General features: G+C 49.1%; 2 protein-coding genes across 2 annotated transcripts; one reads left to right on the top strand and one right to left on the bottom strand.

The window, feature by feature from the left end:
* Positions 1 to 15260: 15260 nt before the first annotated feature.
* Positions 15261 to 37451, top strand: Rfc2 (replication factor C subunit 2). Its single transcript, XM_045143642.1, has 11 exons — positions 15261 to 15391; positions 19613 to 19682; positions 21451 to 21492; positions 21720 to 21826; positions 27266 to 27367; positions 28584 to 28684; positions 30630 to 30787; positions 31721 to 31786; positions 32431 to 32511; positions 34829 to 34942; positions 36772 to 37451. Exons 1-11 carry the CDS (start codon positions 15285 to 15287, stop codon positions 36880 to 36882), a joined length of 1059 nt encoding a protein of 352 aa, XP_044999577.1. The 5' UTR covers positions 15261 to 15284; the 3' UTR covers positions 36883 to 37451.
* Positions 37452 to 38380: 929 nt separating this feature from the next.
* On the bottom strand, positions 38381 to 61640 carry Lat2 (linker for activation of T cells family member 2). Its single transcript, XM_045143824.1, has 13 exons — positions 61506 to 61640; positions 53725 to 53853; positions 52239 to 52278; positions 49841 to 49884; positions 49437 to 49497; positions 49257 to 49288; positions 48998 to 49033; positions 48885 to 48915; positions 47056 to 47111; positions 44177 to 44245; positions 43856 to 43918; positions 43454 to 43577; positions 38381 to 38786 (listed from the first exon to the last, which is right to left on the bottom strand). The coding sequence occupies exons 2-12, from the start codon at positions 53822 to 53824 to the stop codon at positions 43471 to 43473; spliced, it is 639 nt and encodes a 212-aa protein (XP_044999759.1). The 5' UTR covers positions 53825 to 53853; positions 61506 to 61640; the 3' UTR covers positions 38381 to 38786; positions 43454 to 43470.
* Between the last annotated feature and the right edge of the window lie 456 nt (positions 61641 to 62096).

Below are 62096 nucleotides of genomic sequence, written 5' to 3'. Positions count from 1 at the left end.
CAGATTGAATTCCAGGTCAGCCTGGAACATCAAATGACTTAGGAAAGGTGTTACTGTTTTTTCCTTTTTTTATTTTTTATTTTTTTATTTTTGAGATTCTACCTCAAACAACACACACACACACAAGAGGGGGAGAGAGAGAATGGGTGTACCAGGTCCTCTTGCTGCTGCAAATTCCAGATGCATGTGCCTCTTACTGCACTTGGCTTTCCATGGGTACTGAGGAATTGAACCTGGGCTGGCAGGCTTTGCAAGCAAGCAAGTACCTTTAACCACTGAGCCACTTCCTCAACCCCTTTCTAATTCATTTTTTGGTTTAGGTTTTTTTTTTTTTTAATTTATTTATTTCAAGGAAGGATCTCATTCTATCTCAGGCTGACCTGGAACTCACTCTGTGGCCCCAGGCTGTCCCTGAACTCATGGTGATCCTCCCACCTCTGCCTCCCTAGTGCTGGGATTAAACCACCATGCCCGGCACTTTTTTTTTTTTTTTTTTGATATACGGTCTTGCTGTAGCCCAGACTAACCTGGGATTCACTATGTACCCTTAGGCTGATCTTGAACTCACAGCAATCCTCCTACCTCAGCCTCCTGAGTGCGGAGATTAAAGGAATGTGCCACCACATCTGGCTTTCCAGTCCTCTTTATACTGTGTTTTTAAATTGGAGAGAGGGAGAATGGGCATGCCAGGACCTTCAGCCTGATGGGAGCAAACTCCAGGTGCGTGCGCCCCTTGTGTGCATGTGTGACATTGTTACTTGCATCCCTATGCGTCTGGCTATGGGGGACCTGGAGATTTGAACATGAATTCTTTGGTTTTGCAGGCAAGCTCATTAACCACTAAGCCATCTCTCCAGCCCTATGTTGTTGGGGTTTTTGTTTGTTTGTTTGTTTGCTTGTTTGTTTTTTGCTTGTTTGTTTGCTTTCTCGGGCTGGCTCTTTAAATTTTTTTTTTTTTTTTGGTGTTTTCTTTTTTTGGTTTTTCAAGGTAGAGTCTCACTCTGGCCCAGACTGATCTGGAATTCACTATGGAGTCTCAGGGTGGCCTTGAACTCATGGCAATCCTCCTACCTCTGCCTCCCGAGTGCTGGGATTAAAGGTGTGCGCCACCACGCCCGGCTATTGGCTCTTTAAATTTTGAAACTGAATTTCTGTAAATTGTCCGGGCTGGACTTGAACTTTCAACTCTTCTGCCTCAGCCTCCTAAGTAGCTAGGTTTACAATAATGCACCACCATGCCCTGTTACCAGCCCTTGAGCCCACTACTGTCTTGTTTTCCCCCCTACAAGATCAGCCTTCAATCTGTTTGCTGCATCTTCTCACCAAAGAGTAAATGTGGAGCAGTCTCCCATGCCTGCATCCCAGTGGCCAGGAGAATCACAGGTTCAAAGTCAGCCTTTAACAAGACCCAGTCTTAAAAAAAAAAAAAAAAAAAAAGCCACATACATTGCAGTCTGGTTGGAATCTGGAAGAGTAGGTAGGATTTTCAAAAAAAATTACACCCTGTACCTAATGAGCTAAGTATGAGGAAAACATTCCTCACTGTGAGACACAGCAGTTTTTGAAATTGACACCCTTGGGGCTTCCCAAAGAATGTGATGAGCATGTGTATGCACACATGCATGGACATGCCGGGACTGAGCTAAAATGCTAGCGGTGAATCTTTCAGACAATGAGGATTGCTGGGATTGGAACATGAAAGAGGCCTCCAAACTAGATCACCAGCGGCCCAGACAGGACACAGTGAATATCCCACTGCAGTGAAATGTGGGCTTGAAATGCTGGGTGTGACCTCGTAAGGAAGAACGAGATGCTGTTAAAAGGGAACATCAAATCAAATGACTTGGGAAAAGTGTTAACTTTTTTTTTTTTTTTTTTTTGAGAAAAGGCCTTACTATAACCATGAGTTGACTCTGAACCAGATATGTAGCCTAGGATGGCCTTGAACTCACAATCCCCTTGCATCTGCCAACGGAGTACTAGGATTACATATATGGAATACCACACTGGGACCAAAGAATATTTTCAACTCTCTGTCTCTTTCTGCAGCCACTCCAAACAAACTGCAGTACCATGGGCCTCTTTGTGCATCTGGCTTTATGCAGGTACTGGGAAATTGAACTTGGGTCCTTACACTTTGCCAGTAAGCTCCAAAATAGATTAGCCATCTCTCTGGCCCTTGGCAAGACCTTGCACAAGATAAAAAAGCTCTCTGCCACTGAGCCACGCCCCCAGCCCCTCACTGGGGGTTCTAGGCAGGAGCTCTACCACTGAGCCACACCCCCAGCCCCTCACTGGGGGATTCTAGGCAGGAGCTCTGCCACTGAGCCACGCCCCCGGCCCCTCACTGGGGGTTCTAGGCAGGAGCTCTACCACTGAGCCACGCCCCCAGCCCCTCACTGGGGGGTTCTAGGCAGGAGTTCCACCACTGAGCCATGACCCCAGCCCCTCACTGGGGGATTCTAGGCAGGAGCTCTACCACTGAGCCACACCCCCAGCCCCTCACTGGGGGGTTCTAGGCAGGAGCTCTACTACTGAGCTACATGGCCCAGCCCGTGTAAATGATTTTTCCTAGAGCATCTAGAATTCTGGTAATGTAAATTTCGAAAGAATTGCGAGAAACTGCCAAATTGCTCTCTGCTCTCCAAAAGAGCTTTATGGACAGAGCATGGTGGGCACAGGCCTTTAATCCTAGCACTCAGGAGGTTGAGGTATGAGGATGGCTGTGTCTTTGAGGCCAGACTGGGCCAACATAATGAGTTCTAGGTCAGACTAGGCTAAAATGAGACCCTACCTCGAAAAAAAATTTTTTTAAAAAAGAGCCGTATGTTTTGCACAGCAGAGAAAATGGGCAGATAGGTAAGTTGCCCATCAGGAAGTAGAAAACTGAACATGCACACGTTGTTAAATCCCCTGTTACTGCGCTTGGTGGCACACACCTGTAGTCCTAACACTTGGGAGGTGAAGGCCGGAGGGTCAGGAGTTTAACACTGGCCTTGGCTATATAGTTGGAGGCCAACCTGGGCTACATGAGACTCTCAAAAAAAAAAAAAAAAAACAGGAGCTGGAGAGATGGCTTAGCACTTAAGGCACTTGCCTCCAAAGCCTAAGGACCAAGGTTTCCATTCCCCAGAACCCATGTAAGCCAGATGAACATATTGGTGCGTGTGTCTGGAGTTCATTTGCAGCAGTTAAAGGCCCTGGCATATCCACTTTTCCCACCACCACCACCGCCCCCCCCCCGCCGCTTGCAAATAAATAAATAAATAAATAAATAAGCAAACACCTTGTGGCTGCAGAGCCCATAAAGCCTAATGACTGGAGTTCGATTCTCCAGTACCTAGGTAAAGCCACATGCATAAAGTGGCACATGCTACTGGAGTTCTTTGGAGTGGCTGGAGATAGAGAGAGAGAGAGAGAGTTTATTTACAGAGGCTAGAGGCTTTGATGTGCCCCCTACAGTGAGTGCTTTGAGTCCCAGCACTCCTGGGGAGGTAGGATTGCTGTGAGTTCAAGGTCAGCCTAAGACTACAGAGTAAATACCAGGTCAGTTTGAGCTAGAGTGAGACCCTGCCTGAAAACAAAAAAAGGAGGGGGGGCTGGAGAGATTGCTCAGCAGTTAGGGTGCTTGCCTGCAAAACCTAATGACCCAGGTTCGATTCCCCAGTACCCACATAAAGCCAGATGCACAAAGTGGTGCATGCATCTGGAGTTCATTTGCAGCAGCTGGAGGGCGTGATGTGCCCATTCTCTTTATCTGTATCTCTTCTCTTCTCTCTCTCTCTCTCTCTCTCTCTCTCTCTCCTTGCAAGTAAATAAAAATATTAAACAAAACAAAACCTCTCCTTTCCACCATTCCTGGGGGTACAAGTGGGCCGTAGCTTGTCTGAACTTGGTGCTCTGGTCCCCCATTCCTCAGCAGAGGAAGAAGTGCCCACAGGTCAGGGGGAGGACCTGTGCAGACACACTGAGGACAGGAAGAAGGGATGAGTCAACGATGAGACCAAAAATAGAAGTAAAGATTGCAAACAGCATGATGACCAGGCTTGTGTCGTGCAGGGCCAGACAGCCCACCCACACTCAGCATCGGTCCCATAGCCCGACACTTCAACCACGAGTCTCCTGTGTCCGTTTTTGTATTACTAAAGAAGGGAAGGGAGGAAAGATGGATGGGAAGGAGAAAAGGAAGAAGGAGGGAAGTAGGAAAGGAAAAAAGGAAGATAGTACTCAAGGCCTTAAGACGATAGACATTTCACAGCAGATCTCAAATGAAGACCTTTGTGCTGACCAGAGGAGCTGTGGGAACGTGTGTTTAGACAGACTGGCTCCTTCTGGGTGGTTCGGGAAGTGTTACTCTGAAAAGGGCTAATAGCAGGGCCCGTGCCTTTGCAATCACCAAACGCAACACTCGAAATGACAGCTTGGGAGAAAAATGTCTTTTTCTTTACTCTTCTCCTTCTTCTGTTTTATTTTAATTTATTTATTTATTTATTTAATTTTTTTGAGGCAAGGTCTTACTCTAGCCCAGGCTACCTGGACCTCATGATGATCCTCCTACCTCAGCCTCCCCAGTTCTGGGACTAAAAGTGTATGCATCGCACCAGACTTTCTACTTTACTTTTTTTTTTTTCTTCTTTTTTTGGTTTTTCAAGGTAGGGTCTTACTGTAGCCCAGGCTGACCTGGAATTCACTATGGAGTCTCAGGGTGGCCTCGAACTCACAGCAATCCTCTTACCTCTGCTTCCTGAGTGCTGGGATTAAAGGCGTGTGCCACCACGCCTTTAATAAATATAATAACTTTTTAAGAAGTTATTATATTATATTTATTTATTTGAGAGAAAGAAAGAAGCAGAAAGAGAGAGGGAAAGAGAGAATGGGTGCTCCAGGGCCTCCAGCTGCTGCAAAGGAAATCCAGACGCTTGTGCCACCTTGTGCATCTGGCTTACGTGAGTCCTGAGGGAAAAATGTTTTTAAAGTAGAAAAAAAGAGTTCTCTCTGATGACAGTTACACAGGGACATTTTAAAAAATGTTTCCTTTCTATTTATTCACTTGAAAGAAAGGGAGAGAGGGGGCAGTTAAAGAATGGGCATGCCAGGGCCTCCAGTCACTGCAAATGAACTCCAGATGCATGTGCCACGTTCTGTATCTGGCATAAGTGGGTCCTTTGGCTTTACCTTAACCATTAAGCCATCTCTCCAGCCCCCCCCCCCGACTTTTTTTTTAAATTTATTTATTTATTTATTTATTTTTTATTTGAGAGCGATAGACACAGAGAGAAAGACAGATAGAGGAAGATAGAGAGAATGGGCACGCCAGGGCTTCCAGCCTCTGCAAACAAACTCCAGACTCGTGCGCCCCCTTGTGCATCTGGCTAACGTGGGACCTGGGGAACCGAGCCTCCAACCCGGGTCCTTAGGCTTCACAGGCAAGCGCTTAACCGCTAAGCCATCTCTCCAGCCCCCGACTTTTTTTTTTTGAGGTAGGGTCTCACTCTAGCCCACGCTGACCTGGAATTCACTATGGAGTCTCAGGGTGGCCTCGAACTCACAGCGATCCTCCTGCCTCTGCCTCCCGAGTGCTGGGATTACAGGCGTGTGTCACGATGCTCAGCTTCAGGGACATTTTATACGTGCATCATGCCTCCTTAGAATACTCAGTCCACAGGTCACATTGCCGTGGAGCCACCACGGCATCCGGTGACGCTGTCACCCGTGTGCTTTCTAGTTGCCACGCAGCACTGCGATGTGGACCGTCGCATACCAGGATACTGTGACCTTGAACTTCCCTCCTCATTCGTTCTTCATCTCCCAGTGCACTTGGCCAGGCTGAGCTCCCACGGCCGCCTCCTGGCAGAGTGACTGGGGAAGGTGACAGAAGTGACGTCTGTGTTCGTGTCCCTGCGTGATGAGTCTGTGGAGAAGACCCAAAGCTCCTCCCCCTCCCCCTTGACCCACTTAATGGTAGTGACGGAGGAAAGTCACGTGGTCAAGCTCAGCAAGATGCTAGGGGAGAGGCAAGACAGGTGTGGAGAGCAAGCCTTGTACACAGCAGGTGGGTCTCCTCTGTTTGCCTCCAGGACACCAACGTCACTCACCCCCCGGGAAGCCCCTGGCGAGGCCGAGGTGACCTCAGGGAGGAGGGTGATGGGCTGGAGAGATGGCTTAGCGGTTAAGCGCTTGCCTGTGAAGCCTAAGGACCCCGGTTCGAGGCTCGGTTCCCCAGGTCCCACCTTAGCCAGATGCACAAGGGGGCGCACGCGTCTGGAGTTCGTTTGCAGAGGCTGGAAGCCCTGGCGCGCCCATTCTCTCTCTCTCCCTCTATCTGTCTTTCTCTCTGTGTCTGTTGCTCTCAAATAAATAAATAAATAATTAAAAAAAAAAAAAAGAGGGAGGAGAGTGATGGGAGGCTGGCTGCAGAGCCCAGATCGGGGTCAGACCGTCCAAGAGACATTGCTTCCTACTCACAGAGAGCCCTGGGGTCCTGTGTGCCAAGGTTTCTACAGCAGCCATGGGATAAGAGCCACTCTGGGGCAAGCTGCAAGAAGTCAGTGAAGGGCTGGACAGATGGCTTAGCAGATAAGGTACTTTGCCTGTGAAGCCTAAGGACCCAGGTTCAATTCCCCAGTACCCACATAAGCCAGATGCCACAGTGGCACATGTGTCTGGAGTTCGTTTGCAGTGGCTAAAGGCTCTGGAATGTCCATTCTTTCTCTCTCTCTCTCTCTTTTTCTCTCTCTCAAATAAATAAAAGTTTCAAAAAATAAAAATAAAATGAGTCAGCGAAAAGTCATTCTAGGTCGGGCATGGTGACGCACACCTTTAATCCCAGCCCTCATCGGAGTCAGAGGTAGGAGGATCATTGTGAGTTCAAGGCCACACTGAGACTACATGAATTCCAGGTCAGCCTGGACTAGAGTGAAACCCTACCTCGAAAAACAAAAACAACAACAAATGAGCCATTCTACCTGTGTTGACTGTCTGTACGTAAGGTGCAGCCAGAACCAGGTATGGTGGTGGTCATGTACAAATGTAACCCCAACACTCAGAAGGCTGAGGCAGGAGGATCAGGAGTTCAAGGCCATCCTTGGCTACATGAGACCCTGGAAAGGAAGGAAGAATTGAAGGAAAAAAGAAAGGAAATAGGGAAGGAAGGAAGGAGGGAGGGAGGAAGGGACAGATGCAGAAGAAGGGAGGACTAAGTAGATCACTCAGTGGATGAAGTACGTGACACCCAATTCTGAGTACCTGAGACCACGGCTCCCCACCAGCATCCACATAAAAAAAAGTCAGCTGTGGGGCTGGAGAGATAGCTTAGTGGCTAAGTGCTTGCCTGTGAAGCCTAAGGACCCGGTTCAAGGTTCGAATCCCCAGGACCCTCGTCAGCCAGATGCACAATAGGCGCACACGTGTGGAGTTTGTTTGCAGTGGCTGGAGGCCCTGGCGTGCCCATTTTCTCTCTCTCTCTCTCTGTCTGTCGCTCTCAAATAAATAAATAAAAATGATTTTAAAAAGTCAGCTGTGGGCTGGAAAGATAGCTCAATGGTTAAGGCACTTGCCTGCAAAGTCTGAGACCCAGGTTCAGTTCTCCAGTACCCACATAAAGCCAGATGCACAAAATGGCACATGCATCTGGAGTTTGTTTGTACTGGTTAGAGGCCCTGGCATGCCCGTTCCCTCTTTCTCTCTGTACTTGTGAATGAATACAAAAACAATTTAGGGCTAGAAATATGGGTTAGCAGTTAAGGTGCTTGCTTGCAAAAGGACCCAGATTCAACTCCCCAGGACCCACGAAAGCCAAATGCACGAGGTGGTGCATGCGTCTGGAGTTCATTTGCAGCTGCTAGAGGCCCTAACGCATCCATTCTCTTTTTCTTTCTCTTTCTCTTTCTTTTTCTCCTCTCAAACAAATAAATAAATTCTTTTGGGGGGGGGGCAGCTGATGGAGGTAGGGTCTCACTCTGGCCCAGCTAAAAATTATTTTAAAATATTTTTATTTATTTATTTGATCCGGGCGTGGTGGCACACGCCTTTACTCCCAGCACTTGGGAGGCAGAGGTAGGAGGATCGCCGTGAGTTCGAGGCCACCCTGAGACTACATAGTGAATTCCAGGTCAGCCTGGGCCAGAGTGAGACCCTACCTCGAAAAACAAAAAATAAATTAATTAATTAATTAAAAAAATAAATTTTAAAAGTCAGCTGCTGTAACAGTAGCATCTTTAATCCCAGCACATCTATGGCAAGAAGGTAGGTGGAGACAGGAGAATACCCCCAGAAGTTTGTGGGGCCAGTGGCCTTGACAAACGCAGCAGTGAACAAGGAGAGACCCTACCTCAAACAAGGTGAAAAGTAAGGACCAATACCTGAGGCTGTCCTCTGACCTCCACGTGTGCCATGATGTGTGAATGCCTACACACTCACACGTACACACCACCACCACCACCACCGAAAGAAAAGAGGGCTGGAGAGATTGTTTAGCGCTTAAGGTGTTTGCCTGCGAAGCCTAAGGACCCATGTTTGACTCTCCAGATCACACATAAGCAATGTCGCACATGCCCACTAGGTGGCGCAAGCGTCTGGAAGGGAGGGAGGGAGGGAGGGAGGAAGGAAAGAAGGCAGGCAGGCAGATAAAGCTAGGTATTGTGGTATGAGTTTATAGTTTCAGTGACTCAGGAAGGCTGAGGCAGAAGGATTGCTGGAGTTGAGTTGTTAGAAACAGCCAAGACAATCAAGTCAGGAAAGATGAGCAAAGCCAGGTTCAAGGCATTGCACAGTGCTACAGTACTCGCCTCGGATGCACACGGCCCTGGGCTCCATCCCAGGTACTGAAAACGAAAACACCCTCACGGCGCCACGGGCTGCTTGCTTCCTCCCAGTGAGTGGACGCTGTCTCATGGGAGGCAGACCGATCTCAGTGCCACTGGGTGCGTCACCTCTGCCAGGCCCGATCCAGAGGCTTGTCCTCGCTCTTAACAGGGCTCCCTGGTCCGATGAGATCTGGCCCCATATATATTAATACCAGCACTTGGGAGGCAGAGGTAGGAGGATTGCTGTGAGTTCGAGGTCACCCTGAGACTACTTAGTGAATCCCAGGTCAGCCTGGGCCAGAGCAGAACCCTACCTGGAAAAACCAAAAAATGTTTACCTCTACCTCCCAAGTGCTGGAATTAAATCCATGTCCCACCACACCCAGCTAATTGAAAATTTTATTGGAAGCCTATGCATAGAGAAACATCCCTATCCCTCTTTTGTTTTTGCTTTGTTTTTCAAGGTAGGGTCTCACTCAAGCCCAGCTGACCTGGAATTCACTATGTAACCTCAGGGTGGCCTCGAACTCACAGCAATCCTCCTACCTCTGTCTCCCAGGTGCTGGGATTAAAGGTGTGTGCCACCATGCCCGGCTTTCATCCCTCTTTCAAATTTAAATTTAAATTTTTTGGAGACAAGCCCAACAGACTAGTCTTTTATTATTATTTATTTATTTGTAATGATAGAGAGTGTGAGAGAGAGATAGAGAATTGGCACACCAGGGCCTCTAGCCGCTATAATTGAACTGCAGACAAGTGTGCCACCTTGTGAGCATGTGTGACCTTGCACGCTTGTGTGTCTGGTTTAAGTGGAATCTGAGGAGTGGAACATGGGTCCTCAGGCTTCACAGGCAAGTGTCTTAACCACTAAACCATCCCTCCAGCCCCTACTTTTTTCTTAAGATTTATTTTAAAAAATATTTTATTTTTATTTATTTATTTGACAGAGAAAGAGGGAGAAAGAGAGAGAGAGAATAGATGCACTGGGGCCTCCAGCCACTGCAGACAAACTCCAGATGTGTGCACCCCCTTGTGCAGCTAGCTGACATGGGTCCTAGGGAATTGAACCTGGGTCCTTCGGCTTTGCAGGCAAGTGCCTTAACCACTAAGCCATCCCTCCAGCCCCCCTACTTTTTATTTTTTGAGACGGGGCCCACTCAGTGGCGCAGGCTGACCTTGAGCTTTGGATCTAAACTACTTCAGCCTCCTGAGTCCCTGGGATTACAAACCTTCACCACTAGGCCCATCTGGCCTGGCTTAGACCTTTTCTTTTCCTTTCTTTTCTTTTCTTTTCTTTTCTTTTCTTTTCTTTTCTTTTCTTTTCTTTTCTTTTCTGGTGTCTAACTGCCTTGCCCTGTTGGGATAGAATCTGGGAGCCTTAGCCCACTTTCTTGGGATCTCCTGGGTGTGTGAGCAGGAAGTCCTTGTGACCATTCCTCCTGCCTTTTTTTTTTTTTCTTCTCTTTTCTTTTCTCTCCTCTTTTTTCTTCTCCTAGCTTTCCTTTTCTTTTTTCCTTTTTGGTTTTTCAAGGCAGAGTTTCATTCTAGCCCAGGGGCTGACCTGGAATTCACTATGTGGTCTCAGGGTGGCCTCACAGCTCTCACAGTGATCCTCCTACCTCTGCCTCGCGAGTGCTGGAATTAAAGGCATGCACCACCAAGCCAGGCCACTACTGCCCTTTCACAAGAAACTGTGGTTTCCCAGTCTCTGGCCCCCAACATTGCTGCTGTTTGACGCTAGCAGAATTTTTGCAGGCTGAGCTTTGTCTTGGCCCAAGTCCCATGAGTCACAGAAGGCTCAGAGTCCAGGAAAGAAAACTGTCCAGAGAGCGCATTTCTGTCCCTCTGACATGCCAAGCCCATCAGGAAGAACAGAGCCCTTCCCCTCCCCTACACCAAAGGCCTCTTGTAGCTGGCGGGAAGGGGCAGTGGCTCAAATCCCTAAGCCCAGCACTCAGAAGCTAGTGGCAGAAGGATCATGATTTTATTATAGGGACCGGGAGATGCTCAGGGGTTAAAGGTGTTGGCGTGCAATGGCTTTTGGCCCAAGCTCAATTTCCATGCCACCCATGTAAGCCAGACATAAAACGTGTTGTAAGTATCTTGTTTTCCTTTGCAGTGGCAAGAGACCCTGGCGTGCCCATGCATAATCAGACACACTCTTGCTTGCTCTCTCTCTCTCTCTCTCTCTCTCTCTCTCTCTCTCTCACACACACACACACACACACACATGCAAACAAGTTTAAAAAAAATTTTTTTGAGCTGGGCATGGTGGCACATGCCTTTAATCCCAGGGCTTGGAAGGCAGAGGTATGAGGATCACCATGAGTTAAAGGACATCCTGAGACTACATAGTGAATTCCAGGTCAGCCTGGACTAGAGTTAGACTCTACCTCAAAAACAATTTTTTAATATTTTATTTTTCTTTCTTTCTTTCTTTATTTGACAGAAAGAGGGGGAGAGAGAATGGGCATGACAGAGCTCCAGCCACTGCAAATGAACTCCAGATGCCTGTGCCCTCTTGTACAGCTGGCTTACGTGGGTCCTGGGGAATCAAACCTTTGGCTTTGTAGACAAACGCCTTAACTGCTAAGCAATCCCTCCAACACATTTTTTTTTTTTTTTTTTTTTTTTTGCTTTTGTGTTTGTTTTTCAAGGTAGAATCTCACTCTCTAGTCCAGGCTGACCTGGAATTCACTATGTACTCTCAGGGTGGCTTTGAACTCACAGAGATCCTCCTATCTCTGCCTCCCTAGTGCTGGGATTAAAGGTGTGTACACCACCACGCCCAGATGAAAAAAAAATTTTTTTTAATTAAAAATAAGTAAATAATTTATTTTTTTTGGCTCTTCAAGGTAGGGTCTTGCTGTAGCCTAGGCTGACCTAGAATTCACTATGTCGTCTCAACATGGTTTCAAACTCATGGCAATCCTACGTTAAAGGCATGCACCACCATGCTCTGCTTTGAAACAGGACTTTATACCAAGAGCTTTGGTTCTGTTGTAGGGAATGAATCTTGGCTCCACCAGTTATAGCTTAAAAGACACTGGAAGCATTATTTAATCACTCCCAAGCCTGCTTCTCAGTGGTCTTTGAACAGTAAGGGCCCAGTCAATGTGGTAGTTGGAATGTCAGATGTTCCTCACGGCCTCATGTGTCTGTGATGACGTCTCCATGCACAGCTGGTGGAGCCTGTGGGAGGTGGAGCTTTGCAGGAGGAGGAGTGCCACTTGGGGTAGACTTTGTGGTAGACCACTGGGCGTTCATAGCAGGCTCACTCTCTCTCTCTTTCCTCCCTGCTAGTGTGGGGAGCTGTGACACCCATCTGTCTGCTTGTGTTATAATTTCTCCCTGTGATAACACTTTGGCTCAAAATTGTTAGCTGGAAATAAAGCCTTTCCTTCCATAAGCTAGTCCTGGCCGGGTGTTTTGTCCCAGCAGTAGGAAGGTAATTGCTACTCAATGAGTCATTATTCTGTAGCAAGGGACGAGAGGAAAGGTTACTATAACATATAGCACTTGGGAGACAGAGGTAGGAGGATTGCTGTGAGGTCAAGGCCACCCTGAGACGACACAGTAAATTCCAGCTCAGCCTGGGCTAGAGTGAGACCTTACCTAGGAAAAAAAAAAAAAATCAGGCATGATGGCACAAGCCTTTAATCCAAGCTGAGGTACGGGGATTGTCTTGAGTTCAAGGCTAGCCTGGGCTAGAATGAGACCCTACATGAAATTTTAAAAAAAGAAAAAGAAAAAGTGGTTGGAGAGATGGCTCAGCAGCTAAGGTACTTGCCTGTAAAGCCTAACGAACCAGGTTCAAGTCCCCAGGACCCACATAAAGCCAAATGCACAAGGTGGTGTGTGTATCTAGAGTTCCTTTGCTTGCAGTGGTTAGAGGCCCTGGTACATCCATCCCCCTGCCTCCGTCTCTCTCTATATATGTCTATATCTATATCTATATCTATATCTATATCTACTTATCTATCTACATACAGAGAAAGAAAGATATGTGTGTGCATGCCTCTTTCTCAAACAAACAAATAAATAAAAAAGAAACCTCCAGCACTCGCCTAACCACGAGGCCCCTCTGCAGCCCTGAGGAGATCCCAGGCGAGAGCCGTTCTCCACGCCTGCATTTAGGCACTTATGCAGGCTAGCAGGGTAGTAGAGCCACGTCTCCTGGCATTCTTTTTATTTATTTAGTTAGTTATTTTTTTATTTTTTATTTATTTGAGAGCGACAGACACAGAGAGAAAGACACATAGAGGGAGAGAGAGAGAATGGGCGCACCGGGGCTTCCAGCCTCTGCAAACGAACTCCAGACGCGTGCGCCCCCTTGTGCGTCTGGCTAACGTGGGACCTGGGGAACCGAGCCTCGAACCGGGGTCCTTAGGCTTCACAGGCAAGCGCTTAACCGCTAAGCCATCTCTCCAGCCCTAGTTAGTTATTTTTATTGACAACTTCCCCACCTGGTTTTGTTTGTTTTTGTGCGGTAGGATCTCACTCTAGCTCAAGCTGACCTGTAATTCACTATTGTTGCAATCAGGTTCGCATCGCTGGTAGAAATCACCCAAGTAAGAGCAACTTGTGGGGAAAAGAGGTTTATTTTACGTTACAGGCTCGAGGGGAAGCTCCATGATGGCAGGGGAAAATGATGGCATGAGCAGAGGGTGGACATCACCCCCTGGCCAACATAAGGTGGACCACAGCAACAGGAGAGTGTGCCAAACACTGGCATGGGGAAACTGGCTATAATATCCATAAGCCCGCCCCCAACAATACACTCCCTCCAGGAGGCGTTAATTCCCAAATCTCCATCAGCTGGGAACCTAGCATTCAGAACACCTAAGTTTGTGGGGGACACCTGAGTCAAACCACCACAACTATGTAGTATCAGGGTGGCCTTGAACTCATGGCAATCCTCCTACCTCTGCCTCCCAGCGTGCTAGGATTAAAGGCCTGTGCCCCCACACCTGGCCCAGGGATATTTTTTTAAATTTTTTTATTATTTTTATTTATTTATTTGAGAGTGACAGACAGAGAAACAGGCAGATAGAGAAAGAGAGAATGGGCGCGCCAGGGCCTCCAGCCACTGCAGAGGAACTCCAGATGTGCGTGCCCCCTTGTGAATCTGGCTGACATGGGTCCTGGGGAATTGAGCCTCGAACTGGGGTCCTTAGGCTTCACAGGCAAGCGCTTAACCGCTAAGCCATCTCTCCAGCCCGATGTTTCTTCTTCTTTTTTTTTTTTTATTTTGATATTTTGTTTTATTTTATTTGAGAGAGCGAATGGGCACACCAGGGCGTACAGCCAGTGCACATGAACTCCACATGCATCTGCCACTTTGTGCATCTGGCTTACATGGGTCCTGGGCAATCAAGCCTGGGTTCTTTGGCTTTGCAGGCAAGCGCTGTAACAGCTAAGCCATCCCCCCAGCCCAACAGGATATGTCTCTATGGATGAAGATGGATATGAATTCACACTCTGGTTCAGGATGGCTTTGAGCCTGGTGATCGCCTGTGCCATAATGTAATTTATTTATTTTTTAAAATACTTTTTATTTTTATTTATTTATTTGAGAGCCACAGAGAGAGAAAGAAAGAGGCAGATAGATAGAGAATGGATGCACCAGGGCCTCCAGCCACTGGAAACGACCTCCAGACACACACACACCACCATGTGCATCTGGCTTACATGGGACCTGGAGAATCGAACCTGGGTCTTTAGGCTTCACAGGCAAGCGATTAACTGCTAAGCCATCTATCCAGCCACCATAATAAAATTTATAATGACAGGAAATAAAAACTGCAGGGCGCGGTAGCGCACACCTTTAATCCCAGCACTCTGGAAAACCTAGGTAGGAGGATGGTTGTGAGTTTGATGCCAGCCTGAGACTACATAGTAAATTCCCGATCAGCCTGGGCTAGAGTGAAACCTTACCTCGGAATACTGACCCACCCACCCCCAAGAAAAAGTCGAAAATGAGGGCTGGAGAGATGGCTTAGTGGTTAAGGCACTTGCCTGCAAAGCCAAAAGACCCAGGTTTGAATCCCCAGGACCCACGTAAGCCAGATGCACAATGTGGTGCATGCATCTGGATATCATTTGCTGTGTGGCTGGAGGCCCTGGTGTGCCCATTCTCTCTCTCTCTCTCTCTCTCAAAATAAAATAAATAAATAAATAAATATTTTTTAAAGTTAAAAATGAGAATAGGACACCAAAGCCCATTCCTGAAGGTCTCTGCATCCCCAGGCTCCCACCGGGCAGCACGGGTCTCCGTGACCACAGCGGCCCCTAGCGGCCGGCGCGAGTCCCTGCCCCAGGCAGGCGCCGGCAGAGGCGGACCTCCGCTTCCGCTCCTGCGCGGGCGGCGGGGCGGGGCCTGCGCGGTGACGTCACGGGCCGGAGCGCGGGCGGCGGGGCGGGGCCTGCGCGGTGACGTCACGGGCCGGAGCGCGGGCGGCGGGAAGCGCGGGCGCGGGCATGGAGGTGCCGGAGAGCCGCGGCGGTTCTGCGGAGACCGTGGTGCAGGACCCCGCGCCTGGCCCCAGCAAGGCCCCGGGCAGTGCGGGTCACTACGAGCTGCCGTGGTGAGGGCGAGGGGACCCTCCGGGGTCGGGGGTTCGGGCTTGTTTCTGGGGACCCAGAGGGGACAGGAGGCCCGGGATTCCAGATTTTCTTTGCTTTTTACTTGTTTATAGGCAAGAACACACACAGAGAGCGAATGGGCGCGCCAGGATCTCTGGCTGCTGCAAACGAACTCCAGATGCATTCGCCACTTTCTGCGTCTGACTTTACATGGGTCCTAGGGAATCGAACTCCGGGCTGTCAGGCATAGCAAGCTAGCGCCTTAACCACTGAGCCATCACTCCCCAGCCTCTGGTTTTTTTTTTTGGAGACAGGGTCTCACTGTATAATGTTAACATCAACCTTGGGCTCACTGTATGCTTGTCTTGAGGCTCAACGTCGTCCTGCCTCAGCCTCCAGAGTAGGTAAAGTGACATGTGCCCATCACTGCACCCATTTTCTTTTTACTGTGTGAAGTTACCTCTGTGGCTTGCATGACTGCATGTTCCTTGCACAGCGCTCTTCTCAATGCTTGAGACGCTTCGGTAAGCAGATTGCCGGCTGGCTGGCACAGAGCTGATGTTTGATGTTTTGAAAAAGAAGGTGCTGGCTGGGGTGGAGCTCAGCGATAGAGTGTGTGATTTGCATTCAGTCCCCAGCACCAAAATAAAAGACAGACAAGCCTGGCGCTTGGGAAGTAGAAGTGAGAGGTTTAGGAGTTTAAAGTCATCCTCGAGTATGTAGCAAGTTTGAGGCTGGCCTGGGCTATATAAGGCCTGTGTCAAAAACCAAACAGAGTTGGGTGTGGTGGTGCACGCCTTTAATCCCAGCACTTCGGAGGCACAGGTAGGAGGATTGCCGTGAGTTCGAGGCCACCCTGAGACTCCAATTCCAGGTCAGCCTGGGCTAGAGTGAGACCCTACCTCGGGAAAAAAAAAAAAAAAAAAGTAGTCTCATCACACCCCATCTGGTTTGTTTTGTTTTGTTTTGTTTTGATTTTTTGGTTTTTCCAGGTAGGGTCTCACTCTAGCCAGGCTGACCTGGAATTCACTATGGAGTCTCAGGGTGGCCTCGAACTCCCAGCAATCCTCCTTCCTCTGTGTCCGGAGTGCTGGGATTAAAGGCGTGGGCCACCATGCCCGGCTGACACTATCTTTTAATCCCAGCACTTGGGAGGCAGAAGTTGGAGGATCTCTGTAGCTGGGAATAGAGAGTGAACTCCAGAGCAGCCTGGGCTATAGTAGGATCCAACCTTGGAACCCTCCCTAGCAAAAAAAAAAAAAAAAGGACTTATGACCCAATAGTAATTTCTTATATCCCCACTGAGGAGGACCCTTAGTGGAATAGGGATGGGGTTAAGGGGATGTAAGAGAATAAATAACTCGATAGAAATAAGACCAGTAGTAAAGTTTCCAATCAAAGATTTAAAAAAAAAAAGGACTGGGGAGATAGCTGTGGTGTTGGCCTGTGTGCGTCTCTCCAGCCACTCACTTTAAGGCTGAGTGGGCGTTCACTTGCAGCAGCAAAACACTTTGACCTGCCCAAGCACACAAACACATCCGAAAAGTAAGTTAAACAGCCTGTCGGAGTGGCACGTGCCTTTCATCCCATTTGAGAGGCTGAGTTGGAGGATTGCCACAGCCTGGGGCTAGAGTGAGACCTTGCCTCAAAAAGTAAAAATAAATGAATAAATAAGAAAGCAATAGGGGCTGGAGAGATGGCTTGGCGGTTAAGCACTTGCCTGTGAAGCCTAAGGACCCCGGTTCGAGGCTCGGTTCCCCAGGTCCCACGTTAGCCAGATGCACAAGGGGGCGCACGCGTCTGGAGTTCGTTTGCAGAGGCTGGAAGCCCTGGCGCGCCCATTCTCTCTCTCTCCCTCTATCTGTCTTTCTGTCTGTCACTCTCAAATAAATAAATAAATAAATAAATAAAAGAAAGCAATAACAACCTAATAAAGGGCACAAGAGGTCCTGAAGGTCAAAATCATTGTGCATCTGCCATCGGGACAATGCCCAGATTCAAGAAGGTCATTGCCATTCTAACATAGCTAGCTAGTTAGTAAATGGTAGAACCGAGTAGTCAGGATTCAGAGGCAGGAGGATCATGAGTTCTAGACCAACCTGGGCTATGTATTCACACCCTGTCTCAAAAAAAAAAAAAAAAAGGGGGGGGGCTGGAGAGATGGCTTAGTGGTTAAGCGCTTGCCTGTGAAGCCTAAGGACCCCTGTTCGAGGCTTGGTTCCCCAGGTCCCACGCTAGCCAAATAAATAAATAAAAAATGAACAAAAAATATTAAAATAAATGAAAGAGTTCAAGATCATCCTTAGCTACCTAGCAAGTTCACAGCCAGCCTTGTGCATGCAGAACAGAACTGTGGAATGGATGCACTGGTAGTCTGCACAGCTGAGAGCTGCAGGGCGGCCCTTAGTTTCTGTCTAGTGAGACTCGCTGTGCGTTTGCTGAGCAAGGGTCCCAGGTGCGCCCATGTCTGTCACCCCGGATGATGTCAGTGTCAAGTACATCTGATCTCTATGGTGACTGGCAGGCTGTTATCCCAGTGTCCTGTTGTTCAGATGGCCTGCGCTGCTGCTGTGTGAAGCCTTTTGTGGGCAGTTCTCAGTCACTTTTGAAATGGTACCGGGTCACCTCATGAAGTTAAAACTTGCATCCACTTGGAATTTATATATTTGAGACCTTGTCTTATGTACCCCAGGCTGGCCTCAAACTGGCTATGTAGCAGTTGATAATCTTTTTTGTTTTATTGAAGTAGGGTTTCGCTCTAGCTCAGGCTGACCTGGGATTCACTATGTAGTCTCAGGGTGGCCTCGAACTCACAGCGATCCTCCTACCTCTGCCTCCCGACCCGAGTGCTGGGATTAAAGGCGTGCGTCACCACGCCTCTCGCAGATGATAATCCCTGATCTCCTGCCTCCATCTTGAGTGCTGGGGCTACAGGTTTGCACACCACACTGGGTGGCCATGGTGCTGCTGGTGATGGCACCCAGAATTTCATGTTAGGCAAAAACTCTATCAACTGAGCTTCATTCCAACCACTTATTTGCTTTTTTAAAAAAATATGTTAAAGCTGGGTGTGGTAGCACATGCCTTTAACCCCAGCCCTCGGGAGGTCGAGATGGGAGGATCGCCGTAAGTTCGAGGCCACTCTGAGACTACATAGTGAATTACAGGTCAGCCTGAAATAGAGTGAAACCCTACCTCGAAAAAAAAATAATTATTTATTTGAGAGAGAAAATGAGCACACCAGGACTTCTAGCCACTGCACATCCAGACACATCTGCCAGCGTGTGCATCTGGCTTTACATGGGTACTGGGCCCTTCGGCTTTGTTGGCAAGCACCTTGACCGCTAAACCATTTCTCTTCAGGCCCCATCTTTTTTTTTTTTTTTGAGGTAGGGTCTTGCTGTAGTCTCGGTGTGGCTTCGAATTCAGTGATCCTCCCACCTCGGCCTCCCAAGTCCTGGGATTAAAGGCATGTGCCACCACACCCAGCACCCCCATCTTTTTTTGAAGCAGGACCTCACTCTAGCCCAGGTTGACCTGGAACTTACTCTGTAGCCCAGGCTGGCCTGGAACTCGTGGAAGTTCTACGTCAGCCTCCCTAAGTGCTGCAATACAGGCATGGACCAACCATCCCTGGCTTGGGGGGGAAAATTATATATATATACATATACATATATATATATATATATATATATATATATATATATACACACATACATACATACATACACACACATACATACATATATGTATGTATGTGTGTGTATTAAAATTTATTTTTAAATATATTTATTTGAGAGAGAGAAAGAGAGAGTGAGCGCCAGGGTCTCTGGCCACTGCAAACGAACTCTAGATGCATGTGCCCCTTGTGCATCTGGCTTACTTGGGTCCTGGAGAATCAAACAGATCCTTTGGCTTTGCAGGCAAATACCTTAACCACCAAGCCATCTCTCCAGCCTTGACTTGGAATATTTTAATTGAATGTATGGATTCTGGTGATATTGTTGCTTGCTTTTTTTGTGTGTGTGTTTGAGACCGAGTCTTGCAATGGAGCCGAGGTTTACTTCAAACTTGAGATCGTCCTGCCTCAGTCTTCCACATTTGGGATTACAGGTGCCACTACCATACCCTGGCAAACCTTTTAGGATTGCCCTTTCCTGCTGCCTTTTGGGAAGGGTGACGATAACCATGCGAACAATTTTATTCATTTTTCTTGGAAACAGGGTTGAAAAATACAGGCCTGTGAAGCTAAATGAAATAGTCGGAAATGAAGACACCGTGAGCAGACTGGAGGTGAGTGCCTTTGTCCTCATTGGCTCATGTCCTACTGTGTCTGTGACAAGCAGGAGGCATTTGGAAGAAGATGGCTGTATCAGCTGTTTTGTTGGTGCTGGGATAGAAAATCTAGCCAGGACTCTGGGGATGGTGGCGCACACCTTTAATCCCAGCACTCGGGAGGCAGAGGTAGGAGGACCGCCGTGAGTTCCAGGCCACCCTGAGACTCCATAGTGAATTCCAGGTCAGCCTGGGCTTAGAGCGGGACCCTACCTCGAAAAACAAAAAACAAGCATCCACCCAGAAGCGGCTTGGGGGAGGAAAGTGTTTATTTCTGGCTCACGGTTTCTCGGGGAGGTGTCATGGGGGGAGAGCACGGCAGGGGCGGGAGGCGCATGACCTCATCGCATCAGCCGCGGCCATGTGGGTGGCGCTGGTGCGCAGCCAGCTCTCCTTTGTATTCAGCCCAGGACCCCAGCTCGTGGAGTGGCTCCTAATCTAGACGTCCTCAGACATGTCTCTGGTGCCGTGGTGACTCTAAATCTTTTTTTTTTGGGGGGGGGGGCGGAGGAATATTTATTTTTCTGACAGAGAAAGAGAGAAGGAGGGAGAGGGAGAGAATGGGCGCACCAGGGCCTCCAGCCACTGCAAACGAACTCCAGACGCGTGCGCCCCCTTGTGCATCTGGCTAACGTGGGACCTGGGGAATCAAACCTGGGTTCTTTGGTTTTGTAAGCAAATGCCTTAAACCACTTAAGCCATTCCTCCAGCCCCTTTTTTGTTGATTTTTTTTTTTTTTTTTTTGAGGTAGGGTCTTGATCTAGCCCATGCTAACCTGGAATTCACTATGTAGTCTCAGCGTGGCCTTGAACTCACAGTGATCCTCCTACCTCTGCCTCCCAAGTGCTGGAATTAAAGGCGAGTGCCACCATGCCTGGCGTGATTCTAAATCTTGCTGAGAGAAAGGAGGAAAACTTTTTCAGTGGAGGGTAGATAAACAATATCTCTATCTATTTACCTATATATGAGACATATATGTATGTATATATAGATAATATTTTTTTTTGAGGCAGGGTCTCACCCTAGCCCAGGCTGACCTGATCTCAACGTGGCCTCATAAACATGGTAGTCCTCCAACCTCTGCCTCCCAACTGCTAAGATTGAAGGCATGTGCCACCACACCCGACACTTTTTTTTTTAATTAGGGCCTCTAACTGCTGCCAACGAACTCCAGACACATGTGCCACTTTGTGCATCTGGCTTTACGTGGGTACTGGGGAATTGAACCCAGGTCATTAGGCTTTGCAGGCAAGTGCCTTAACCACTGAGCATCTCTCCAACCCAATAAAGTTTTTGTCTTGGAGATCCTCTGTCTTCACCTCCTGAGTGCTGGGCTCACAGGCAGACCACCATGCCTGCCCCACATTTATGTAGGTACTAGGGATCTGAACTCAGGTCCATCTAGTCGCCCGGTTTTGTTTTTAAGACGGGGTCTTTCCCTGCAGCCTAGGCGGTCTCATCTCCCCATGCTCCTGCCTCGCTTGTCCTCCTGATGCGAGGAGTACAGGTGTGCCCCACACCTGCCTCACCCAACCTCTTTTTTTTCTTTTTTTAAAGTTTAATTAAAAAAATATTTATTTATTTTCAGGTAGGGTCTCACTGTAGCTCAGGCTGATCTGGTTCAGGGTGGCCTTGAACTCATGGCAGTCCTCCTACCTCAGCCTCCCAGTGCTGGGATTGAAGGCATGCGCCACCGCGCCCGGCTTACCCAACCTCTTTTACTCAGGTCTTTGCAAGAGAAGGGAACGTACCAAATGTCATCATCGCTGTGAGTCCTCGGGCTGCCCTTTGTGTCTTGGGTCCCCTGTCCCCTCCCTTTCACATCTTAGCTTTGGTGGCACAGACCTCCCTCCTTATGGAGACCTCTGGGTGGGTGGCTGCGTGGTGTGGGGTGGGAAGTGACAATGGGGCAAGTGCCAGCGGTGTGTGGTTTAAGAAAGTGAAGCTAATGGGGCTGTCTCTGTGGTGAAGCACTTATGAAGGCCTCATCCTCAGGGGCCTCCTGGAACAGGCAAGACAACAAGCATCTTGTGTCTGGCCCGAGCCCTGCTGGGCCCAGCCTTGAAGGACGCTGTCCTGGAACTCAATGCTTCGAATGACAGGTACGCTGGAGAGACAAGACGGAGGGTGGCACGCTTTACCTGTGGGTTGTAGAAATACTTCTACCTGGTGGCCTGCCTCACTGTCTCCGGTTTTATGCTCCACCCTACCCAGTGACGGAGCGGGAGAATTACAGCCTCGTCTAAGTGGCCAAGGAGCACATGCTGCTTGCTTTCTTTTTTGAATGGAAGAAAATTAAAAAATATTTTAAATTATAAAATACACATAACATGGCTGGGGAGATGGCTTGCCTGTGAAGCCTAAGAACCCAAGTATGCCCAAGTATCCATGTAAAGCCAGATGTACACACGTGTCTGGAGTTAATTTGCAGGGGCTAAAGAGGACTTGCTGCACCCATTTTCTTGCTCTCTCTACCTGTCTCTCTCTCTTTTTTTTTTTTTTTTTTTTTTTGGTTTTTCGAGGTAGAGTCTCATGGCAATCCTCCTACCTCTGCCTTCTGCATGCTGGGGTTGAAGGTGTGCACCACCCTCTTTCTTTTTTTTTTTTTCTTGAGGTAGGGTCTCACTCTAGCCCAGGCTGACCTGGAATTCACTATGGAGTCTCAGGGTGGCCTCGAACTCTCGGCGATCCTCCTACCTCTGCCTCCCAAGCGCTAGGATTAAAGGCGTGTGCCACGCTCAACTTCTTTCTTTCTTAAATAAATAAAATATTTAAGAAAATACACATAACAGAAAATTGCATGTTACCAGACGTCCTGCATTCTAGGCAAGTGTTCTGTCACTGAGCTTCACCTGTAGTCTCATCTTACCTATTTTTTTTTTTTTTGGTTTTTCAAGGTAGGGTCTCACTCTAGCCCAGGCTGACCTGGAATTCACTATGGAGTCTCAGGGTGGCCTCGAACTCATGGTGATCCTCCTACCTCTGCCTCCCAAGTGCTGGGATTAAAGGCGTGCACCACCACGCCCGGCTTCGTCTTACCTATTTTTTTAAATATTTATTTATTTATTTGACAGAGAGAGAGGGAGGCAGGGATGAGGAAGGGAGAGAAGATGGATGCACCAGGGCCTTCAGCCACCGCAAATGAAATCCAGACACATGCACTGCTTTGGGAATCTGGTTTATGTGGGTCCTGGAGAATTGAACCCAGGTCCTTAGGCTTTACAGGCAAGCACCTTAACTGTTAAATCATCACTCTAGCCCCTTGTTTATTTATTATTTTTATTTGAGAGAGAGGGAGAGAGAATGGGCACGCCAGGGCCTTTAGTCACTGCAAATGAACTGCAGACACATGTGCAACCTTGTGCATCTCGTTTATGTGGGACCTGGAGAATTGAACCTGGGTCCTTAGGCTTTGCAGGCAAGTGCCGTAACCACTAAGCCATCTCTCCAGCCCCAGAATATCCTTTTTGTTTGTTTGTTTGTTTTTTCAAGGTAGGGTTTCGCTCGATGGCTTTGAACTCACGGCGATCCCCCTACCTCTGCAGAGTGCTGGGATTAAAGACATGTGCCACTGTGCCCAACTTTGTTTTTGTTTGTTTGTTTGTTTGACACAAGGTGTCTTATAGCCCAGGCTAACCTCCAACTCCATATGTAGCCAAAATTGATCGGGAACTCCTGATCCTCCTTCCTGTGCCTCCCAAGTACTGGAATTATAGTCAGGCACCACCATGCCTGGCGTAACCCTCTTTCACTTATTGCTTTATTTAGTGTGTGCGTGGGGTGTGCGTGTGGAAGTCAGAAGACAGCTTTGGGGTGTTGACCTATGTCTTCCTTTAGGCAAGGATTCTCATTCTTGTGTTTTTTTTTTTTTTTAAATTATTCTTATTTATTTATTTGATAGAGAGAAAGAGGGAGAAAGTCAGGGGAGAGAGAGAGAGAGAGAGAATGGGTGCACCAGAGCTCCAGCCACTGCAAACAAACTCCAGATGCTTGCACCCCCTTGTGCATCTGGCTTCTGTGGGCCCTGGAGAACCGAACCTGGGTCCTTTGGCTTTGCAGGCAAACACCTTCACTGCTAAGCCATCCCTCCAGCCCTCTTGTTTTTATTTTTTAAAGATTTTATTTTAATTTATTTATCAGAAACAGAGAGAGGTAGAGAAGGAGAGAGAACAGGCACGCCAGGGCCTCCAGCCACTGCAGACGAACTCCAGTTGCTTGCGCCACCATGTGCATCTGGCTTACGTGGGTCCTGGGGAATCGAACCTGGTTCCCTAGGCTTTGCAGGCATGCGCCTTAACTGCCAAACTTTCTCTCCAGCACCTCGTTCTTGTTTTTCTTTAGTGCTGTGTTCTCTAAGCTAGCTGGTCCCTGAGCTTCCAGGAAATTCTCCTGTCTCTGTCTCCCATCTTTCCAAACCTGGGTCCTTAAGCTCTCAAAGCAAGAGCTTCACCCACTGAGGCGCCTCCAAGCCCTGACACCCCGCTTCAGCAGTGTTAAGTAGATTCATGTCGTCGCTTCATGGGTTGTGTGCCAGGTCTTCCTCCTTTTGCAAAACAAACTGTACCCACTAAGCAACTGCCCATTTCCCCTTCTCCCTGGGCCCTGGCAACATTCTGCTTCCGGTTTTTATATATCTGGTGACTCATAAGTGAAGTCATATTGTTTTATTATTATTATTATTATTATTATTATTATTATTATTATTTTGTTTTTCAAGGTAGCGTCTCACTCTAGCCCAGGCTGACTTGGAATATTCACTATGCAGTCTCAGGGTGGCCTGGAAATCACTCTGATCCTTCTGCTTCTGCTTCCCAAGTGCCAGATGGCTTTGTATTTTGAGTGTCTCACTGTCTGGTCTGTAACCTAGACGGCCCTGAATTCACCACGTAGCCCAGGTTGGGCTTGAACTCATGGTTGGTGACTTTAGCTATGAAACAGTGCTTAGCTGAGACTTGCTACGCGGGTGAACCTTAGTCACTGCTATTCTGCACACCAGTGTTGCAGCTGACACTGCCCCACACACTGTTTTGTGTGTTTGTGTGCCACATGTGGTGTAGTGGTGTAGTGAATGCATGTGTGTGCCCTGTGCACAATGTGCAGGAGCCAAAGAACACCAAGCATCCCTCTTACCACCCTTCTTCCGGGTGTTTTCTTGAGGTCTATCACTGAACCCTGAGCTGCCATTTTCATTTTATTTTATATATATATAAATATATATATATTTGATTTTTTAACTTTTTTATTTTTCGAGGTAGGGTCTCACTCTAGCTCAGGCTGACCTGGAATTCATTATGTAATTTCAGGGAGGCCTCAACCTCATGGCGATCCTCCTACCTCTGCCTCCTGAGAGCTGGGATTAAAGGTGTGCGCTACCACGCCCGGCCTGAGCTGCCATTTTTAGTCAGACTGGTTGATCACTGGGCCCCAACAATTCTTCCGTCTCTGCTCCCCTCAACTTGGCCTGCATAGCCACAGGCTCAGCTGTTTCCACAGGTGCTGAGGAATCAAAACCAGGGCTAATCAGGCCTTTTCAGGCCTTCATGCTTGCATAACAAGTGCTCCTAATTTTTGGCCATCTCCCCAGCCCCTGTTTTTATTTTTTTATTTTTTTTTTATTTTTAAATATCCCTTAAAGAAACAGCAAGAGTGAGAGAGAATTGACATCACCAGGACCTCAGCCAGTGCACTCGAACTCCAGATGCTTGCACCACCTAGTGGGCATGTGCAGTCTTGAATCTTTGTGCCTCTGGCTTACATGGGAGCTGGAGACAGATGGAACCTGGGTCTTTAGGCTTCGCAGGCAAGTGCGTAAACTGCTAAGCCATCTCTCCAGCCCATTATTATTATTAATTTATTTATTGGTTTTTTTGAGGTAGGGTTTCACTCTAGTCCAGGATAACCTGGAATTCACTATGTGGTCTCAGGGTGGCCTTGAACTCACTATGATCCTCTTACCTCTGCCTCCCGAGTACTGGGATTAAAGGCGTGCGCCACCCCGCCTGGCTCCAGTTTTGCATTTTATTATTTATTTGCGGGCAGGGAGGTGGGAGATGAGCGCACCAGGGCCTGTTACCACTGTGAGTGACCTCGAGGCCCGTGCACTCTGTGCATCTGGCTTTACATAGTAGGTATTGGGGAATCAAAGGCAGGCTGTCGGGCTCTGCAAGCACCTTAACTGCTGAACCATCTCTTCAGCCTGACCTTGAACTTGTGGTTCTCTTGCTCCCATCCCCCGAGTGCTGGGATTGCGGGCCTAATCAGGGCGTCATGCATGGTAGGCAAGCGCCGTACAACTGAGCTGCACCCCAGCCATCGTTCGCTCTTTGGAAAACCTCTGAAGAAGAAGAAAAGTCGTGAAATATCAATTCTCCTAAATACTTAGAATTGCTCAGAAAAGAAGCTTAGAAATACAAATGGAGCCAGGCGTGGTGGCACACGCCTTTAATCCCAGCACTTGGGAGGCAGAGGTAGGAGAATTGCTGTGAGTTCGAGGCCACCCTGAGACTACGTAGTGAGTTCCATTCCAGGTCAGCCTGGGCTAGAGTGAGACCCTTCCTTGAAAACACACACACACCAAAAAAAAAAAAAATTTGGGACCAGGGCTAGAGAGAAGGCTTAGCAGTTAAAGCACTTGCCTGCAAAACCAAAGGACCCATGTGAGCCAGATGCTTATGGTGCATGCATCTGGAATTTGCAGTGGCTGGATGCCCTGGCATGCCCATATTCTCTCTCTCTCTCTCTCTCTCGCCCCCCTCTCAAATAAATAAGTAAGAAATTTATTTTTTTAATTGGGACCTGTAGCTCCTGGTGGTTATGTGAAGGGTTTAAACTTACCCTGTAAAGCTGGGGTGGGGTGCATACACCTGTAGTCCCAGCACCAATACCCTGAGGCAAGAGGGCTGAAAGTTCAAGGCCTATCTTGGCCATTACAGAGCCCCTGTCACAAAAGGGTAAAATGAAATAAAAAAAAAATTTGCCCCAAAGAAAAGCTCATGACATAATAAAAGAGAGACTGAAGCCGGGTGTGGTGGCACATGCCTTTAATCCCAGCACTCAGGAGGCAGAGGTAGGAGGATTCTCATGAGTTCGAGTCCACCCTGAGACTCCATAGTGAATTCCAGGTTAGCCTGGGCTAGAGTGAGACCCTACCTCAAAAAAAAAAAAAAAAAAAAGAGAGAGAGAGAGAGAGAGACTGATTGAGAGGGGTCGGGGATATGATGGAGAGTGGAGTTTCAAAGGGGAAAGAGCGGGGAGGGAGGGCATTACTATGGGACATTGTTTAAGTTGTTAATAAAAAGAAATTTTAGCCGGGTGTGGTGGCGCACGCCTTTAATCCCAGCACTTGGGAGGCAGAGGTAGGAGGATCGCTGTGAGTTCGAGGCCACCCTGAGACTCCATAGTGAATTCCAGGTCAGCCTGGGCTAGAGTGAAACCCTACCTTGCAAAACCAAAAAAAATAAAAAAAAATAAAATAAATAAATAAATAAATTTTTAAAAATTGCCTCAGAGTGTGACAGTATAATTCTGGTCTGTTCTTTCAGAGGCATCGATGTCGTGAGGAACAAAATCAAAATGTTTGCCCAACAGAAAGTGACCCTTCCCAAAGGCCGGCACAAGATCATCATCCTGGATGAGGCGGACAGGTGCGACAGCCGACCTTGAACCCTGGCTCCTGCCAGGCTTGGTAAAATGAGGAGAAATGTGGATTCACTTACATATTTTGTTTTAAGTTATAGTCCCATTCTAGCCCATGCTACCTTTGAACACTCTCTCTTTCTCCTTTTTTGTTTTTCCTCCAGACACAAGCACTGCCTTGTACATCTGGCTTTACATGGGTATTGGAGAATCAAACTTGGGCTATTAGGTTTTGGAGGCAAGTGCTTTGACTAGTGAGCCATCACTCCAGTTCATCGCTTCTTTTTTTTTTTTTTTTTTAACTTAAATATCTCTATTATAAGCTTTTTAAAAATAGTTCCTTTTTATTTATTTATTCATTAGAGAGAGAATGGGCATGCCAGGACCTCTAGCCACTGCAAGGGAATTCTAGATGCATGTGCCACCATGTTCATCTGGTTTACGTAGGTTCTGGGGAATTGAGCCTGGGCCGTTAGGCTTTGCAGGCAAGCTCTTTAACTGCTAAGTCATTTCTCCAGCCCTAAATATATTTATTTATTTATTTATTTATTTTTGGTTTTTCGAGGTAGGGTCTCACTCTGGTCCAGGCTGACCTGGAATTAACTCTGTAGTCTCAGGGTGGCCTTGAACTCATGGCAATCCTCCTACCTCTGCCTCCCGAGTGCTGGGATTAAAGGCGTGCGCCACCACGCCCGGCTACCTAAATATATTTATTTGTTTGAGAGAGAGAGAGAAATAGCCAGGTAGAGAGAGAATGGGTGCACCTGGGCCTCCACACACTCCAGACACATGTGCCCCCTTGTACATCTGGCTTACATGGGGCCTGGGAAATTAAACCTGGGTCCTTTGGCTTTGCAGGCAAGCGCCTTAACTGCTAAGCCGTCTCTTCAGCCCTTTAAAACAGTTTAATGGGGGCTGGAGAGACGGTTCAGCGGTTAAGGTGCTTGCCCATAAAGCCATACAATCCGAATTTGATTCTCCAGTACCCATTTAAAGCTAGATGCACAAAGTGGTGCATGCATCTGGAATTCATTTGCAGTGGTGCACGCCTTTAACCCCAGCACTCGCGAGGCAGAGGTAGGAGGATCACCATGAGTTTGAGGCTACCCTGAGACTACGTAGTGAATTCCAGGTCAGCCTGGGCTAGAGTGAGTTTAAACCTTTTGCTGTATTTAGAAGTGATTTTCCACAACGGTCGAACTGACCCCTTGTGTTTGTTCTCAGCATGACGGATGGCGCCCAGCAAGCCTTGAGGAGAACCATGGAAATCTACTCCAAAACCACCCGCTTTGCCCTGGCTTGTAACGCCTCGGACAAAATCATCGGTGAGTGCACATCCTGGGTGGCCGTGTCCAAGCAGGACCCACGTTTTTGTTTTTTTTTTTTTTTTAAAGGTAAGGATTCACTCTAGCCCAGGCTGACCTAGAATTCACTCTGTATTCTCATGGTGGCCTTGAACTCACAGCAATCCTCCTACTTCTGCCTCTTGAGTGCTGGGATTAAAGGCGTGCGCCCCCATTCCCAGCCCCATCCTTCCCTTTCTAACACCCTCCACGCACACGCCTGTGTCCCCTTTACCCCCTCCCCCCAGGTCTGTGTTGTCTCTGCCCCACTTCTGTTTTTCTCATCCCCAGCTGTCCCCACAGCTCATCCTTCCCACTTCCTCTTTGTGCACCCAGACGTGTGCAGTTGCACACAGGCACGCCACCATCCCCACCATCACAGCTCCTGGCCTGGTAGGCGCTTTGTGCTGCTCTGCATCCTGTGTGCGTGCGTGCGTGCGTGCGTGCGTGCGTGCGTGTAGGCCAGAGGTCAACAGTGTGAGTTTTCTTCAGTTACTCTGGGCCTTATTTTATTTTCGGGGTTTTTTGAGGTAGAGTCTCTCTCTAGCCCAGGCTGACCTGGAATTCACTGTGTAGTCTCAGGGTGGCCTCGAACTCACCGTCATCCTCCTACCTCTGCCTCCCGAGTGATGGGATTAAAGGCGTGTGTCACCATGCTTGTACCTTAATTATTTTCAAGTTTGTATTCTTAATTATTTGTTAGAGAAAGAGAGAGAGAGAGAGAATGGGTGCGCCAGGTCCTCCAGCCACTGCAAACAAACTCCAGACTCATGGGCCACCTTGTGCATCTGGTTTACATGGGTCCTGGGGAATCGAGCTTGGATTCTTAGGCTTTGCAGGCAAACGCCTTACCACTAAGCCATCTCTCCAGCCCTGTACTTTATCTTTTTAAATACTTTTATTCATTTATTTGCAATGAGAGATTGAGAATATGGGTGCACCAGGGCTTCTTGCCACTGCAGTTGGAGCACGTGCCCATTTGTGCATCTGGCTTTATGTGAGTACTGGAGAATTGAACCTGTACTGTAGGCTTTGCAAGCAAGCACCTTTAACCACTGAGCCTTCTCTCCAGCCCCTGTACTTTATATTGGTTTGTATTATATTTTTGCTCCTTTCAAGGTAGAGTCACTGTAGCCCAGGCTGACCTGGAGTTCACTGTGTAGTCCCAGGCCAGCCTCAAGGTAGGGTCTCACTCTAGCTCAGGCTGACCTGGAATTCACTATGTAGCCTCAGGGTGGCCTCGAACTCACCGTGATCCTCCTACCTCTGCCTCCCGAGTGCTGGGATTAAAGGTGTGCGCCACCACTTCCAGCCCAAATACCTTTTATTTATTTATTTATTTTTCTTTTGAGACAGGCTTTCTCGCTGAACCTGGAGCCCACTGATTCCACTAGAATAGGTGACTAGCACGGCCCAACGATCCCGCGCCCCATTGCTGAGATGACAGGCGCTCATGTCATGCCCAGTGTTTACATGGTACTGGGGACCTGAACTCAGGTTCTCACGACCATTCAGCAAGCACTTTACTCACTGACCCTTCTCCCCAGCTTGTTTGTTTGGAGACAGGGTCTTGTGTAGCCCGGGTTGGCCTCGAACTCATGATTTCCCCGTCTCAGTCTCCCGAGTGCCGAGTATACCACCACATATGCCCTCTTGCGGAGCTTTGACGGGGCTGTGGCAGTCACATTCTCCTCTGGCCCCTGAGCTGTGATCTGCCCCGCAGGCCACCATCCAGCCCTCACCGACTCCAGAGGGCTTGTGGTGTGTGGAGCTGTCTCAGTCCTAAGGCTTCCTTCTCTGGGAGCGCGGGCTGGGCCTTGCTGGCTCAGGCTTGGTCACTGCTCTTTTGGCCACACTTGGTCTAGCTGTGTCCTGAGCAGCGGCCAGCCTGGCCCTGGAGCCCTCACTCTTGGCTTCCTCTGTGCAGAGCCCATTCAGTCGCGCTGCGCGGTGCTCCGTTACACCAAGCTCACAGACGCCCAGGTCCTCACGAGGCTCATGAATGTCATTGAGAGGGAAAAAGTACCATACACGGACGATGGCCTGGAAGCCATCATCTTCACAGCCCAGGGAGACATGCGCCAGGTCAGTGGGCCCCCATCGCCGCCCTTGAAGCGTGTGCCTTAATGAGTGATGGGGAGAGGAACAAGAGATACACTCGGTCGGGCTATGTGAGGACAAGAACCCAGCACCCCGCTGATGTTGTGAGCTGCGGGAGAGTGGGAAGTGGGGCTCCAGGAAGACAAGTGGGAGCTGGGCAGAGATAGGATCACTGTGACTTCAAGGTCACCTTGGGCTACAGAGTGAGTTAGGTCAGCCTGGGCTAGAGTGAGACCCTGCCTCCAAAAAAAAAAAAAAAAAAAAAAGTCAATATATTTTATTTATTTCTTTAAGAGAGAGAAAGAGAGAATGGGTGCGCCAGGGCCTCCAGCTACTGCAAACGAACTCTAGATGCATGCGTCCCCTTGTGCATCTGGCTTACATGGGTCCTGGAGAGTCGAACCAGGATCCTTTGGCTTTGCAGGCAAATGCCTTAACCGCTAAGCCACCTCTCCAGTCCCAAAAGTCAATTTAAAAACAGTATTAAACCCCCCAAAAAATTGAAAAAAAAAAATAAAAAAGCCGGGCATGATGGCACACACCTTTAATCCTAGCACTTGGGAGGCAGAGGTAGGAGGATTGCTGTGAGTTTGAGGCCACCCTGAGACTCCATAGTGAATTCCAGGTCAGCCTGTGCTACAGGGAGACCCTATCTGGAAAAAAAAAAAAAAAAAATGATGGCATTAAGCCGGGTGTGGACGTACTTGCCTTTAATCCCAGTGCTGAGAGGCAGAGGTAAGAGGATCACCATGAGTTGGAGGCCACCCTGAGACTCCATAGTGAATTCCAGGTCAGCCTGAGCTAGAGTGAGACCCTACCTAGAAAAACAACAACAACAATAATTAAAAAAAAAAAAAAAAGGCATGCCAAGGCAAAGGTGCTGAGGTCACACTTGTGATGTGTCTCCGTCCCTCACAGGCCCTAAACAACTTGCAATCCACCTTCTCAGGATTTGGCTTTATCAACAGTGAGAACGTGTTCAAGGTACCAGGGCTGGAGCCGGGGCTGCCTTTACCTGCTGGTGGAGCGGTGGGACTGTGGGCCAGGCACGGTGGATCCGAGCCTGAGGCAGGAGGATCACAAGTTCCAGGCCTGAGTGGACTACAGAATGAGACCCTCTCTCAGAAACAAAAGGGAAAAAGAAATTAAAGCGAAAAATAAATAAACAATCAGGAGTGGTGGCACACACCTTTAATCCCAGCACTCAGGGAGGCTGAGGTAGGAGGAGGGTGGTTGTTGAATTGGAGGCCACCCTGAGACTCCATAGTGAATTCCAGGTCAGCCTGGGCTAGAAGGAGGCCCTACCTCAAACAAACAAACAAATAATTGAGCAGAAAGAGGGCTTGGTGGTTTAGTTGGTACAGTGCTCACCTGGCATGCATGGGCCCTGGGTTCCAGTGCCAGCAATGCAGAAGCAGCATGGTGGTGCCCACAGGTGATCTCCACGCTGGGGGTGGAGGCAAACGAGTGAGAAACTCAAGGTTGGCTGCACAGTGAGTTTGAGGCCAGCTTGGGATAGATGAACCCCTGTTGAAGGAGGGAAAGAAGGAGAGAGGAGGAAGGGAGGTGAAGGAAGGAAGAAGTGATTAAGAGTGGTGCCTCACGAGCCATCTCGTGGATTTGCTCAGGTCTGCGATGAGCCCCACCCGCTGCTGGTGAAGGAGATGATCCAGCACTGTGTGGACGCCAACATTGACGAGGCGTACAAGGTAGGCCTCGGGTCCTCTTCCCCAATGTCCAGGGGCGTCCACAGTGGTGTAGCTGGAGTCTGCATGACTGCTCTTCTTTCTTAAGATTGTTTGGAGATGGGGGGAGGGTGCTCTTTTTGTTGGATTTTATTTTATCTTTATTTTTAGGGAGAGAGAGAGAATGGGTGTGCCAGGGCCTCAGCCACTGCAATCGAACTCCAGGTGCTTGTGCCACCTAGTGGGCATGTGTGACTTCGTGCTTCCCTCACCTTTGTGCATCTGGCTTAGGTGGGATCTGGAAAGTCGAACGTGGGTCCTTAGGCTTCACAGGCAAGCACCTTAAGCCATCTCTCTAGTCCGGATTTCAGTTTTTTGTTACATTTTTGTATTAGTCACTATTCCTTCGCTCTGCCAGCGTACCTGACCGAAGCAGTTTCAGAGACAAAGGCTTCATTTTGGCCATTTGAGTGGGTGCCGCCCATCGTGGCAGAGAAGGTATAGCAGGGTTCCTGGTGGTGGGCGGCTGCGGCCAGGACTCCTCACATCTTGCTGGACCGGGAAGCAGAGTTGACAGGAAGTAAGGCCCCTGCCCTCAGCAGCCTCTTCCTCCAGGGAGGCTCTTCCTGAAGGCTCTACAACTTCTCCAGCAGCACCACCGGTTGGGGACCAAGTGTTCAAACATGTGGGGGACATTTCACATGCCTGTTGTTTTTGTTGTTGTTGTTCTGTTTTGTTTTTTTTCAAGGCAGGGCTAGTTTAGGCTGACCTGGAATTCAGTATATAGTCTCAGGGTAGCCTTGAACTCATGGTAATCTTCGTACCTCTGCCTCCCAAGTACTGGGATTAAAGGCATGTGCCACCATGCCCAGCTCTTTTATTTATTCATTTATTCAGGAAAAAGGCAGATGAGAGAGACTGGGTACACCAGGGCCTCCAGCCACTACAAATGAAATGCATGCACCACTTTGTGCATCTGGCTGACATGGGTACTAGGGAATCGAACCTGGGTCTTTAGGCTTTACAGGCAATTGCTTTAAATGCTGAGCCATCTCTCCAACATTTCACATTCTCATCACAAGTTTATAGGCACTGTGATTCATAAAGGCCAGTCCCTTGCCCTGAGTCACATTTAAAGTAGTAGCCCAGCCTCTCCAATGATAGTGTGTTTCTTTGGGTTGCGAGATACAGACATGTTGTGTCCCACGTCACTCTGCTAAGAACCATGTTTACCCAGAAGTCCCTTATCAGCCAGGAGAGATAGGAGCAAGAGAAGTGAGACTGGCTGCAGAGCCAGGCGCTGTGGGTGACTCCGGCGGCCATGACTGGGGTGTGGGTGACTCTGAGTCATCACGTGGGTGTTGCTGGTGACTCAAAGCGTCGATCTGATCGTAGGATTCTGTCCCCCACACACTGCGTTTAGGACAAGGTAGGACTTAATAACAGATTGGAATGCCAGCCAGGGAGACTGAGGCAGGGTCCAGGCCCACAGGCTAGTCACTGAGTGGACCTGAAGAAAGCCTTCAGATTGAAGGAGATAGAGCCAGGTGTGGTGGCTTCTGCCTGTAATTCTAGCACTTGAGAGGCTGAGGTAAGAGGATCATCATGAGTTCAAGGCCAGCCTAGACTATGGGTGAGTTCAAAGTCAGCTTGGGCTAGAGTGAGATCCTGCCTCAGACAAAATCAGATTTATTTATTTATTATTGTTATTAATTTTTGTTTGTTTGTTTTGAGGTAGGGTCTCACTGTAGCTCAGGCTGACCTGGAATTCCCTATGTAGTCAGTCTCAGGCTGGCCTTGAACTTATGGTGATCCTCCTACCTCTGTTTCCCAAGTGCTGGGATTAAAGGTGTGCACCACTTCGCCCGGCCCCAAAATCAGATTTATAAAGACAGCTTTCCGCTTTCAGAATCCATCCCAAGATGCACCGTGGCTGGGTCTGGGGAATGAGGAAGCAGTTCCCACACTCACCAGGCTTTGAGTCCTGGCTAGGGAAAGCTGGCTGGTATTGTGGCTCCATGTAGAAGGCTCTGGATGAAGAGGTGGCGTGGGTGTGGCGTCAGACCCTCTTTGCCATGTCACCGGGAGTATATGTGGTGCTGTGTTTGCCTGCTGGGAAAAGGAGTCAAATTGTGCCCCATGATTCAAGGACCTGGTGACACGGAGGCCCCGCCGTAGCTCACCAGCAGCTCCACGGGGCTCAGGCGACTCAAAGCCTCATGGCATCTGGGGTGAGCTGTCACTCCACGGTGTGACAGGTCTGGCGGTGCTGTGGGTGAGACTTCCTCTCTCCAGCTCGGAGTTGCTGTGTTCACGGCCCTGCCGCTTTCCTTTCATCCAGATCCTTGCCCACCTGTGGCACCTGGGCTACTCTCCGGAGGATGTCATCGGCAACATCTTCCGAGTGTGCAAAACCTTCCCCATGGCTGAGTACTTGAAACTGGAATTTGTGAAGGTCAGTGAAGGAGGGGTGCCTGTCTCCTCTAGGACACTCGCAGTGCTGGGGTCCCCTGCATACACTTGTGCTCACGTCTGTGGACTCCAGGGTGTGCCCCGACAGCACAGCCGGGCGTGGCCATCTCCTGGGCTCAGAGTTTGTGCCACCCAGTCCCCTGCCCAGAGATTGACCCAGGGTCCCACACGTACCAGGCAAGCACTCTGCCACTGAGCTATACCCCTGGCCCTTTTCTGTTGTTTGGAGGCCGCTGTAGCCCAGGTTGACCTGGAAGTCATCTGTGATCCTGGGCTGGCTTCAAACTGACATTGATCCCCCCTACCTCTGCCTCCTGAGTTCTGGGATGAAAGGCGTGCCCCGGCCCTATTTTTATTTATTTATTTATTTTTGTAAGCAGAGAGAGGGAAGGAGGGAGGGAGAGAATGAATGGGCATGCCAGGGCCTCTAGCCGCTTTAAATGAACTCGATGGATGCACCACCTTGTGCATCTGGCTTTATGTGGGTACTGGGGAATCAAACCTGGTTCATTTGGTTTTGCAGGCAAGTGCCTTACTTGACTGCTGGGCCATCTCTCCAGCTCCCTAGCCCTTAAAAAAAATATATTATTTTAAAGTCTTATGATAGAGGTAATGTTCATGGAAGAAAAAATTCAGTCATCTTGGCACTTATAAGTTCTGTAAACACCACTACAAACAGAACAGAAGTTTTCCATCCCAGAAAAAAATGCCTGCATCATGATTTGTTTATTATTTTTAATTTTTTAAATTTTGACTTACTTATTTGTAAGAAAGAGAGAATAGGCACGCCAGGGCCTCCAGCCACTCACTGCAGACAAACTCCAGATGCGTGTACCACTTTGTGCATCTGGCTTACATGGGTCGTAGGGAGTGGAGCTTGGATCCTTTGGCTTTTGCAGGCAACCGCCTTAACTGTTAAACCATCTCTCCAGCCCCTTATTTTTTTATTTTTAAGTTTTTCGAGGTAGGGTCTCACTCTGGTCCAGGCTGACCTGGAATTCACTCTGTAGTCTCAGGGTGGCCTTGAACTCACGGCGATCCTCCTTCCTCTGCCTCCTGAGTACTGAGATTAAAGGCGTGTGCCGCCATGCCCGGCCCTTTCTTTCTTTCTTTTTCTTTTTTCTTTCTTTTTTTTTTTTTTTGTAATACCAGTATCTTTCAAAGAATAGGATTACAGCTCCACAGTAGAGTCCTCCCTGGCGTGAGCAGGGCCCTGAGTTAGACCTTCAGCACCACAGGGGAGAGAGCTCGGTGGGTCTCGTGCTACTCAAGTGTGAATACTTGAGATTGGATCCCCAGAACCCACGTGAAGCCAGGGGCTGTCATGTGAGGATGGTAGAGCAAGAAGGAAGGGCGAAACAGGAGAATCTCCCAGAAGCCCCTGGGCCAGCTAGCCTGCTGTTTGCTGGGGTGAGGAACTAGAGGCCCTGCCACGGACAAGGTGGAAAGCAGTTAAACTGTCCTCTGATCTCCACGTGTGCACAGTGGCACGGGTGCTACTTACACGTAAACCCACACACTCACCAACGCATCAAAAAACCCTCTTGAGCAGGGCGTGGTGGCGCACGCCTTTAATCCCAGCATTTGGGAGGCAGAGGAAGGAGAATTGCCGTGAGTTCGAAGCCAGCCTGAGACTGCGTAGTGAATTCCAGGTCAGCTTGGGCTAGAGCGAGACCTTGCCTCGAAAAACCAAAAAGCCCTCTTGGAAACTCGTTGCACTTCCGTGAAGGCCAGCCGGGACTGCTGGGGCGCTCAGCACGCCGGTGCAGATGAGTAGAAGACGCATCTGACTTCTTGGGTTTTGCTCCTCAGGAAATTGGATACACGCACATGAAGGTGGCGGAAGGCGTGAGCTCCCTGCTGCAGCTGGCTGGGCTCCTGGCCAGGCTGTGTCAGAAGACGGCAGCCCCGGCGGCCAGTTGAGCGCCGACGCCATTCACGGATGAAGTCAGAGCAGCCCTTGGGCCTGAACTCTGGAGACAGCGTTGTCACTGGGGAAATGGTGGCCGAGATAGGTGCTAGAATGTTCCTGGCTTTTTTAATGTTTTTGGTGGGTTTTTGTTTTTGAGACAAGGTCTCAGTGTAGTCCAGGCTGGCTTCGAACTCACAGGGTAACTGAAGATGACCTTGAATTTCTGGTCCCCTCCCCCTCTCCACCTCCCAAGTGCTAGGATTAGAGGCGTGCATCCCCACGCCCAGTTTACGCAGCGCTGGCGATGGAACCCAGGGCTTTGTTCATGTGTGCTAAGACAAGCCCTCTGTCATCCCCCGCCCAAGTCCCTTCAAGGTCTTTACTAAAGCCAGGTGCTGTGACCCCACCACTCGAGGCTGAATCAGGAGTATTGCCACGAGTCCAGGGCCATCCTCAGTGAGACCCTTTCTCAAAAAAGTATAAAGTGCCAGGCGTGGTGGCGCACACCTTTAATCCCAGCACTCGGGACGCAGAGGTAGGAGGATCGCCGTGAGTTCGAGGCCACCCTGAGACTACATAGTGAATTCCACGTCACCCTGGGCCAGAGCAAGACCCTACCTTGAAAAACAAAAAGGATAAAGTGACACATGCTTTTAATCTCAGCACTTGAGAGGCAGAGGTAAGATTACTGTGAGTTCGAGGCCAGCCTTGGATAACAGAGTTGAGTTTCAGGTCAGCCTGGGCAAAAGTGAGACCCTGCCTCACCAAAAAAAAAAAAAAAAAAAGATATCTTTGGTTTTTCAGGTTCTTGCTCTCTCTAACCCAGGCACACCTGGAATTCACTGTGTAGTCTAAGACTGGCCTCAAACTCACGTGATCCTCCTACTTCTGCCTCCTGGGTAATGGGACTAAAGGCGTGTGCCACCATACCCGGCTTAAAAAAAAGAGTCTTTTTAAACTGAGGAAGACACGAGAAGAATCTTAAGCTTAGATATTTATTGACACGTGTCTGTGACCTGGGCATTTTGTTTCCCTGATGGCATTTCTGATCCACACAGTCCCTGCCAGCTGTGGCCACCCCACCACACAGTCATGATTCAAACCTCCAGCTCAGCTGAAGCCAGCCCTGGGACAGAGGGTCAAGGGCAGCCTAGGGCCTTTGACCTGGAGCCTCTGGTCCTTAGCAGGTGACTTTCCTACTGAAGGGACATCAATGTAGCCAGGTCTGACTTCTTCCTGAGTGAATGGAAGTCCAGGACAAGCAGAAGCTCTCACTGAAGGGCCAAGACCTCGGGCTCCCGCGTTCCCAGGCTCATCTGTTGAAGTTAGTAATGCTTCTTGAGGAAAGACAGAATCTGGGAGATTCCCCTGAAATGGAGAATATTAAAAAGGGCTCTACCTATATAAATTAACTGTACAAACAGTGGTCATTTGAAGTTCTCAGAAAGCAAGATTAGTAAGAAATTTGAGATCCAAGGGAGGAGAGAAAAAAAAAAAAAAAAAGGCCAGGTCATCCCAGAACTCGGGAGGCTGAGGGTGGAGGATCATAAGTTCAAGACCAGCCTAGGAAACAGTGAGACCTTGTCTCATAATTTAAAAAATAGAAATAAAAACCACTAATTCAAGGTGTTGTACAGCTTTTGGGTGTCTTTTGTTGTTTTGCTTAAGATACTGGGACCAAAATCCCAGGCATTCAGTCAAGTGGAACCAGATGCCGTCAAGCCGGGGCTGTGTCCCGGGAAGCCCGGGGTGTAGCTGGAGGCGGGGATGCTGCAGTTACAGCTGCTCCTGGCGTGTCCCAGGGTCAGGTGTGAGTCGGTGCCGCTTTCAGGAATATTCGCAGCAAGGGCCTGACGACGGAACCTCCCCGAACGATCTTCAGAAAGTGGCCCCAGAAGCTCGCGGTCCCTCAGCCCTACAGTAGAAAGGAGAGTTTGTCACCAGGGTAAGGTTGGCCTCAACTTGCATAGTGTCTCTTGGAGGCCTCTTAGAGGGTGATTTGGGATTGGGATCAGGCTGTCCTGCCTCAGGAAGAAGCAGACCTGCTGACGGCAGCACTGGGGAGTCAGGAGGACTCCGGGGGCTCGCTGGCTAGCTATACTAGAGGGATGGGTGAGCTCTAGGTTCAGCAAGATACCATGTCTCAAAAACAGTAAGGCAGGCCGGGCACAGTGGCACATGCCTTTAATCTTAACACTTAGGAGGCAAAGGGAGAACTGCTGTGAGGCAAGAGTGAGGCCTCAGGGTCTAATGCAGAAGAGGTGGTGGAAAGAATGTAAGAGCCAAAGGAAGGGTAGGACTCCTTACAACGTGCTCCTCCAGACACAAAATGGCCTGGATATCCATGACCTCAAAGTGCCTGACACTACCTACACAAGACCATCATAAGAGGAGGAAAAGATCATGACGTCAAAATAAAAGTCTGATTGAGATGGGGAGGGGATATGATGGAGAATGGAGTATCAAAGGGGAAAGGGGGGTATTACCATGGGATATTTTTTATAATCATGGAAATTGCTAATATTTGGAAAAAGGGCTGGAGAGATGGCTTAGCGGTTAAGCACTTGCCTGTGAAGTCTAAGGACCCCGGTTCGAGGCTCGACTCCCCAGGACCCACATTAGCCAGATGCACACATCTGGAGTTGGCTTGCAGTGGCTGGAGGCCCTAGCATGCCCATTCTTTCTCTCTGCCTCTTTCTCTGTCACTTTCAAATAATAAAAATAAAAACAAAAGAAAAATTTAAAAATTTTGGAAAAAAAAGAAAAAGAAAAAAAGAATGAGGCCTTAACCTGGAAAGAAAATAATAAGGTGCAAAGTAACGGAGGAAGACACACGATGTCAGTGCTTGGTCTATACATCCCCGCACATACCTGCACGTGTGCACGTGCACACGCACACAGTTCCTGGGCTGGGGAGATGACTCAGCAGTTAAAGGCACTTGCTTCCAAAGCCTGACAGCTCAGTTTCAACTCCCCAGTATCCACACAAGGCCAGATGCTCAAAGTGGTGCATATATCCAGAGTGTTTATTCTCTCTTTAATGTTTTTTTGTTTTTGTTGAGGTAGTGTCTTGCTAGCCCAGGACAGAACTCACTGTGTAGTCTCAGGCTGGCCTTGAACTCATAGCAGTCCTCCTACCTCTGCCTCCCAAGTGCTGGGATTAAAGGTGTGCACCACCACTCGTGTGTGTGTGTGTATTTTATTGCTGGGTGTGATGGTGCATGCTTGTAATCCCAGCACTCACCAGGCCAGCCTGGTCTAGAGTGAGACCTTACCTCAAAAAACTCTGCACACCTTTAATCCCAGCACTTGGGAAGCAGAGGTAGGAGGATCACTGAGTTCACAGCCACCCTGAGACTACATAGTAAATTCCAGGTCAGTCTGGGCTAGAGTGAGACCTTACCTCAAAAAAAAATTTAAAAATCACACCAAAATACAGACATCCAGCAGTCTCAGTTGTGTCTAATTCTTGGTACTGTGCTTTGAGCTTGACCCCTTGATATTTCGTGACCAAGACTTGGACTGTGAAAGCCCCACCACACAGGAAGTCTCTCTAGAGGCAGGGTGGCCAAACATCTGTGCCCACACTTCCCTCAAACACAGATCAATCTAGCCACATCCCTGGGCTGCGCCACACCGAGGAGGCAGGATGACATAGCCTGACCCCCCTGATCCCACACATCCAGTAGAAGACATCTGTCAGCAGACATGGTGTGGAGCCTGTCACCTCCCAAACCTTCAGACCCTGCCAGCTCTTGCTCTCTTTGCTTCTTGGAAAAGGGAAATCACCGGGCGCTGTGACCGGCACCGGTAATCCCAGAACTCAAGATAGAAGCAGGAGGGTCAGGATTTCCAGGCCAGTCTCAACTACTTAGCAAGACCCTGATTGCTTGAGCCTCCCACCTGCCTGGGTGGCTCCCAACTTCACCCTCTGCTACTACCCACTGCCCACCTGATGCCACTTTGCTCGCTACCTCTGTCTAAGTGTCCTCCGTGAGCGAAGTGCCAGAAAGCTTAAGCCTGACTTACGCTGCAACCCGTATGGCTGAGAGGGCCCAGCACTCAAAGACTTGCGTGCAAAGCCTGCCGGCCTTGGCTCAATTCCCTATAGTGCAAAGGCACGTGTGTACGGAGGCCTGTTGCAGCGGCAAGAGGTTCTGCTCTTGTAATCTCCCACCTCAAATAAAAATATTTTTAGCCGGGCCTGGTGGTGCATCCCATCACTCGGGAGGCAGAGGTAGGAGGATTGCCATGAGTTCAAGGCCACCCTGAGACTACATAGTGAATTCCAGGTCAGCCTGGGCTAGAGTGAGACCCTACCTCGAAAAAACAAAACAAAAAAATAATAATTTTGCAAATCCCCTACTCCTGCCTCTTTCCTTACCTGTTTGTCTCCATAGCACTTATCTACTGAACTTACCTGTTCTGGCATGTTTCTTTTATTTTGTTCATTTTTTTTAAATTTTTATTTATTTATTTATTTATTTGAGAGCGACAGACACAGAGAGAAAGACAGATAGAGGGAGAGAGAGAGAATGGGCGCGCCAAGGCTTCCAGCCTCCGCAAACGAACTCCAGATGCGTGCGCCCCCTTGTGCATCTGGCTAATGTGGGACCTGGGGAACCGAGCCTCGAACCGGGGTCCTTAGGCTTCACAGGCAAGCACTTAACCGCTAAGCCATCTCTCCAGCCCATATTATTTTGTTCATTTTTTAAAAAAAATTATTTCAGGGCCATCTCTCCAGCCCATATTATTTTGTTCATTTTTTTAAAAAAAATTATTTCAGGGCTGGAGAGATGGCTTAGCAGTTAAGCGCTTGCCTGTGAAGCCTAAGGACCCCGGTTCGAGGCTCGGTTCCCCAGGTCCCACGTTAGCCAGATGCACAAGGGGGCGCACGCGTCTGGAGTTTGCAGAGGCTGGAAGCCCTGGCGCGCCCATTCTCTCTCTCTCCCTCTATCTGTCTTTCTCTCTGTGTCTGTCGCTCTCAAATAAATAAATAAATAAATAAATAAGTTAAAAAAATTATTTCAGAGAGAAATGGTCAGGCATGGTGGTGCACACCTTCAATCCCAGCACTCAGGAGGCAAAGGTGGTAGGATTGCCATGAGTTCGAGGCCACCCTGAGACAACATAATGAATTCCAGGTCAGCCTGGGCTAGAGCAAGGCTCTACCTTGAAAAACAAAAAACAAAAAAGTGAGAGAGAGAGGCAGAGAGAATGGGCACTTCAGGGCCTTTAGCCACTGCAAATGAACTCCAGACACATGTACCACCTTGTGCATCTGGTTTACATAGGCCCTGGGGAGTTGAACCTGGGTCCTAAAGGCTTTGCAGGCAAGTACCTTAACCGCTAAGCCATCTCTCCAGACTTCATTCATTTTTTTGAGACACGGTTTCACAATCTCAAAACTTAAGCAGTTTGAGGCTGTCTCTGAACTGCTTCTCCAAATTACTGAGGTTACAGGTGTGTGCCCCTATGCCTGGCTGCTGTTTAAGAAAAGAAATTATTTCATTCCTTAAAATGGAACCCAGACCTTCAAGTATGCCAAGTGGGTGCTTGGCCACCCCTAAGCCACACCCGTCTCTGTAGATTGTGTTTTTTTTTTGTTTTTTTGTTTTTTTTTCTTTTCTGAGGTAGGAGCTTGCTCTAGCTCAAGCTGACCTGGAATTCACTCTGTAGTCCCAGAGTAGCCTCGAACTTTTAGCAGTTCTCCTGCCTTTGCCTCCTGAGTTGTGGGATTAAAGGCCACCATGCCCTTCTGTTTGCAGGTTTTTTTTTTTAAACTTTTTGTTTGTAGGTCTTTAAAAGTTTATTTAAGAGATAGAATGGACACGCCAGGGCCTCTAGCCCCTGCAAATGAACTCCAGACTCATGCACTACCTTGTGCATCTGGTTTACATGGGTACTAGGGAATTGAACGTAGGTCCTTAGGCTTCACAGGCAAGTTCCTTAACTGCTAAGCTATCTCTCCAGTTTCCCCTAAAAATATATTTTTTAAATTTATTTGCAAGCAGAGAGAAAATTAGTGGGCCAGGACTTCTTGCCCCTGTAAATAAACTCTAGATGCATTTGCCACTTTGTGCATCTGGCTTTATGTGGGAACTGGAGAATTGAGCCTGTGCCGTCAGGCTTTGCAATCCACTAGGCTTTGCAAGTAAGTGTCTTTAACTGCTAAGCCATCTCCCTAGTGCTCTGCAGCTTTGACCCAGCTCTTGCTGGTTGGAGACTTATGTCCAGCTTTTTTGCCTTAGCGGTAAATGCCGCCAGCCCCCATTTGTGTGAGGACATTGGTTCTTGGGAGTTGTCACTTGTTCAAGGACATATAGAGAGGGCTAGGTAGAGCCGTTTTTCACTGGATTTCTTTGACAGCACCCATGTGAACACTGCCACCGGTCACCTAGCCAAACGTAGACCCAACAGGGGACCCTGGCCCACAGGAAGCAGGGCAGGTGGGCTGCTGGAAGCATCTTCCACACACGCTTCTCACTGCCCCGAAATGCCTCTCCTCTCCCCTTCTGCGGTGGCCCCTGGCACCTGGCACAGCCCCTCCCCCTTGGCCCAGGGCAGGGGGAAGGATCGTACCTTCCTTCCATTCTCCCTTAGGCTCTCCTGGCTGTGGCCACATCCTCATTCACGTAATCCGGCTCCCCACAGTCCTCCTCTGGGCTTCCAGCTGGGGACTGACGTGCCGCTCTGGGTGTTGGCCCTGTGGATTGGGACAGGCAGGAGCTGGGCATGGTTTGTAGGCACAGACAGCTGCAGGTCCCCAGGCTGCGGGAAATGTCACACTGGACTGGACCCACGTTGTGTATGCCTGGTCACCCTGCCCCAAGAGCAGATGTGCCCACAAAGCCCTGGACCTGCTGCTCCTGAGGGAAGCCCTGGTAGAGGGGTGCCAGCCCTCTGCAGCCTCCCCGATCAGCAGCCCCCTACCTGCTTTGAGTCACCCCCTGCCCTAGCCACCTCTGCTCTTGGGATACATACCCACGGCCCTCCTGGACTCTCTCCACTTATGGATGGCCTCGGAGTTATGATAATCCTCATCATCTGTGGGGAAGGGGCCGAGAGCATCAGTAAGTCTGAGCATCGACAGCCACCTGACCAGTCCCCAGGGCCAGCGAGCCTGGTGCCAGCCCCTGTGAGGGATGACAGTCTCCCTGAGGGCTCTTTGCCCTTCAGGGGCCTCCTGGCAAGGACCCTGGGCCATGCTGTCCCAGACACGTGGAGAGGCCAGGCCAGGCTCTGAGCCTCGGGGACCCATCTCCTCATCAGGTAGGAAGGTGGCTCTGGCCTGTTCTCCCTCACCTGACGATGCGGCACTGAGCGGCTTGCAGATGAGCACGTTTTCGTAGGAGTTGGTATCATCGTCGTCATCTGCCGACAGAAGGGAGCAGCCATGGAACCTGCAGGAGGGCTCTGACTGTCCCTCCCACACTCCCGCCACCCCAGCAGGACCCATAAGCCCTCCCCCAGGGCTCCAGCATTTTCCTGGACCAGTTGAGCCTTTTGTTGAGTCAGAATACATGTAGTCCACGTTGGCCTTGAACTCCTGATCCTTATCTTTTATCTTCTAAGTGCTAAGATTACACGTGTACCATCACACCCAGCTTTTTATTATTTATTTATTTGAGAGAGAATGGGCGCGCCAGGACCTCCAGCCACTGCAAACAAACTCCAGATGCGTGCGCCCCCTTGTGCATCTGGTTTATGTGGGGCCTGGAGAGTTGAACCAGGATCCTTTGGCTTTGAAGGCAAATGCCTTAACTGCTAAGCCAACTCTCCAGCCCCCACTTTTTTTTTGCTTAAGTTTGTTTTTCTACATGTATGTATATGTTGAATATGTGTGTGTTCCTATGCATGCGGTTGTACATATATGTGCAAGTATATGTCCATGTGGAGGGGAAACAAATCAATGTCAGAGGTCTTCCTTGGTCATTTTCCACCTTATTCTTTGAGATAGGGTCCTCATTGAACTGGGAGCCCACCAATTTGGCTAGAAAAGCTAGCTAGCAAGTTGGGCATGTTGACAAACCTTGAATCCCAGCACCCCAGAGGCAGAAGTAGGAGAATCACCATGAGTTTAAGGCCAGCCTGGGAATGCAGAGTGAGTTCCAGGTCAGCCTTGGCTAGAGTGAGACCCTACCTTGAAAAACCAAAAAAAAAAAAAAAAAAAGCTATTCAGCAAGCCCAAGGGGTCCTCTTGTTTCTGTTTCCCAGTGCTGGAATTACAGGTGCATACCACTATATCTGACTTTTTATTTATTTATTTATGTATTGGTTTTTCAAGGTAGGGTCTTTTAGCCCAGGCTGACCTGGAATTCACTATGGAGTCTCAGGGTGGCCTTGAACTCATGACGATCTTCCTATCTCTGCCTCCCGAGTGCTGGGAGTAAAGGCATGCGCCACCACACCCGGCTTTACATCTGACTTTTTAAAAAGATATATTTTATTTTTATTTATTTGACAGAGAAAGGGGGGATGGAGAGAGAGAGAGAGAATGAATAGGCACACCAGGGCCTCCAGCCACTGCAAACAAACTCCAGACAAGTGTGCCTCCTTGTACATCTGGGTAACATGGGTCCTGGGGAACCGAACCTGGGTCCTTTGGCTTTGCAGGCAAACGCCTTAACCACTAAGCCATCCCTCCAGCCACACATCCAACTTTGTTTTTGTTTTTGTTTTTGGAGGTAGGGTCTCACTCTAGTCCAGGCTGATCTGGAATTCACTATGTATTCTCAGGGTGGCTTTGAACTTACACGGCAATCCGCCTACCTCTGCCTCCCAAATTCTGGGATTAAAGGAACATCTGACATTTTATTCAGGTTCTGAGAACCCAAACTCAGGTTCCCATTCTCATGCCACAAGCATTTTAAGCCACAGAGCCATCTCCTCAGACCTAGTCTTTTGTGTCCCTCCCCCACTTTTCTTGTTGTGACATGGTCTCATTCCATATCCCAGGCTGGCTTAGAACTCTCCAACATGGGAGGTAGAAATGGAATCCCATTTAATCTAGCCAATTGCTGAGCTATAGGCTCAGAGAGAGCACCTGTATCAAGGAATGGTGTGGAGAGTGACGGAGGAAAAACCCGTAACATCAACCTCTGGCCTGCACACATGTACACATGCATGCACATGCACCCACATACATGTGCACATGTTAAAAAAAAAAAGCCAGGCTGGAGAGATGGCTTAGCAGTTAAGGTGCTTGCTTGCAAAGCCAAAAAATCCTGACTTGATTCCCCAGGGCCCATGTAAGTCAGATGCACAAAGTGGCCTATGTGTCGAGTTCATTTGCAGTGGCTGAAGGCCCTGGCATGCTCATTCTTTCTTTTTCTCTCTCAAATAAATAAATAAAAATAGCCAAGGATGGTGGCACACACCTTTAATCCCAGCACTCGGGAAGCAGAGGTAGGACAATCACTGTGAGTTCAATGCCACCCTGAGAATACAGAGTGAATTCCAGGTCAGCCTGGGCTAGAATGAGACCCAACCTCGAAAAACCAGAAAAATAAAATAAAATAAGCATGAAGGTGCACACCTTTAAAACCAAAAAATAAAATGAAATATTTAAAATTTAAAAAAAAAAATGTAATCCCTCCCATAGTTTGGGAGGCTGAGGCAGGAAGATTGGAGCAAGTGCCAGGCCACCCTGGGCTACATGAGACCCTTGTCTCAAAAAAATGTCTGCCTTTAATCCCAGCACTCTGGAGGCAGAACTAGGAGGACTGCTGCAAGTTCAAAGCCAGGCCAGAACTACAGAGTGAGTTCCAGGTCAGCCTGGGCTAGAGGGAGATCCTACCTCAAACAACAACAAAAAAGTGGCAAGAAGTGACATCACAGGGAAGACCAGAGCCAAGTGGGAGAGACACTCAGGCCCCTGTCTCCCTCAACGGGCACCACCACTCCTCATTCCTCAAGTGTCCCTCTCTGCAAAGCCAAGGTGGCTGGACCATTCACAAGACTGTCCCCGCCCATCTGACATGCAGGCTGCCCAGCTCTGCACACAAGGGACCAACCCTCCGCAGACTCCACCTCTGCTTCCCGTCCTGTCCCAACCGCACCACTGTGTCCTCATCCGCGTCTGCACTGGCCCACTTCCTCCTGCCCTGCCCTGCCCACCCACCGCCTCCCTCCAGCGCCCCACCTCTGCTGACCCAGTCCGGCCACCCTCGGCTCCACCTTACCTTCCAGGGGCTTCTGGAAACACTCCCAGTTGTAATAGTTCGTGGGGATTGGGTCTCTGGACAAGAAAGAAAACAGACCCAGCGCTGGTTGATGGGAAGGCTCATACTGGGGTGAGGGGTCTCATGATGGAGGGAGGGGGTACACCCCGAATCTAGGGTGGCAGTGGTCATTGCTGGAGGTTGCTCCGCCAAGGTCTCTGCCCTGGTGACCTTAACCACTTCCCATGGCCCCTGAGCCACTCTGGACCTGCAGAGGTGTTAGTTAACCTAGCTAGGTGAGCTTCAACAAGGCCCCACCTTCCTGGGTTGCAGTGTTCCCCACTTCTGAGATGAGGAAACATGGCCAGAGAGTATTTCATCATGGGGTTCTGGGGAGCTCTGTAACTTGGCCTTTTTTTTTTTTTTTCTTTTATAGCTGGGCAAAAGTAGGGTTTCACTCTAGCCCATGCTGGCCTCAAACTCATAGTGATTCTCCTACCTCTGCCTCCCAAGGGCTGAGATTGAAGGCTAAAAGCGGACACCACCATGTCAGGCTTTCATTTGTTTCTTAACTTGTCATCAATGTAGTTGAGGGTGGTCCTCCTACCTCCGCCTCCCCAGTGCTGGGATTACAAGTATACTCCACCACGCCGTTTACGTAGTGCTGGGGATGGAACCCAGGACTTCCCAAATGCTAGAAACGCTCTGCCAACAGAGCTGCAGTCCCAGCCTGTTTTTGTTTTGTTTTGTTTTCGTGTTTTTGGTTTTTGTTTTTTTGTTTTTCAAGGTAGGGTCTCACTCTAGCCCAGGTTGACCTGGAATTCACTATGTAGTCTCAGGCCTCCCAAGCCACCATGCCTGGCTCACTTTTAGTTTTTTTCTTTCTTTCTTTTTGAGAGAGAGAGAGAGGCACGCCAGGGTCTCTAGCTCCTTCAGACACATGCAACCATCTTGTGCATCTGGCTTTATGTGGGTTTGGGGTAATTGAACCTGGGTCCCTTGGCTTTGCTGGCAAACTCCTTAACCACTAAGCCATCTCTCCAGCTCTACCTTTTTTTTTTTTTCAAGGTAGGGTCTCACTCTAGCTCAGGCTGACCTGGAACTCACTATGGATACTTTTAGTTTTTTAACTTTTATTTTCTTTATTTACTTGAGAGAGAGAGAGAGAGAATGGGCACACTAGGGCCTTCAGCCGCTTCAAACAAACTCCAGATGCATATACCACCTTCTGCATCTGGTTTACGTGGGTACTGGGGAATAAAACCTGGGTCCTTAGGCTTCATAGGCAAGCACCTTAACTGTTAGGTCATCTCTCCAGTCCCTAATTTTGCTATTTATTTATTTATTTTGGTTTTTGGGGGGTAGGGTCTCACTCTAGCCCAGACTGACCTGGAATTCACTCTGTACTCTCAGGGTGGCCTCGAACATGTGGCTATCCTCCTGCTTCTGCCTCCTGAGTGCTGGGATTAAAGGCGTGCGCCACCACGCCCAGGTACTTTTTTTTTTTTTTTAAAGAGGGAATCTCTATATAGCCCAAGCCAGGTGCCCACTCTCCATTCCCCTGCCTCAGTCTCCAGAGTGCTGGAATAAGAGGTGTAAACACCATACCCACCTTGTAACTTGTCTTTGACCCGATGACACAGGATGAGTGACCTCACACACAGAAGACACCTTCTGTCCCCACAAAACCATGGTCACTTAAGGGCAAACAATACTAGCCAGAGTTGTGTTCTTACACAGGGTGTCTCATAAATAAGGAAGCTGGGGGGGGGGTGCTGGCAAGGGGGGTCGGAGGGGGACAGGTAGGAGATAGGCTGGCTGGCAGGGCAAAGCAAGGGTTAGTCACTCACATGTAGGATGTGTCTGGCTCATGCTGGCTCCCTGGAAGAGGGCAAATGGGTTAGCTCGAACTCCTGCCCTGTGGCCCTACTTACTTGTGCCTGCCCCCTCTGGAGTCACCTACCTTTTATGAAGTTCTGGTACCTGGGGGACCCTGAATCTGGAAGGAAAAGGCCAGGTTGTCCTCCTCCAGGCCACGCCCCCACCCAGTTGAAAGCTCTAGAAAGGGCCCAGGGGTCACACCTCTGTAGGTGCCCCGTGCCCTCTGCAGGCGGGTGCCCTCTCACCACAGGTGAGCTCTCAGGATAGCTTCCCCCACCCAGTACTTATCCCACTTGACCCAAGCCCCTCAGCTAGACTTGTCCCTGTCCACAGCCACTCACCCTTGTAATGGGAGAACAATATCTTGTCCTTCCTGCAGGGACAGGAGAAACAAGGGCTGAGGAGACCCCCCCCCCCAGAGAAGGGACAGACCCCTCCCTGGGGGCCCTCAGAGGCCGATCCCAAGAGGGAGGTTCTTGGAGGAGCTCAGCCAGGTGAGGGTCTCTACATCTGGTTCATACCTTGGGGGTGACACATCAGAGGCTGTATCCATCAGGGGTCCTGGCCATACCTGTCTGGCCACTTTGAAAAGAAAGAGGGATAAAGGTTTGGTTGGGTCCACACCCAACCCAGTCCCTCACATCACCACTTCTGGCTGCTCTGTGGCTTTAAAACCAGGGGTACAGAAAAGGCATAGAAGGGACTTTGTTTTCCCTCTTGGGGTAGGGTCTCACTCTAGCCCAGGCTGACCTGGAACTCACTCTGTAGTCCTTAGGCTGGCCTTGAACTCACCGTGATCCTCCTACCTCTGCCTCCCGAGTGCTGGGATTAAAGGTGTGAGCCACCACACCCGGCCTCACAGAAGAGTCTTCAGTGGGGACAGTCCCAGCCCTCAGCCCAGACCTGGTACACTTTGGGAACTCACAGGAGTAGGTCTGGACCAAGACAAAGTTCTGCTGGTCGTCTCCCCTGCAAACACACAGAACTGTACTGAGCTGGGCCTTGTCCTTCCCAGCCAAGGGACCTGAGAGAAAGGGACAGATTGGATGAGGACCAGAAGAAGTTGTGGAGGAAAGCTTGGTGGCTTATGTTTGTAATCATAGCATTTGGAGGCTGAGGCAGGAGGATCGTTGCAAGTTCCAAGCTAGCCTGGGCAACAGAATAAGACCCTGTGACCTTAAAAAAAAAAAAAAAAAAGCCAGGGGGTTGGAGAGATGGATTAATGATTAAGGTGCTTGCCTGCAAAGCCAAAGGACCTAGGTTAAATTCCCCAGGACCCACATAAGCCAAATGCACAAGGTAGAGCATGCATCTGGAATTCATTTGCAGCAGCTGGAAGCCCTGGAACACCCATTCTTTCTCTGCCTCTCTCTCTCTGTTTCTTTCTCTCAAATAAATAAAAATAAAAACATTAGGGCTAGAGAGATGGGTTAGTGAGTAAGGCATTTGCCTGCAAAGCCTAAGGACTCAGGTTTGATTCTCCAGGTCCCAGATGCATATGGTGGCACATGCATCTGGAATTTGTTTGCAGTGGTTAGAGGCCCTGGTATGCCCATTCTCACTCTCTGTCTCTCTCCCTCTCTCTGTCTCTAATAAATTTAAAAAAAAAATTTTAAATTAAAAATAAAACATTTTTTTAAAGCTAGGTAAATGTATATACTATGCTTACCAAACTGCCTGGTAAGCACTTCTCTTAATGTCCATACCCATATGTTAATGCTACTCTCACTTTGGGTAGAGAAGCTTCTCTTTTCAGATGGCAGTGACCTTGGGATGACTCAGAAGGCATCATGGTGCTGGGAAGAAGTGACCTGAGTGCTCATCACTGAAATATCTCTATCACACCTTCCAAGGCTCAGGATCTACTGTGGAAGAGGTGGCAGAAAGAATGTAAGAGACAAAGGAAGGGTAGGACTCCTTACAACGTGCTCCCCCAGACACAAAACAGCCTGGATATCCATGACCTCACAGTGCCTGACACTACCTACACAAGATCATCATAATAGCGGGCAAAGATGATGACAGCAAAACGAAAGAGAGACTGATTGAGAGGGAGAGGGGATATGATGGAGAGTGGATTTGAGAAGGGGATTCTAGGCAGGAGCTCTACCACTGAGCCACGCCCCCAGCCCCTCACTGGGGGATTCTAGGCAGGAGCTCTACCACTGAGCCACGCCCCCAGCCCCTCACTGGGGGATTCTAGGCAGGGGCTCTACCACTGAGCCAAGCCCCAGCCCCTCACTGGGGGATTCTAGGCAGGAGCTCTACCACTGAGCCACGCCCCCAGCCCCTCACTGGGGGATTCTAGGCAGGAGCTCTACCACTGAGCCACGCCCCAGCCCATCACTGGGGGATTCTAGGCAGGAGCTCTACCACTGAGCCATAACCCCAGCCCCTCACTGGGGGATTCTAGGCAGGAGCTCTACCACTGAGCCACGCCCCCAGCCCCTCACTGGGGGATTCTAGGCAGGGGCTCTACCACTGAGCCAAGCCCCAGCCCCTCACTGGGGGATTCTAGGCAGGAGCTCTACCACTGAGCCACGCCCCAGCCCCTCACTGAGGGATTCTAGGCAGGAGCTCTGCCGCTGAGCCACGCCCCCAGCCCCTCACTGGGGGATTCTAGGCAGGAGCTCTGCCGCTGAGCCACGCCCCCAGCTCCTCACTGGGGGATTCTAGGCAGGAGCTCTACCACTGAGCCATAACCCCAGCCCCTCACTGGGGGATTCTAGGCAGGTAATCTACCACAGCCTAGACTCTCTTTTTACTTTTTTTTTTTTTTTAAGACATGGTCTCATGTAGCCCAGGTTGGTCCTGAACTCACTTTGTAGTTGGGTATGAATGTAAATTTCTGATCCTCCTGCTCAGAACTCAGGAGGCAGAGGTAGGAGGATCACCATGAGTTTGAGGCCACCCTGAGACCGCATAGTGATTTGCAGGCCAGCCTGGGCTAGAGTGAGACCCTACCTCAAAATATCAAAACCAAATAAAGGAGACACCGGCTCACTAAGAGGTCTAGACATGCTCCTTTAGCCTAAGTAGCTGGGGTGACAGACCTGTGCCACCAAGCATGGCCTCCCTTTTAAGTGGTGTTCAAGGAGGCTGAGACACGACTCCCATTGTGCCTTGTGCCAAACCTCTGTCCTCACTTCTGCTGCCCCAGAACATTCTCTCTTCCTCTCTTGACTGCTGGTTACCCAGTAGCGCACAGAGCAGGCTTGAGAGAGGAGAGATGGGCCACCAGAGCAGACACACGCCTGCCCAGGGCACCTAAATATACCGAGCTGGGGACACTGGTGTAAAATTCACACTGAGGAAAAACTCACTGGTTTTTCTGCTCGTAGATTTTCTCTACTTTCTTCACACCTGAAAGAACAGGATTAGATTAGCAAGTGCTCCTGAGCTCAGAGGAATGGGGAGACTGAAATCTTCCCATCCCCCCGCAACTCCTATCTCCACTATGCTCTGGGAAGTCCCATTGTGATGGCCACTGGCCATTGCAATCACACTTGCTGGGTGTGGGGACAGCATATCTGTGATCCAGCCCTCAAGAGGCTGAGGGAGAAGGATCAAGAGTTTGAGGCCGCCGGGGTGTGGTAGCTCACGTCTTTATTTGGAAATTTAAAATATACATGGAGGTATGAGAATTGCCATGAGTGAATTCAAGGCCACTCTGAGACCACAGACTACATACTGAATAATTCCAGGTCAGTCTGGGCTAGAGTGAGATCATACCTTGAAAAACAAACAAACAAACAAAAAACCCCAAAATAAACAAAAAAAGAGTTTGAGGCCTGCCTGAGCAATGGAGTGAGACAATCAGAAACCCTACCTCAAATAAAGAGATAGGGAGCCCGAAGATGATCCTCCTACCTCAGCCTCCCGAGTGCTGGGATTAAAGGCCTGAATTTTTTGTTTGTTTGTTTTTGTTTTTCAAGAGATAGGGACTCACTCTAGCCCAGGCTGACCTGGAATTCACTATGGAGTCTCAGGATGGCCTCGAACTCACAGCGATCCTCCTACCCCCACCATGCCCGGCTTTTGTTTGTTTTTTTTGAGGCAGAGTCTCACATTCCAGGCTGAACTAGAACTCACTGTAACCCAGTCAAACTCCTGATGCTTCCTACCTCACCCTGGGATAGACTACACCCTGCTTGCCTGCCTTTCTTTCTTTCTTTCTCCCACTCTCTCTCTCTCTCTTATGGTTTTGTTCAAGGTAGGCTCTCACTCTAGCCCAGGCTGACCTGGAATTTACTGTGGAGTCTCAGGGTGGCCTTGAAAACTCAAAGCAATCCTCCCACCTCTGCCTCCTGAGTGCTGGGTCTGGCTTACACCCAGCTTTCTTTCCACTTCTCTTTCTTTCTTCTTTCTCCTTCCCTTCCCTCCCTCCCTTCCCTCCTTCCTCCCTTCCTTTTTGGCAGTGCTGGGGATTGAACCCAGCATGCACGTCAGACAAGCACGTTACCCCGGAGCTATAGTCCGAGCCACACCTGGCTTTTGGGTGGGTGCTGGGGATTGCACTCCAGTCCTCAAGCTTGGATATAGCAAGCACCCTTACCCGACAAGCCACCTCCCCAGACCCCAGTGTCCCCCCCCCCCCCTTGTTCCCAGCAGTGTCCTGGCCCCATGGGCTCCTCTGACCCAGAAGAACCAAGGCCCCCACTCGCTGTCCTCAGGGACGGTGTAGAGGCCACCTGCAGGTTCCCTGAGGTGCATACACCTGCCACTCCCACCGCAGCCAGGTCTGGCTACAGAGGCTTCTGGACCCACCCTCTGCGCCCCTCCCCTCCATGGCACCCACGTGCCCCTCACCTGGGCGGGAGCAGCGCACACACAACCCGGCCACAGTCCCCAGCAGTAGCAATAGCATAAGTGCCACCCCTGGCCACAGCAGCTCAGTCTCAGCACTCATGTTGCCTTCGGTGACCCCCACCTGCAAGGCTAAAGGGGAAGGGGGGCTCATAAGCCACGAGTCCCTGGACCTGGACAGCCCAGTCCCCCACCCCGCACTGGCCCCAGCAATACCACCTGCTCTCTCTACTTGTGGGTCAGGGCCAGAGGGGAAGTAACCCTGCCAGCATGCTGACAACCAGACAGACTGTGGCTGAAAGGTTCTGGGCTCACTACACAGCCCCAAGAATTCTTGGACGGTCCTAAGTAGCCAGCTTCAATCCATATATCCCTGAGAGTGACAGGTGCCCTGTGACTCTGGTGGAGGGACTGAGATTGGGGAACCCACCCACCCACAGAAATCCAAACCCAGCCACCAGACTAAACATGGTTGCTCATACCAATCTCAATCCTTGGAAGGCTGAGACAGGAAGATTACCATCAGTTCAAGGCTGCAGACTGAGATCTTGTCTCATAAATCCAAAACCTAGCCGGGTATGGTGGTGCACGCCTTTAATTCTAGCACTTGGGAGGCAGAGGTAGGAGGATTGCTGAGAGTTGGAGGTCACCCTGAGACTACAGAGTGAATGCCAGGTCAGCCTGAGCTAGTGTGAGACCTTACTTTGAACCCCCCCCACACACACAAATAATAAATAAATAAATCCAAAACCTGGCCAAACAAACAAAAACAAGCTGAGGGCTGGAGAGATGGCTAATTGGTTAAGGTTCTTGCCTGCAGAGTCAAAGGACCCAGGTTTGATTTCCCAGAATCCATGAAGGCCAGATGAACAAAGTGGCACATGCGTTTGGAGTTCATTTGCAGCAGCTGGTGGCCCTGGCATGCGCATTCTCTCTATCTGCCTCTTTCTGTCTCTCTCAAATAAAGCAATAATAATATTTTTAAATATGTTTTATTTATTTATTTGAGAGAGAGAAAGAAGGGGGGGGAGAGATCGTATGGGCACTCCAGGGCGTCCAGCCAATGCAAACAAACTCCAGATGCATGTGCCCCCTTGTGCATCTGGCTTATGTGGGTCCTGGAGAGTTGAACTGGGATCCTTTGGCTTTGCAGGCAAATGCCTTAACTGCTACGCCATCTCTCCAGCTCTATAATAATTTTATTATTATTATTATTATTTGGTTTCTTGAGGTAGGGTCTCACTCTAGCCCAAGCTGACCTAGAATTCACTCTGCATTCTCAGGGTGGCCTTGAACTCATGGCAATCCTTCTACCTCTGCCTCCTAAGTGCTAGGATTAAAGGCATACACCACCATGCTTGGAAATAAAATATTCTATTTTTTTTTTTGTATTTAATTATTTATGAGAGAGAGAAGAGGTAGAGAGAGAGGGAGGGAATAGGCACACCAGGGCCTCCAGCCACTGCAAAGGAACTCCAGATGTATACACCACCTTGTGCATCTGGCTTATGTGGATCCTGGGGAATTGAACCTTGGTCCTTGGGTTTTGCAAGCAAGTGCTTTAACCACTAAGCCATTTCTCCAGCCCCAATAGAATATTTTAAAAAGCCGGGCCTGGTGGCACACGCCTTTAATTCCAGCAGAGGTAGAGGTAGGCGGATCACTGTGAGTTTGAGGTCAACCTGAGACTACATAGTAAGTTCCAGGTCAGCTTAGGCTAGAGTGAGACCCTACCTTGGAAAAACAAAAATTAAAAAAAAAAAAAAAAAGGGGCTGGAAAGATGGCTTAGCAGTTAAGGTGTTGGCCTGCAAAGCCAAAGGATCCCAGTTCGATTCTCCAGGACCCACGTAAGCCAGATGCAAAAGGGGGCGCATGAGTCTGGAGTTCATTTGCAGTGGCTGGAGGCCCTGGCACACCCATTTTTTTCTCTCTCTCTCTCTCTCTGCCTCTTTCTCTCAAATAAGTAAATAAAATATATTAAAAATAAATAAATAAATAATAAATAAAACCACAAACTGAACAGGTGTGGGAGTATCAATACACACCCGTAAACCCCAACACAAGGGAAGTGGGGACAAGATCAACTCAAAGCCAGCTTCAGCTGCATAGTAAATCCCAGGTCAGCCTGAGGCAGGCAGGAAGGCCGAGAAGACGGCTCAGTGGGTAACGTCCTTGACTGGCAAACACGAGGACCCCAATACACATGCCTAAACTACTGAGTGTGGTGCCGTGGTGGGGTTTACAGATTACTCAGAGACAGGAGGATCCGTGGGGCTTGGTGACCAGTCAGTCAGTCTAACTTAATTAATAAGCTCCAGACCTTTGAGAGACCCTGTCTCAAAAAGGGGTGTTTATTAGGCTGGGCATAGAGGCTGAGGTAGGGGGATCACTGACTAATTCCAGGTCAGCCTGGCCTAGAGCAAGACCCTACCTAAAATAAAGAAAGAAAGAAAGAAAGAAGGAGGGAAGGGAAGGGAAGGGAAGGGAAGGGAAGGGAAGGGAAGGGAAGGGAAGGGAAGGGAAGGGAAGGGAAGGGAAGGGAAGGGAAGGGAAGGGAAGGGAAGGGAAGGGAAGAGAAGAGAAGAGAAGAGAAGAGAAGAGAAGAGAAGAGAAGAGAAGAGAAGAGAAGAGAAGAGAAGAGAAGAGAAGAGAAGAGAAGAGAAGAGAAGAGAAGAGAAGAGAAGAGAAAAAGAAAAGAAAAAAGGGCTTTATTGGCTGGGCATAGTGACTCATATCTTCTTAAATCTTAGCACTCTGGAGTCTGGAGGCAGAGGTAGGAGGATCATCATGAGTTTGAGGCCAGCATGGAGCTACAAAGTGAGTTCCAGGTCAGCCTGGACTAGAGTGAGAAACTACTTTAAAAAAAAAAAAAAAAAAAAAAAATATATATATATATATATATATATATATATATATATATATATATAATATATATATATATATATATATATATATATATATATATATATATATATATATATATATATATATTCTATTGCTCTGCCGCATGGCTCCGTTTGGCTGACTTTGTAGTCCCTAGCTTTCTACACTCAGCACCTTGGGGCTGTTCTGGAACTCCCCCTGACCCCGACCCCCACCAAGAGACTACACATGCAGTTTCCTTTTCTGCAGCACAGGAGCCGAGATCCTGGCTGTGGGTCACAGAGTTGAAGAACCAGGGATGGCTTCTTGGAGGAGGTGATCCTGAAAGCGAGTGTAAGGCAGGGAAGGGAGTCCTACCTGAGGGCCAGCCCGAGTGTGGGTGTTCTCAGGGAGGTCAGGCGACGGGCTAAGCTGGGGAGAAATGAAGGATGGGGGATGGAGAGATCGGCTTAGCGGTTAAGGCACTTTTCTGCAAAGCCTAAGCACCCAGGTTCGATTCCTCAGAACCCATGTAAGGCAGATGCACGAGGCGATGAGGTGATATGTGCACCTGGAGTTCATTTGCAGTGAGGTAGGGTCTTGCTCTAGCTCAGGCTGAACTAGAATTCACTCTGTATTCTTAGGGTAGCCTCAAAATCACTTCGATCCTCCTACCTCTGCCTCCTGAGTGCTGGGATTAAAGGAGTGTGCCACCATCTGGCTTTAAAAATATTTTTGTGTCTTTTTTTTTTCTAGGTAGTGTCTCACTCTCGCCCACGCTGACTTAGAATTCACTATGTAGTCTCAGGGTAGCCTTGAACTCTCAGTGATCCTCCTACCTCTGTTTCCCAAGTGCTGGGATTAAGGGCATGTGCCACCACACCTTGCTTAAAATATCTATATTAGGGCTGGAGAGGTGGCATAGTGGTTAAGCGCTTGCCTGTGAAGCCTGAGGACCCTGGTTCTAGGCTCGGTTCCCCAGGACCCATGTTAGCCAGATGCACAAGGGGGCGCACGCATCTGGTGTTCGTTTGCAGTGGCTGGAGGCCCTGATGCGCCCATTCTCCTCTCTTTCCCTCTTTCTCTGTCTGTCACTATCAAATAAATAAATACAAATAAACAAAAAATTTAAAAAATCTATATTTTATACATACATACATACATATATATGGGAGCTATGAACCAAACCTCGGCCATGTTGACAGAAACCGCCACATAGCAAGTTAAGTTTCCATTTCCTCATCTAATGATCTATTACCAGAAATGAAGGAGCCATTACGCCTGGGTGACAGCCTCTCCTGGTGCTGTCGGTAATTGATGAAGAAACAAAGAAATTACATTTAACCAGTAACCCTGTGATCTCTGGCCTGGTTATGATTCCTTCCCCCTACAACCCTATAAAAACCCATTTGTAAAAATAAACTTCGAGACCTTGACAAATACCTAGCTTGGTCACCTTGTGTCTGTTTGCCTCCCCCACTCAGGTTAGCTTCTCCCCGAGTCCTTGTTCAACTCCCCGCTGGCCAGGGCAATATATAAAACAACTTTAAAAAAATATTTTTTATTTTTATTTATTTGAGAGAGAAAGAGAATGGGTACTCCAGGGCCTCCAGAAACTGCAAACGAAATCCAGATGCATGCGCCCCTTTGTGCATCTTGTAATGTGGGGTCCTGGGGAATCAAGCCTAGTTCCTTTGGCTTTGCAGGCAAGTGCTTTAACCACTAAGCCATCCCTTCAGCACCCTCCTCCCAAAATATATATTTTTATTTCATGTAAAGTATGTATTATTGTTCTTTAAAAGAGTTCAGGGTTTGGTTTTAAATCAGGCTGCACACCATTCATCAGTCTGACATCTCTCACCATGTCAAACTGGCTTCAGCTAGCAATACTTCATTAAATGCAAAAGAAAAAAAATGTTTTGAGGAAAAAAAAAAAAGTCCAGTTCTGAAAACAATAAACATTAGTCTAATTTAAACAAAATGGGGCTGTTTCATGTTTCTTGACTCCCCCTCCTCCTCACAGAACCAGTAATGTAATTCTCCCAACTCAGGCAGGCAATGGGTATTGATGGGCACTGCAGGCTTGCACCTCACGCACATGTGCGCACACACGCACAGAGACAAAAGTCAGAGCATTTGTCAAATAAGATTTTGTTGGTGTTTGGACTGATCAAAACCCTTTCAGTCAACAGCTTACTAGACTTAAAGGGTTAGATGTTGATTGAGTCTATGTTAAAGAAATCTTTATTGTTATTCAAAAAACAAGAGGAGGGGCTGGAGAGATGGCTTAGCAGTTAAGCTCTTGCCTGTGAAGCCTAAGGACCCCGGTTCAAGGCTCGGTTCCCCAGGTCCCACGTTAGCCAGATGCACAAGGGGGCGCACGCGTCTGGAGTTCGTTTGCAGTGGCTGGAGGCCCTGGCGTGCCCATTCTCTCTCTCTCCCTCTTTCTTTCTCTCTGTGTCTGTCGCTCTCAAATAAAAAATTAAAAAAAAAAAAAAAAAAAAACAAGAGGATTTTGGATAGTACCATCATTTTTTAAAGTTCCAGAAACAATGTCAAAAAGCATTATTTTTCATTTTCTGGGATGAGGGAAGGAGAGAAGGAGACTACTTATTTGTGTTTAGTTAGACATCAAAACAACTCCAACAATAAGAAATAGACAGTCCACATAGCCGGCCAACATCTGAGGATCATCAGTGTGAGACAACGTCGCAGTCCATTCCCACTGGCCTAGCTAATGCTAATAAAATAGAAAGTTATGGCTCTGCTCAGCAAATTTAAGTGGGACATGATGACTTGACGCCTGTATTCAGGGCCTTAGATTCAGGACAATTAAAGTGAAAAGTTCACCAAAAGAAAAAAAATAAAAATAAAAACAAAAAAAAAAAAAAACAAAAGAAAGTGAAAAGTTCAACAGCTCCCGATTATGCCCCTCTGTGTACTAAATATATATTAATTTATTCGGTTTATTTTTATTTATTTATTTGAGAGCGACAGACAGAGAAAGAGGCAGAGAGAGAGAGAAAATGGGCGCGCCAGGGCTTCCAGCCACTGCACATGAACTCCGGACGCGTGCACTCCCCTGTACATCTGGCTAACGTGGGTCCTGGGGAATCGAGCCTCGAACCGGGGTCCTTAGGCTTCACAGGCAAGCGTTTAAACGCTAAGCCATCTCTCCAGCCCCAAAAATATATATTCAAATGAAGAAATGAAGGAGGGACTGAGGACAGAGGACAAGCCCCTGCTTAAAGGCCCTCATTAAGTCCTTCACTGAGAGCAGATAGGCTGAGGGCAGAGAGAACAGAGGCTGGGTCCCTGGGAGAGGCAGCCCAGCAGCCCCAGGAAGGCCCCAAGGGACCAAGCAGGGCCCGTGGGTGGGGCTGCTGCCGAAAGCCAAAATAGCTCAAAGGGAAGTAGGCAGTTTTCATATGAACAGCTTTCAGAGAGCTGGCCGGCCTGTGCATGAAGGGCCTTTGGGAGACCATGTTGTTTAACCATTCAGCCCTCCACAGCATGTGGTTGGGGAAACTGAGGCCCAGTGGGGTTGCTGGGCAGGTGGGGGCTTTGTGGAGTGAAAGGCAACAAACAACAGCCCTCAGACCCCTCGGATGATTTTGCTCATAGGGTGCTCTTCTTCTTCTTTTTTTTTTTTTTTTCAAGGTAGGGTCTCACTCCAGCCCAGGCTGACCTGGAATTCACTATGGAGTCTCAGGGTGGCCTCGAACTCTCAGCGATCCTCCTACCTCTGCCTCCCGAGTGCTGGGATTAAAGGCGTGCGCCACCACGCCCAACCTCCATGGGGTGCTATTCTGGGGACAATGGTTTGTCTGTATAATCCATTTTTTTTAAGGTCTAGGGAGACATTTTTATTTTATTTTTTTCACAATTTTTATTAACATTTTCCATAATTATAAAAAATATCCCATGGTAATACCCTCCCTCACATTTTTTTTAATTTTTTTTTTTTATTTATCTATTTGAGAGCGACAGACACAGAGAGAAAGACAGATAGAGGGAGAGAGAGAGAATGGGCGCGCCAGGGCTTCCAGCCTCTGCAAACGAACTCCAGACGCGTGCGCCCCCTTGTGCATCTGGCTGACGTGGGACCTGGGGAACCGAGCCTTGAACCGGGGTCCTTAGGCTTCACAGGCAAGCGCTTAACCGCTAAGCCATCTCTCCAGCCCCCTCACATTTTTTTTTAAAGACAAGATCTTACTATGATAACCTGGGCTGACCTGGACCGTGTGATCCTCCTGCCTCAGTCTTCCTAGTGCTGGGATGATTGCTTTGCACCACCACACCTGGCTTGTCCAAATAACTCAGCTTCTAAGAGGCTCATACATTTCCGATAAAGGCCCAGAGTCTGGTGGGGGGGGTGAGTGTAAGATCTGGCAGCCCCTGTCCTTGTCCCAGAGCAGTGATGGCGATGACAGAACAGAACAGAGCAAGTCTGACTAGCCACGGCCACCTGTCCTCAGAGCTGGGCCCAGCGAGACCACTAACTGTAGAGCAGGTGCCTGTTGAGGCCCGGATCCAGGCCCGGTGGGTGGGGGGGGGGGAGCCCAGGTCAGTAGCTTCCCCTCTGGTCTCCCACACCCTCCTATAGCCGCACGGATTACAAGCCTGCTTTCCACCAAAGCTGTCCCTGGCTCCCTGCGGCCAGGCCTCAGCCCCTGATGGTAACGGGACCACCCTGGGGGCTTGCCAGGGCTGTGAAACTGGGCTGGGCAACGCGAGGGCTGGAAGGTGCCTGGAGCTCCTGAATCACGCAGCCCCGAGAGTCACTGGGTTAGGCCATGGGGGAGGTGCCGGGTGGCCCAGACCCCTCCCAGCCTCCATGGCCACCCCACCAAAAGGGCTCCCATGGGGTATAGCGTAGGGGATGCCTTGTCTTGGATATGCACCCCTGGGAGAGGCTTACCTGAAAACAGGGGCTCCTCACCAAGACCACTTCATCCCATACCCGTACACCTGCCTGAGCCGACACCAATGCCAACCCCGCACACTCCGGTGGGCAACCGGCCAAGAGTCGGCTTCCTGTCACCACTCAGTCATCCCTCACACATCCGCTGTGGCCGGACTGCTACGCTGGCTAATAGTAGGCTGGAGGTGGGCGGGGAGAGAGAGGTGAAGACAGAGGCAGAGCTAGAGAGGAAGAAGGCGAGATGGAGACAGAGACAGAGGAGGGAGAGCCAGGCATGGTGGCACACGCCTTTAATCAAAGTAGGCAGAGGCAGGAGTACGGTCGGTGAGTTCGAGGCCAGCCTGAGACCACAGAGTGAATCCCAGCCTGGGACAGAGCGAAGCCCTACTTTGAAAAACCAAAAAAAGAAAAGAGAGGGCTGGAGAGATGCCTTGGCGGTTAAGCGCTTGCCTGTGAAGCCTAAGGACTCCGGTTCGAGGCTCGGTTCCCCAGGACCCACGTTAGCCAGATGCACAAGGGGGCGCACGTGTCTGGAGTTCGTTTGCAGAGGCTGGAAGCCCTGGCGCGCCCATTCTCTCTCTCTCCTTC

The sequence above is a fragment of the Jaculus jaculus genome, chromosome 2 (genome assembly GCF_020740685.1).
Source record: "Jaculus jaculus isolate mJacJac1 chromosome 2, mJacJac1.mat.Y.cur, whole genome shotgun sequence".
In the NCBI taxonomy this organism is placed as follows: domain Eukaryota; kingdom Metazoa; phylum Chordata; class Mammalia; order Rodentia; family Dipodidae; genus Jaculus; species Jaculus jaculus.
The sequence above is the reverse complement of the archived record's forward strand: the minus strand, read 5'-3'. Positions and strand labels throughout refer to the sequence as shown.

What these genes read in the sequence shown, in the direction of transcription:
- Rfc2 (XM_045143642.1), top strand. Translation starts at nt 15,285, where the DNA reads ATGGAGGTGCCGGAGAGCCGCGGCGGTTCTGCGGAGACCGTGGTGCAG. An exon ending in ACACCGTGAGCAGACTGGAG is followed by an intron (nt 19,683 to 21,450) that starts GTGAGTGCCTTT and finishes TCTTTTACTCAG; the next exon opens with GTCTTTGCAAGAGAAGGGAA. An exon ending in ACATTGACGAGGCGTACAAG is followed by an intron (nt 32,512 to 34,828) that starts GTAGGCCTCGGG and finishes CCTTTCATCCAG; the next exon opens with ATCCTTGCCCACCTGTGGCA.
- Lat2 (XM_045143824.1), bottom strand. Translation starts at nt 53,824, where the DNA reads ATGAGTGCTGAGACTGAGCTGCTGTGGCCAGGGGTGGCACTTATGCTA. An exon ending in CTTGGTCCAGACCTACTCCT is followed by an intron (nt 49,498 to 49,840) that starts GTGAGTTCCCAA and finishes TTCTTTTCAAAG; the next exon opens with TGGCCAGACAGGTATGGCCA. An exon ending in GTACCAGAACTTCATAAAAG is followed by an intron (nt 48,916 to 48,997) that starts GTAGGTGACTCC and finishes GCCCTCTTCCAG; the next exon opens with GGAGCCAGCATGAGCCAGAC.